Consider the following 72,089-nt stretch of genomic DNA (forward strand, 5'->3'; position numbering starts at 1 on the left):
ATGGCACAGGGATTATGCCACACTCACAAGGGTCCCAAAGGGTACCCGCAGATTTACCTTTAAATGGTGAAACTTCAAAGCACGTCACAGAATGACAAATTTGCTGGTTTCCCTCCAAATGAGAAATCAATACTTCAACAAAGCGTCACAGTCCGCTAGAGTATCGCCACACCTAAGTAAGACAAAACCAATAAACAGAGACCACATGCTCTGTTATATCCAGAAATCACATTGGCTTCAATACCATTGCACATAAAATCAAGGCTCCAAATAACAAAGTAAATTACCTCCACAAATGTAGGGATCAAGACTGCAATTCACAATTCAGTAATGAACAAGTTGAAATGGAAACATCCATACGATCAAGCAATAAAGTACAGAGTCAATCTGGAAAGCAATGGAAACATAACAGTAAACGCCATTTATCTGGCATTACCAAAACCTCAGCTAACAACATGCCGTCAACATGCACTAGAGGGCAAACAGAAGGGGGTGCTTATATTTCACACACGTGAGGAGACCATGCATTATCTAATGTGTAAAGACAACTACTCAGCGTCCATGCTGTCCAACCTCCACAACGTCAAAGAAACGCGGAAAATGGATAGCCACACAACATGTGTAAAATAAGTGTAAAATAAAATGCCCCAACCACCAAATAATGCAAAAGGTGTCCCGACATGGAGACAATATCATGCACAGAGTCACATCCAAAGGCGAAAAGCTGGTAGCGTGCTCACCTATACACCCAGAGGGGTTTATTCACTCCACTTGCAGCATTCAAACATACTCGGCCAGCACTCGATTCAGAGGAGCCATGGCTGCTGCTCAATCTCAAAGCATCTATGGTTGCGCAGCAACACAAAGAAAGGACTCTGTTAAAGCGTCTATGGTTGTGAAGCAACACACAAAAAGGACTCAACTTCTCGAAGTTAATCAGGAGTACAACAACCAAGGGGGCCATATTGGAACAGACCCAGGATCGACTGGTGTAGAGGAGTTTAGTGGACACTCAGCGCATCAAAAAGATGTAAATTGCACTAGCTTCATCAATTGAACTAAAAACCAAATTGTTTACCAAAATTGGGTGCCCACATGGTATATGCATCACACAATGTCCAAATTATATTTGGCTAACCAAATGCCAATCAATGCTTTCATTGAGCCCTAGCACATTGCTTTGTAATTTGAAAATTATTTTTTGCTCTAAATACAATAATTTTCGATCTGTTTCAATTTTGGTATTTCCATGCACCTTTTTCAAAATCAGCCATGTGAAGTCATTGAAACCATGTTTCTTTTCAATAAAATGTTTCACAAGAGGGGCAGTTATCACTTGATTCTTGATACAGCTGCGATGTTCCACCATTCGAACTTTACATTGCCTATTTGTTTTTCCCACATAATGTAGGCCACATGGACAGGTGATCAAATATACAACATTAGCTGTGTTACAATTCGTCATTTCAGTGAAGACCCACTTAACATCAGGGAGAATTTGCAATAATCTAGTTTCTTTTGTTTGTCCACACATGCTGCAATTCCCACATGGAAAATGTCCTTTTACTTCAGGCAAACCCCACAGTCTAGTTTGCCTAACTTGTGGTATCTGCATTTCTGTCACATCATTTCTGATCAAAATATTTCGTAAATTCTGGCTTTTTCTAAAAGCCACTAGGGGAGGCAACACTTCTTTACCACGATATATTTTCTTCCAAGTTTTCATCACAATATTTTTTATTTTGTAGGACAAATTTGAGAAAGTATTAACAAATACAGTGCCAATCTTTTTAATTGGCCTACTACTTTTCTCCAAAAGTGCCTCACGATTGTTATTGTAAGCTCTTTTAGAGGCATTTCTTATAACTCTAGGCGGATAGCCTTTGGCCAACAACTTGTTGGTCAATACATCCGCACTTCGGGCAAAATCATCTTTAAGACTACTATTGCGCTTCAGCCTCAAAAATTGTCCAAATGGCAAATTGTTCTTTAAATGTTTAGCATGGTGGCTATTGAAGTGCAATAAAGAGTTCTTATCAGTAGTCTTGTTATAAGGCTTCACTTTTAAAGAACCATTGTGATGGAAAATGGTGATGTCTAGAAAATGAGTCTCACAATCACATATAGACCCAGTGAATTTCAGAAACCGATTTTGTTGGTTAAGCCATGTCACAAAACAATCTGCCTCTTCTCTTGAGCCATCCCATATGATCAGTATATCATCTATATACCTCAGCCACTTCCTCAAATGATTGCTGAAAGGGTTGGTGGCTGGGTATATTACTGCCTTTTCAAAATACTTGACATAAAGGTTGGCTAAATTCGGGGCCATGGCAGCACCCATGGCTGTACCCTCAATCTGTTGAAAGAAAGAACCCTGGAATTGAAAAAAAATTTTAGTCAGGGCAAACTCTGTGCACCACAGAATGAAAGCATTACTCACAGGATGGCCATCCTCTCTATTCATCAACACTTCTTCAACCACCTCAAGTGTGGCTCTTTGGGGTATCACAGTGTACAAAGATTGAATGTCCAAGCCAATCAGCAAGGACTGGCCCGGAATATACTCAATGTTTTCCAATTTATCAGGAATTATGCCACACTCACAAGGGTCCCAAAGGGTACCCGCAGATTTACCTTTAAATGGTGAAACTTCAAAGCACGTCACAGAATGACAAATTTGCTGGTTTCCCTCCAAATGAAAAATCACGACTTCAACAAAGCGTCAGAGGTTCTTAAGTTGGAGTCTGGCGAAAAGTCTCGCAACTCCAACTTTAGTAGGTCACAAAGAGCATCGGCACTAAAGTTAGCAAAAGACAAGAACCTGATTATTAGACAAGCAGATAAGGGAGGAGCGAGTGTGTTGATGAACCGTAGTGATTATGTAAGAGAATGTGAAAGACTGCTATCTGATGATGTGAGTTACTTGAGACTGGCTAATGACCCCTCTGCCAAACTCAAAAAAATTATCAAAGAAAAGGTGACTGCAGCTTTTGATGCCGAAATGATTAGTAAGCAAGAATTTGAATTCCTGATTAGGGATCAAGGAAGAGTACCTGTTTTTTACATCTTGCCCAAAGTACACAAGAGACTTGTTGATCCCCCTGGTAGACCTATAGTGTCTGGTGTGAATTCGATTTTGGAACCTTTGTCCAAATTTGCAGACTTCTATTTGAGACCGTTTGTTTTGAAAATGAAAAGCTATTTACGAGACACCACTGACGCTATTAATAAATTGGAAAACATTGAGTTTATTCCGCGCCAGTCCTTGCTGATAGGCTTGGACATTCAATCTTTGTACACTGTGATACCCCAAAGAGCCACACTTGAGGTGGTTGAAGAAGTGTTGATGAATATAGAGGATGGCCATCCTGTGAGTAATGCTTTCATTCTGTGGTGCACGGAGTTTGCCCTGACTAAATTTTTTTTTCAATTCCAGGGTTCTTTCTTTCAACAGATTGAGGGTACAGCCATGGGTGCTGCCATGGCCCCAAATTAAGCCAATCTTTATGTCGAGTATTTTGAAAAGGCAGTAACATACCCAGCCACCAACTCTTTCAGCAATCATTTGAGGAAGTGGCTGAGGTATATAGATGATATACTGATCATATGGGATGGCTCAAGAGAAGAGGCAGATTGTTTTGTGACATGGCTTAACCAACAAAATCGGTTTCTGAAATTCACTGGGTCTATATGTGATTGTGAGACTCATTTTCTAGACATCACCATTTTCCATCACAATGGTTCTTTAAAAGTGAAGCCTTATAACAAGACTACTGATAAGAACTCTTTATTGCACTTCAATAGCCACCATGCTAAACATTTAAAGAACAATTTGCCATTTGGACAATTTTTGAGGCTGAAGCGCAATAGTAGTCTTAAAGATGATTTTGCCCGAAGTGCGGATGTATTGACCAACAAGTTGTTGGCCAAAGGCTATCCGCCTAGAGTTATAAGAAATGCCTCTAAAAGAGCTTACAATAACAATCGTGAGGCACTTTTGGAGAAAAGTAGTAGGCCAATTAAAAAGATTGGCACTGTATTTGTTAATACTTTCTCAAATTTGTCCTACAAAATCAAAAATATTGTGATGAAAACTTGGAAGGAAATATATCGTGGTAAAGAAGTGTTGCCTCCCCTAGTGGCTTTTAGAAAAAGCCAGAATTTCCGAAATATTTTGATCAGAAATGATGTGACAGAAATGCAGATACCACAAGTTAGGCAAACTAGACTGTGGGGTTTGCCTGAAGTAAAAGGACATTTTCCATGTGGGAATTGCAGCATGTGTGGACAAACAAAAGAAACTAGATTATTGCAAATTCTACCTGATGTTAAGTGGGTCTTCACTGAAATGACGAATTGTAACACAGCTAATGTTGTATATTTGATCACCTGTCCATGTGGCCTACATTATGTGGGCAAAACAAATAGGCAATGTAAAGTTCGAATGGTGGAACATCGCAGCTGTATCAAGAATCAAGTGATAACTGCCCCTCTTGTGAAACATTTTATTGAAAAGAAACATGGTTTCAATGACTTCACATGGCTGATTTTGAAAAAGGTGCATGGAAATACCAAAATTGAAACAGATTGAAAATTATTGTATTTAGAGCAAAAAATAATTTTCAAATTACAAAGCAATGTGCTAGGGCTCAATGAAAGCATTGATTGGCATTTGGTTAGCCAAATATAATTTTGGACATTGTGTGATGCATATACCATGTGGGCACCCAATTTTGGTAAACAATTTGGTTTTTAGTTCAATTGATGAAGCTAGTCAATCTTTTTGATGCGCTGAGTGTCCACTAAACTCCTCTATACCAGTTGATCCTGGGTCTGTTCCAATATGGCCCCCTTGGTTGTTGTACTCCTGATTAACTTCGAGAAGTTGAGTCCTTTTTTTGTGTTGCTTCACAACCATAGACGCTTTAACAGAGTCCTTTCTTTGTGTTGCTGCGCAACCATAGATGCTTTGAGATTGAGCAGCAGCCATGGCTCCTCTGAATCGAGTTCTGGCCGAGTATGTTTGAATGCTGCAAGTGGAGTGAATAAACCCCTCTGGGTGTATAGGTGAGCACGCTACCAGCTTTTCGCCTTTGGATGTGACTCTGTGCATGATATTGTCTCCATGTCGGGACACCTTTTGCATTATTTGGTGGTTGGGGCATTTTATTTTACACTTATTTTACACATGTTGTGTGGCTATCCATTTTCTGCGTTTCTTTGACGTTGTGGAGGTTGGACAGCATGGACGCTGAGTAGTTGTCTTTACACATTAGATAATGCATGGTCTCCTCACGTGTGTGAAATATAAGCACCCCCTTCTGTTTGCCCTCTAGTGCATGTTGACGGCATGTTGTTAGCTGAGGTTTTGGTAATGCCAGATAAATGGTGTTTACTGTTATGTTTCCATTGCTTTCCAGATTGACTCTGTACTTTATTGCTTGATCGTATGGATGTTTCCATTTCAACTTGTTCATTACTGAATTGTGAATTGCAGTCTTGATCCCTACATTTGTGGAGGTAATTTACTTTGTTATTTGGAGCCTTGATTTTATGTGCAATGGTATTGAAGCCAATGTGATTTCTGGATATACCAGAGCATGTGGTCTCTGTTTATTGGTTTTGTCTTACTTAGGTGTGGCGATACTCTAGCGGACTGTGACGCTTTGTTGAAGTATTGATTTCTCATTTGGAGGGAAACCAGCAAATTTGTCATTCTGTGACGTGCTTTGAAGTTTCACCATTTAAAGGTAAATCTGCGGGTACCCTTTGGGACCCTTGTGAGTGTGGCATAATCCCTGTGCCATGCCACCATTTACATTTTGTAGTACTTCCTTCCCTTTTTGGAACTCATTAGGTTTCTCCTTTCCTTTATTTTTACAGGCTTGGAGTTTGTTTTCCTTTTACCCTCTTGGGTGCCTGAATCTACCCTTTCAACACGGTGTGGAAGAGATTAGTGGATGCTTTTAAATTTATCCCCTGAAGAATGTTAACCTGAACTGGGCAGTTAAGAACAGAAACATGTTGGGATGCTTGTTGTTTTAGTGACACATTGAGATTTTTTTGTGTGTTATGTGATATATTTTGTGTCGTATAAATAAGTTATTTGATGTTTTACATTTGTTTTATATTTGTTTTTTAATGTTTAGTACACTGTGTTAGGTGAGGGTAGTGTTTTTTGTTTAAATTCAGTTTAAATTATTTGAATAATAAACTTGTTATACATTTGTGTAAATCAGTTATAGCAGACGGTCCATTTTTTCAGGACTAGTGATGCTGGAAAACCTTATAGAGGTTTTGTGTGAGGGGGTTGGAGGCAAGTAAACAACACGTATCATCTTGCTCTTTATTGTATTTACATATATCTATATCCCCGGTGGTGGAGTAGGATGTTTTCATGTTAATAGGGATTCTTTATACCTATTTAAACATATTAGAGGGACTCAGTAGGTAAGGGAAATTAGCCAGTCTGGAGAATTCTCCCTAACAAGGCATTACAAGGAAATTCGAAATCTACATATGTATACAAATGTTTTCTATAACAATAATTTAAATTGGATAGAGTCTGAAGTAGTTTTGCGCTGGTTGGCATTTACACCACACCTGCAATCAAATATTGTCTCTCATTCACTTTCCAAGGACTTATGCCTGGGCTCTTTACCGCGTGAGTATATATAAAATGCATGTTCACATTTTCACTTGCATTTTCAGAATTGCTTATATATAAAACTAAAATGAAAACAAAATGAAATAACGATGTACGATTAATAAATTAGACTAATGTCCCACTCTCTCTATCCCAACCATGCACCCCACTCTCTCTCTACCTCCACACCACCTAACTCCAGTCACTTAACCTCATCCACCCTACTCTCTCTACCCCACCCAGCCTGACCCCACCCAGCCAGACCCCAATCAACCTTCCTACCCTCACTCACTTTAATCGACCCACCCTACCCCACTCTCTACCCCAACAACCATACCCTCACTCTCCGTACCCCCCACCCACCCTACCCACACTCTCTTGACCCCTACCCATCATATGACCACTCTCTACCCCAATTATCTACCCCACCTAACCTACCTCCACTCTCTCTCTGCCCCATCCACCTGTCCTTCACCCTCTCACTGTATCGCTAACCCCTCTCTACCTTCACCCATCCCACCCCCTTAAACCTACCCCCTCTCTCTTTACCCTGCACCACACACCCTACCTCCCTCTATCCCTCTAGCAACACCCACTATATACTATTTATTGCCCCACCGACCGACCCACCCTACCCCAACCCTACACCTTTGTTCCTCCACCCACCTCTAACCCTCTCTCGATCCCCTCTCATTATTGCTCTCACACTGTCGCTTTATTTGTTACCCACTCATTCCCGCTTATATTTCCTCGATGGCACCCTCTATTAATGGCACCGTCTCTCAATAGCTTCCTCTCTTGCTCTATTCCCCTTCTCATGCCACACTCTCATCCTTGCACCCGGTGCCTATACATACAAAATAAAAAGAACAGCAGTAAAGCTAAAGCTATTGGCATTGCCAATGCTAGAAACTACATTTGTAAGGACTAAGTACGAGTTAACACTCTTAACAAATGGAAGAATATAAAAGCATATAAAAGCCTTTCCACCGTTTCTCAAATTCAAACGTTCGATCTTGCCATAAAGTCAGTGCTTTCTGGATGTGTCACATGTCTCCTAATTATGGCTTTTCAAGAAGTGCTCTTCTCTTCAAGAAGCCGTACAGGCTTGCAGAACTTTCCATGTCTATGGAAATGTCAGTCTTGCCATTAAGAGAAACTATTGTTAGGAAATACACACTAGGTTTACAATTGCATTTTCCATGCTACAGATGCTAATGAAACCGCTTCTAAATGATTAGAACAATAAAGTAGGTTCTTAAAAATATGCTTTGTACTTAAGCACAAGCTGAAGACATTTTCTCGAACAAATGCACTCTTTCAAATGCACAAAAAAGGCGTGGGGATGCTGATGCAGCTAGAGGATTGTAAACTCCATTAAATGCACTGCACCACAATGAACTAACCATAGCAAATATAGAATAGGTCTCTTCAAACTGGATTCATCGTGCTTGTAAGCTCTAGTAATTGCTCTCATTATCAACCAATGTAATAGTAATCAGTTCATCAAGTTGAAATGGTGGGAGCCGAGTCAGAGCTGCTGGCATTTAAACATCCCAAGTATAGGATTTACCCCATGCCAGGGACACGTGTTTAATATGTGGCCCATTGCATTCTTATATTAAACTTTCATTTGATACATAGTACATGAAAGCTAAGTGTGACAAATTGTATTCTGCTCTGAAGGAGTACAAGGATGAGTAGGGGTAAAAGGGCCCACTCAGCCCTCACACTTCAACAAACCAAAACCGAACCCAATTATAAAGGTAAAACAGGGACAGTCAAGAGTTATACCTCCTTCGTCTTTTGTGGTAACTTGGGCCAAGGGAAGGTGAGGGCAGTGAAGATGAACCAGTGGTGACCCAAACAACGCAGTAACACAGTCCAAAGTAAACAGAATGTCCAAACAAGGTTCTAAAAAAATAAAGATTCTTTAATCAAGCACACCATCTGTAATAGAACAAATAGAAAATACTGTACAAATAGCCACCCCGAAGGAAGAACAGAGTAGATCCAACAGACTGCGGAAAGCAGCACTCTGAGTGTAGTTCCAGGGGTGCTAGGTAGGTTACTAGCCCCAAAAAGGATATGTCTTTAGTGAAAATAGGAGCAATCTGGACATAACCAGTCTCTAGGGCAGGGTCAACGTTACCTGGATTCGGTTCTTAATGGGTTGACTGAGTCAAACTCGGTGTTGAATGTTGATGCAAGCTGATCATGCTCAGTTTCGGCACATTGCATTGCGCAAGTGCAAGCAGCAAGCAGGCGTCGAGTAGGGGTAAATGCGGTTGCTCTGGGTGGTAGACGGGGGTCTCTCACAATGCAGGTCAAGGCGGTCCCAGAATCACTTCACCTTTGGGCCAGGCTGAATCAGGCTTTAGCCACCATGAGAGGATGATCAGAGACATTCCAGTTTTTTGAGTTGGCTGGCGACGGTCATCAAAGTGGTGATCTTGGGAGAATCAGTGTGCAGTTCAATGTGGTGGCTATTTAAGGGCAAGCTGGGTCGAGCCATGTTTGTAACCCCGGGTCAGAGTCGGCGTGTGACCTACCAGTGATTCAGATCATTGGAGCATTCAATTCTGTCCTAGCAGGTGCTGGACTTAGTTTGGACAGGATGCAGCATTGTGCTGGTTTGAAGTGCAAGCAATAATTCAAATTGGTGGAGGAGGGCAAAGACCAGCAATGGCGCCTTCCCACTCATACAAGGTCTTGTGAAGATGGAGGTTCTCATGTGGAGTGGTAGAACAGGGTGCTTCAGCCTGTCTAGCTCTACGGTTGCCGTGAGGCCCACTCAGGGAGACACAAGGACAGGATGATTCCATTCAGGGTCTGCTCTGCCATCTTTAGGAGATTTTGGTACAGAGAGGTAGGTCCTGGCCTACAGCAAAATTCACTCCTGACCTGCCTGGGTGTGGTTAGGAGAAGATCTTCCTTCTACCTTGGATGGCTCATTCATCATCTCAGGCTGAGGGTTTTGGAAAGTACAACTTTCTCAAAGGAAGTTGTGAGGAGTCATGAATGAAATTCGGACTTTAAGACTTTGGACTTCAGGCTTTTGGTTAAAGACTTTTACTGAAAATAAAAGGTTTGTGAAAAGGCCTCTCTGACCCTGCTCTAAGATGAAGTTCCTTACTTAAAACAAAACTAAGGATCTGTCTGTGTCAGGATGTCAAAATCAAGCTGTCCTTGTGCCCAAATGTTCTATTCTGACCCAAAAACTAAACTAAATTATAAAGGTGAAAAAGGAAATGTCTTTAACATTTGAAGCTCTTGGAAAAAGTGTTCATAAAAGAAGAATAAGTAGTTTCAACACAAAATGTTCTTTATATCGTAAGAGCTCTTGTTCCACAATAGGGCTTCCTTCCCCTGGATTTCTCTTTCACAAACATAACAGTTGCTTCTGAGTTACTCGGCCCACAATAGGATTGTCACAACCAAAGTGTCCTAGCTGTGTAGTCCTTCTTGTTAGCACTTAGTTTTTCTTTATATATTTAACACAGTTCTAATATTTCTGTACTTAGAAATTTGCCAGCTGCAGGTATTTGTGGGAATAGACTAGAGCACTCACTGTGCTTCTGGTTTCTCTTGCCTTGCATTACTCTTTCCTTCTTCTTCGTCCCACTACTTGAGGAATTCTGGGACAAGAAGTCCCTTTTTGCAATGGATTTCTAAAGTTTGAACAATCACTTTCAATAGCTTTAAATGGAAAAGTGTTGTTGTATGATTGGAGAATGGACCTGGAGAAAGTGGTCTTGTAGCTTTTACCAGATAGATGTTTGAAGGTGTGGCTCATTTGATGTAGGAAGAGGTTCTCCCTACTCTTCACAGGGTGAGGTGTAGATGAATAATAATAGAATATAAGGGTTTTAGGCATGGGAAGAATATCCTCATGGGCACATTGGGGATATCATGTCTCCTCTAATTAAGCCATATTATCTCCCCGCAGGCTGTCCCCTTCCATGTCTTCCTCCCTCATATAGCGGCCCCCAGGGTCAAGATCAGGTAGCAGCTTCCGTCCCCTGGCCACATGGGAGGAGGCCACTACCAGAGAATCAGTGATGACTCCTCTGGAGTCATCACAGCTTGGATAGGAAATGCATGATTATTTGACAGGTATGATGGAATCTCTTAAATGTCTGCCTCGACAGGTGCAGACGTGGCAGGGGGCTCGAAGAACACAGAAGAAGCACCTGAACAAACTGACCCAGACAATTTGTTGAAACCCCTTTTGTTGCATCCCAAAGACAGGGTGCTGTGCCGAAACTTTGTGCTGAAGTGGCAAAGGCCCCGTTTCGAATGACCTTATATTGTGAAAGCTCTCACTCCATAGGCTGTCAAAGTAGAAGGCAAGAGAGCATGGATCCACCTCAGTGATGTCAAGCTGTATAGCAGTGAGCCCCTCTGTTCATGAATACTGAGAACCAAAGTCAAAGAAGACATGAGAAGACCTCATACAAGATCGATGATAAGAGCCAATCAGCAACCGGAGCAATAAAGACACATCGTTTTGATAATGCATGATCCTTCCAAAGTAAAAGAGAAATAGCAAATGTTTCCTATAGACATACTATTTTTCCTGGTCCAGTCATTGTTTGTGAACACTTATCCCTTTCTAGAAGCTTAGAACATTTGCCTAACTGTGTTGTTATTTAATCTGAAAACGTATATTGTTCTTGAAATAAATGTCCTCTAATTTTTAACCAGGTTTTTCTTGCAAACACTTGCTCTTTTTTAAAAAAACATAACAAACATATTTCCCCTGACAGAAAAAAACCGTCCATTTAATGAGAAGAGATATTTTCTTTTAGCGCCTAGAAGACCGTAGGTATCTATAAAAGGTAGATACCCCAGCAATCATGATAGGAGCAGCATATTTTTCCTTTTTGTGTCTGTAGTGTATTTACTGGTTTGCAGTGCAACACTATAGCACGCACAGCCAGTCAGGACCAGCCTTTCATGTTCTCCATGATGTTAACACCAGTACAATGCGTATAGTATTGCCACATGAAATAGTCCCTGAGAAATATCTTAAAGATACCACTCCAGGGAGGAGGACAAAATGAAGTTTAATTGATGATCAACGCTTTAAATGTTTCTAATAAATTGTGATATCGGCATATGAGCCGAGTAGCGAGAGAGATAAGTCTGATGAAAGCGGTTTTGTGTGGTCACTCCATGCACTGTGTAACAAAGGAAGATTCTCCATGTGAGGATAATTTCATAAAAGAAGTGTCCCTGATGAGTGATATTGAAGCACAACATGAGGTAATAGGTTACATATTATCAGGCCAGAGAAGAGGGGGAATAATAATAGAAGACCACCAATTTCTGAAATGCACTAACAAACGGGGAAGAGAAATTCCTGGATGTTGGTAAAGAGGCCAGTTACAAATAGAAGCGCAGGTATTTACCACAGAATGTTGCATTGGCTGTAAAGCAGAGATGCTTGTAGAGCAACTGCTAGTGGTTGTGCAAAGAGTAAATATGGAGTGCCTTACAAATGGACCAAATACATTAAAATACTAATGTGGGTAGAGGATAAAGCAGGCCCACTACACATACTTCCCTTGACAAATGCATCTATTTGCATAAGAAATATGGGAACAGTAAAAACAGGAACAAATAAAGGGTGCAAACACATATTTGATTTTCCTGGAATGAAGGTAGGCACAGCAGTATTAATGTACCATTATCGGGCTTTTGTTTCCAGAGCCTACATGCAGCTCCCCCCAAATCGGGAAGGGCTTTGCTCTCTAGTGGTAATAAGTGCACCATCCCTATTAGTGCCCCAAAGTGAGGTGCAGATTGGTGATTTCCCCCCGTATGAACACACATATAAGAAATAAGAGGTCCCTCATACTTCAACGCACAAAGAGGGATAACTATTCCTCGGCAATAGCAGCAAAGGCGTATTACGACATACCAGACAAGCATACATTGTTCAGTAGAACAGAAATGATTTATATCCTTCTTTACTGATGCCTTGGAAGCACATGCCAATGCAAAGTGGTTGCAAATAACATGGTGGAAACTACTGCAGATGATAAATACCACTGTGAAAGACTTTAATGCCATAAGGGAAGAGCTGAGAGCAGCCAGGCTCATGGGTCTCTAAAACAGGTATGTCCTTGACCTTATTACGGCCATGGAGGGTGGCATGTGCACAGAAATTGGACCATCTTGCTGCATATATACCTGCCCACGATGAGGAAAATGGGACCCTCACAGGGAAGATAGCCACCTTAAAATAATTATACATGGTGGAAGAGGTGGACGTCATTGTAGATGATGACTGGTTTACCTACCTGTTCTCATGGATACCCACCTTGTTGGCTAACACATTTCAAATATTAGTGACCATACTGGCACTAGTGCTACTACCAGTCAGTGCCTTGAGAGTAACAATGAGCCAATGCAGAAAGACTGCCAAAAAGGCAGTAGGAATGAAAATAGTGATAAACTTGGATACTCAAGGGCACAAGTATACACAAACGGATGACTTCCCTCATACCCCAAAAGTGGAGGGCCCTATTGCATCTCCTGGGTCAAAATGTAACGCTCACCTGAATCTCGCAGAGGCGCCGGTCTTGACTGGGCGACTACCGTATCTTCAAAGGTGATGTGCAGCACCCGGTTGGCTCTTTGGGCTGGACCTCTGTGCCCTGTATGCCTGACGTGCAGAGTAAGATGTCTGCAGATAGAAAATACGGGGTTAATGAACTGGGGTTATTGGGGTGTCCCTATCTCTTTCCTCTTCTCCTCTCCTGTAGACCCCCACAGGTTAACGCTCTCACCTTAGGTAAGTGAATGCCGAGCTCTCCATCTGCCTCGGGGCAGGGTGCTGTAACCAGTTTCTTCACCGGATAGGTAGCGCAGGCCTCTTGACTTCAGAGGACTGCTGTCCGTCGTTTACTACACGAACGGTAAGTTTCGAGTAACTCAAATGTCTTTAAAGTCTTTAATAATGATGTCTCTTGTTTTGCAGGGTTCCGGCGATGGCGGATGACGGGCTGAAGTGCCTTGAAGATGGAGCCCGTGTGATGAATAGAAGCGCCTGGAAGCACGTAAGTAAGCGCTTGTTGCCAGCTTCACAATGCGCTCGAACTGTCTTTTTATTTTGCAGGTACAAGTTCGGAGCGGCTGCAGGGTGCCGGGATACCCACTGGGTTAGATGTGGAAAGGAGTAATGGCACGTGAGTATTAAAGTTCCCCAATGTCTTTAAACGCACCTTGTTTTGTCTTTCAGATGCGGGATGCAGCGCCGACGGCCTCCGGAGCGTGCGAAGAGTTGGTAAGCTTTTGTCTTTCAGATGCCGGAATACAGTGTGAAGACCTCCGGAGCGTACGAAGAGTAGGTAAGCCTTTGCCTTTCAGATGCCGGAATGCTAACCTGTTCTTTCTTGTCTTTATAGGTGTTGCTGAAGACTGGATTCAGGATGGTAAGCCTTTTTCCTTAGGCCCAGGATCAGATGCAGAAGACACGATGAGCGTTCTGCTGCAGAGGATGCAGAATAACGCAAAGCAAGATTCATCCACCGGGTGTGGTTTAAATAGCCTCCTGTAGTGCTTAGGTGTCTCCTTCCACAGCCACGCCTAAGTAAGAAAAGAGTTCCTGGTAAGAAAAGAGTTCCTGCCTTCCAGAAGAGTTCCAGTGTTCTGCATCTAGGGAGTGGCTCCAGCCCCACCCAACAGGAAAAGTAGTTCCAAACAGAAGAGGATCAGAGGCTCAACTGGCAGGCAAGTAAGCAGCATGGTCTGCTGCAGGTAAGTCCACCCAAGCATTATGAGCCCGGCGCTTCCAGCGCTGGGACTGGGCATATTTATGAGCCTGGTGCCACTGGCGCCAGGACTGGGTCCAAAAGGTCCCCATTGGGACTGGTTGGCACTCGGAACCTGGGTTATGGATCTGCTTCCAAGGGAGTTGGGAAAACCCTGACCTTTTGGAAGCAGAGATCATGACAGTACCCCCCCTCAAGGCCCCTCCCAAACCGGGCTTCTCCGGGGGTTTTGGCTTGTCAGGAAATGTTCGGTGAAATCTTTTGATTAGGCGAGGAGCGTGGACATATTCAGCAGGTTCCCAGGATCTCTCTTGGGGGCCGTAGCCTTTCCAGTCAATTAGGTAGAATAGTTTAGATTTGGAGATCTTGGAGTCCAGAATGCTTTTGACTTCAAACTCGAGTTCTCCATCAACTAGGATAGGTTTTGGAGATTTGGTTAGTCGGGTTTGAGGTTGCACGGGTTTTAATAGAGAGACGTGGAAGACCGGATGTATCTTCATGTGCGGGGGCAAGTCCAACTTGACCGCTACTGGGTTTACTATGGTAGTGATGGAATAGGGACCAAGGTATCTTGGGTTGAATGTGCGTGGCCCTTTTAGAGATAGATATTTGGTGGATAACCAGACTTGATCCCCTACTTGATAGTGAGGGGCTTCCTTCCGATGTTGATCTGCTCCTTTCTTGTATTGTTCTTTAGCCCTTTGAAGGTGAGAAACAGCTTCCTTAATGGCTTGGGTGATTGTAGAATGCAGGTAGTCTACTGCTGGTGTTTCAAGATCTTGGAGGGGATCCAACTCCGAGGTTCGAGGGTGACTGCCGTACAAAAGAAAAAATGGGGTTTTCCCAGTTCCCGAATGGACAGAGTTATTGTAGGCATACTCGGCTATCCAAAGGATATCTTTCCAAGTTTTTTCAGTTTGTTGCAGCATGCAGCGTAAATACTGTTCCAGAGTTTGATTGGTCCTCTCGGTTTGTCCGTCGGTCTGAGGGTGGTGACTGGTCGATAGTCTCACATCAATTTGAGCCGACCGACAGCAACTTCGCCAAAAATGAGAAATAAATTGACTACCTCGATCCGAAATTAGAACCGAAGGAAAACCATGCAGTCGGACGATGTTTTCGAGAAATATTCGGGCCAGAGTTGCTGCTGTTGGCAAGCCTTTGAGCGGAATGAAATGCGCCATCTTGGAGAATAAGTCCACGATTACTAGAATCGTATTGTATCCGGAGCATGGAGGTAGATCGGTGATGAAGTCCATAGAAAGCGTATGCCAAGGGCGTGGTGGGATGTCAATAGGGCGTAAGAGGCCTGCTGGTCTTTCCTTTTGACTCTTGTTTTGGGCGCATACTCCACAGGACATTATAAAGTCTCTGATATCTTTTTTCCAAGACGGCCACCAGAAGTAGCGCTTGATCTTTTCTGAGGTCTTGGCTATACCGGGATGACCTTCCATTAAAGAGTCGTGATAACAAGAGATTACTTTTTTCTGTAAATCTGTGCTGGGTAGGTATAATCGTTCTTGGAAATACAATAAGTTGTCCTTTACTGCAAAGTCCTTTCCCTGCAGATGCCAATTCTGTATGTCTGCTGGAGTTACAAGTTGCCTGGCTTTATCCTTGACTTCCTCTATGGATTCTGTGGCGATTACACCCAGAATTCTTTGTTCGGGAATGATTGGTACAGGTTTAGGGTTGATCAAGTGTTCTTCCACTCCCATCCGAGAAAGGGCATCGGCTTTACCGTTTTTTGTACCAGGTCGATAGGTAATTATGAAGTCAAACTCGGCAAAGAATAATGCCCAACGGAGTTGTCTAGAGGATTGGGCTTTTGCGGTTTTCAAATATTGCAGGTTTCGGTGATCCGTAATCACAGTAACGGTGTGTCGGGCCCCCAGCAGATAATGCCGCCAAGCCTTAAAGGCAGACTTGATAGCCAGAAGTTCCTTGTCAGTAATCGTGTAATTGACTTCAGGAGGCGAGAATTTGCGGGACCAAAATGCCACGGGATGCAACTGATTGGTTACCGGGTCCTTTTGTGATAGAACTGCCCCCATGGCAAGGCTTGAAGCATCAGTTTCCACGATGTAGGGGAGTTCGGGGCGAGGGTGTTTTAAGATTGGTGCAGAGATAAATTTAGTCTTCAAATCCTGGAAAGCTTGTTCCGCCTCGGTAGACCATTCAAAACGTTTGTTTTTCTTTAACAAGGCAGTGATGGGCTGGACTATTCGAGAGAACTCGGGGATAAACCTGCGGTAAAAGTTAGCGAAGCCTAACATGCTTTGCACACCTTTTACGGAAGATGGTGATGGCCATTTGAGAACTGCATCGACCTTCTTTGAATCCATACGCACTCCGCCAGGCGATAATATGAATCCCAAGAATTCAACTTCAGTCACGTTGAAAACACATTTTTCCAACTTAGCGAAAAGTTTGTGTTGACGCAATCTTTCGAGGACCATTTTCACGTGTTTCCGATGTTCAGATTCCGATGAAGAATAAACGAGAATGTCGTCGATGTAAACAACAACACACACATCTATGAGCTCTCTGAGGACATCGTTCATAAAATATTGAAAGGCGGCCGGGGCATTGCAAAGTCCGAAGGGCATGACCTGATATTCAAATAGCCCATACTTGGTGCGGAAGGCCGTCTTCCATTCATCGCCCTCTTTTACTCGTACCAAGTGGTAAGCTCCTCTAAGATCCAGCTTTGTATATATGCATGCTTTTCTGACTTGGTCCAGGATTTCAGGGATCAAAGGTAACGGATATCTATTCTTAACGGTGATCTGGTTCAGGGAGCGATAATCGATACAAGTTCTAAGGTCTCCTTCTTTTTTTGGAACGAAGAACAAAGCTGAAGAGGCAGGGGACTTGGAAGGACGAATAAACCCATTTGCCAGGTATTGATCCAGGTATTGTCGAAGGTGAAGGTTCTCAGGCTCGGTGAGGGCATAAAGTCTACTACAAGGAGGAGTAGATCCAGGTATCAGGTCTATCTGGCAGTCATAAGACCTATGAGGAGGTAGAGAGTTAGCCTGCTCCTTCCGGAAAACATCTTGGTATTCTAGGTATTCGGGAGGTAACTGGGGAGTCTCTGAAGAAATTGCTGCCAGTGCAACACCAGGTGGAGGGTGACAAGTAGAGACACATTCTGGAAACTGGACCATTCTTGCTCGCCAATCGATCAGAGGATTGTGTTTCTCTAACCAAGGTATTCCTAGAATAATCTGGAACTGAGGGGCCTTGATCACATCGAACACGATCTTCTCATGGTGTCCATCTTGACTTACTAGCGTCACCTCTTGAGTGGTATGCGTTACTGGCCCGGAGGCTATCTCCGTACCATCCACCGTAGTAATGACGTCCTTTACAGCCTTGGGACAAAGAGTTAGATTCATCCTCAAAACCATTTCATGATCCACATAATTGCCGATGGCACCGCTGTCGACGTAAGCTTCAATTGCATGTAATCGATCCGGATTATCAGGGCTAATGAGGACCATAGGTATCACGAAATGCGAGGTCACGGAACTGGTTTTCACGCTCGGCAAGAGGACCTCTATTCTTGTCGGGCGAGGTCGTTTCCCTGCTCAGAGTTTGTAACTGGGGTAACTGCAGCTCCTACTGCCTTCTTGGCAGGTTTCACCGGACAGTCTCGAAGAAAGTGCCCTGAGTTTCCGCAATATAGGCATAATTGCAACTGTTTTCTCCTTTCCCGCTCCCTTTGTGTTAGAGGACCTTTCAGACCCCCTATTTGCTTGGGTTCCCCGGAGTCTACTCCTTTGGAAGGAGTTGGCGGTTTGGAAAATACTCGGGCATCAAACTTGGAATGATCGGCCTTCCTGTTCTGCAGTCTGTGATCTATTTGAACGACCAAGTCTATATAATCCGAACAGTCTTGTGGGGGATTCACTACTTGGGCTAAAACGTCTTTGAGCTCTCCACGTAGACCTCTATAAAACAGCGTAATCCTTTTGTCCTCAGGCCATTGAGTTTCCACTATTAGTCTATTGAAAGATGCAATATAAGCCAAAAGGTCTTGATTACCCTGTCGCAACGAAAGAAGCTCATTGTCCAAGGCCTGCCCCTGTGCATGTCTTGCGAACAGTTTTTCCATACTAAGCTGAAAGGCTTGAAAATCATGGAGAACCGGATCATCTTGATTAACTAGAGGGATCGACCAGTCTGCCGCATTGCCACTAAGGTACGAAAGTACAAAAGCTACTTTAGCTTGATCAGTTGGAAAGGCTGCTGGCCGGCATAAGAAGTGCAACCGGCACTGATTGATAAATACCGCAAACCTCTTTGGGTCACCAGAAAATCGTTCGGGCGGAGCCAGAGGTACATTCCCAGGTAGGTTGATCTGCACTGGATTCATAGAGGATGTTGAAGGAAGATTTGCCCCTGATGCGGGTAGCGGGGTCTGTCCGGCTTGTGACTGTAGCAATTGTCTAGCAAGATCATCTGTTCTCTCCTTGGAAATAATTAGTTCCCTTCTTAGAGCGTTCGTTTCCTGACGAGCTGCATGCACTTCTGCCCTTAGTTCCCCAAGTAACCGGGCTAGGTGGTCAGTATCCGAGGTTTCCATAGCGCCTGGGCGAGAGTTTTGCGGTAGGCTTTGCGTTCTGTAACGCTCACCTGATTCTCGCAGAGGCGCCGGTCTTGACTGGGCGACTACCGTATCTTCAAAGGTGATGTGCAGCACCCGGTTGGCTCTTTGGGCTGGATCTCTGTGCACTGTATGCCTGACGTGCAGAGTAAGATGTCTGCAGATAGAAAATACGGGGTTAATGAACTGGGGTTATTGGGGTGTCCCTATCTCTTTCCTCTTCTCCTCTCCTGTAGACCCCCACAGGTTAACGCTCTCACCTTAGGTAAGTGAATGCCGAGCTCTCCATCTGCCTCGGGGCAGGGTGCTGTAACCAGTTTCTTCACCGGATAGGTAGCGCAGGCCTCTTGACTTCAGAGGACTGCTGTCCGTCGTTTACTGCACGAACGGTAAGTTTTGAGTAACTCAAATGTCTTTAAAGTCTTTAATAATGATGTCTCTTGTTTTGCAGGGTTCCGGCGATGGCGGATGATGGGCTGAAGTGCCTTGAAGATGGAGCCCGTGTGATGAATAGAAGCGCCTGGAAGCACGTAAGTAAGCGCTTGTTGCCAGCTTCACAATGCGCTCGAACTGTCTTTTTATTTTGCAGGTACAAGTTCGGAGCGGCTGCAGGGTGCCGGGATACCCACTGGGTTAGATGTGGAAAGGAGTAATGGCACGTGAGTATTAAAGTTCCCCAATGTCTTTAAACGCACCTTGTTTTGTCTTTCAGATGCGGGATGCAGCGCCGACGGCCTCCGGAGCATGCGAAGAGTTGGTAAGCTTTTGTCTTTCAGATGCCGGAATACAGTGTGAAGACCTCCGGAGCGTACGAAGAGTAGGTAAGCCTTTGCCTTTCAGATGCCGGAATGCTAACCTGTTCTTTCTTGTCTTTATAGGTGTTGCTGAAGACTGGATTCAGGATGGTAAGCCTTTTTCCTTAGGCCCAGGATCAGATGCAGAAGACACGATGAGCGTTCTGCTGCAGAGGATGCAGAATAACGCAAAGCAAGATTCATCCACCGGGTGTGGTTTAAATAGCCTCCTGTAGTGCTTAGGTGTCTCCTTCCAAAGCCACGCCGAAGTAAGAAAAGAGTTCCTGGTAAGAAAAGAGTTCCTGCCTTCCAGAAGAGTTCCAGTGTTCTGCATCTAGGGAGTGGCTCCAGCCCCACCCAACAGGAAAAGTAGTTCCAAACAGAAGAGGATCAGAGGCTCAACTGGCAGGCAAGTAAGCAGCATGGTCTGCTGCAGGTAAGTCCACCCAAGCATTATGAGCCCGGCGCTTCCAGCGCTGGGACTGGGCATATTTATGAGCCTGGTGCCACTGGCGCCAGGACTGGGTCCAAAAGGTCCCCATTGGGACTGGTTGGCACTCGGAACCTGGGTTATGGATCTGCTTCCAAGGGAGTTGGGAAAACCCTGACCTTTTGGAAGCAGAGATCATGACACAAAATTCTCATATCCTCAGGACCCCCACAATTGCACAGAGCACTGGGTATATTGTGACTCTCTGGGGGAATGCTTCTACAGGACCTGGAGTCCAGAGGAACACGTGAGATGTGGAGGAGGCTTGAGGGGGTGAGTAAAATATGGGTACCCAAAGTGCCCTATCTGGGAAAGAGCAGAATAATGAGAGCGGTCGAGGACCCGACAAGAGGGGGTGTGTTGCGAGGCAGATAAATACGTCATCCATAACTCCTGCCCTTCCCCCATGTCAATATCCCAAACGTGAGAGACGTTACTCACTGAGACAGCCGTTCCACCCCTATCCCCCACAGGTACAGTAGGGTTTGGGAACAATGTGAGCTGCAGATGGTAAAAGCATTCAAAGTTAGGTTGTAACAGAGCATGCATTATGTTATGTTATGTTTTTGTGCCTTTGTATAGTGCCTTAAATACCATTGTTATGATCCCAAAAAGCGCTGTGGGTTGAACACCCTCTGGCGAGAGATGGTAGAGTAGTAAATAATGCTTGGGGGCATGCAGTTTACGAGGTATGTAGCTGCATCCTAATGTTAGGCATTGTGCAGTGGTCGTGTTAGTTCAAAAGAATGTGTGCAGCAAGGCCGTTGACCTCGGAGTTTGCATTCTGGTAGTGGTGGAGATTGTGTATGAGATTATGTGTGCCGATTTTTGCATGGGGTATAGCTGCATTTCCAAAGACTTCTGGGGTGTTCATGGATGTGTGTAGGTATGTGTGCAGCTAGGCTGATATTGATCAAGGGGTAAAGCTGCATTCTATTGTTTGTTGCTGTAGAAGAGAGCATATCAGTATCTGTGAGTGTCTGTGTGGATTGGTGGGAAAGCCCTATTTCAGATGACCTTCCGGTGCCCGCTCAGCTGACCGTACCTATTCTAGAGGTGCGGAGCACTGGTTCTCTGAGAGAGATTCTCTGTCTAGCATGGAGTTTGTTCTGATTACTGGGCTTCAGTTTGTCTTTCCCGGCATGGCAGTGTCATTGGTGTTGAGTTGCCCTATTCCTAATCTTTATTGGGTTAAGCACATTGCAGGTCTAAGGTCGTACCTATGTCTCATTGAGTCTGCCATTGTTTATTGGAAGATACCTTCTCGTTATGCAATTACATCCAGTTCTGTTCTATCGGATTTATGAGTACTAGCTAGATTCTATGACTGGTGTTCATTGGACCCAGAGACCAGCAACAGGCTCTACAGTCATTCCTGTGTCTTGTTGGGTCTGCAGATTGCTTATAGGATGACACCTTCTCAGTGTGCATTTACTTCGGTTCTGTTCTATCAGACATATGAATACATCCTCAGGTTGTGATGTAAGTGGTGTGTCTGTGTTATATGCAGTGGGGGTTAGAGTGCTCCTGATCTGGTGTGCATTTAGAATATTGATGACAGGCAGCAGCACTTTGATTTCACTTGCATGAGCTTGCCTTGCCAGATTCCTCCCCTGATTCATAGCATATTCCTTTTAGGTGTAACAGAGTCCGTCCATTGCTAAAGCTCAGTTATAAGTGCCAGTGGGTCCTTTTTTTGGGTCCCGGAAAAAATGTCCTTTTCCTGACTGATGTCCTGTGTGACACCAATTGTTTTTGATGTAAGTGTAGACAGACTTATTCATATATATAACTCTATACTATACCATAGTATTGTTACTGACTAGTGGTATATTCTCTTGTTTATAGCACGGTTTTCTACCATTGATTCAACTGGAAATCACATCGTTTTTGAACTATCAGATATTTCGCCTATCCTTTATATTCACCTTCAGTGGTAAGTGATGCCTTGATCTTGGACCTTACTTAGTTTTCTAGTTTTACCTTCAGAATTATCTTACATTTGACTAGGCAAACCCCTCCTAGAGCCTTGATTGTGATAAGTGTGGATGATCACTTTAAGCAGGTATGACCATTTTTAGCATTAGCAGACTTAACTCATCAATTTTGTTCAAATTGTCAAAGGGGTGTGTTTATTTCAAATGAAATATATCTATGGTTGCCTATTAATGGATTAAAATGACGCTTTCTATTAATGGAAGTACAAGTACAAGAACATGCTAAGATGTATCATTTCTATTTTTTCGAGAAATTTGAGGAATTGTGATATTGCCCCTGAAGAAGAGTACAAACTCGAAACGCGTTGGGCTTAATATTGTACAATAAAATACTATGATTGTTTTGATCTAAAAATTGGGAGATGGTTATTTCTTTACTCTATCTCACGTATTGAATTGTTGATTGTTAAGAAATGATATCAAACTGTTTATATGAACCCTTGATTACTTCATTAAATGACTGATCTGTTTTACAGATAATAGACAGTGTGCAGGGGACGGGAGTTCCTAAACATTTTTTAGGAACAACTACCTTGTTGCCCAGTCAGATAAAAAATCAGGTTAAGCTCTTGCCCCACCTACGTGAGGCCTGTCTGTAGGACAATGTTTGAATCCAGGCAGGGCCAACTCGGACTTTCATCCTTCCCAGGAAGGCACACAGAGTACCACTAAATTGCATCATGATAAACATGGATTATGGTAGTGCTTTAAAGTGAGAGGGCCCGAGCATGAAGCACTATATTAAAAAAGTAATACTTATCGGATAGTAACATTTGTTTTCCTTCAGAGAGACAAAAAACCCAGAAATAATATTATTTGAAAGCCATTGTATGCATCATTACCCAATACATGTTTTGTGAATATAATGAAAACCTAGCTGTTTTTTTGTTGTTGTAACATTTCGACAAGTCTACACCGGGTTTCAAAAGTGACTTGAGCTGGAGCACTAAGCTGCTTTAGAAAATTAAACTGAACACTACCTGCCCGAATAAAAACCCTGAAGAAAGCCACCAACTTGATAGAAGAAAATACGCTCTATCAGTGTACTCAGTGTTTACTGACACAGATTTCCCTCAGCAGCCTGCTATGTCTCCTGCAGTCTTTCCTTCCGCACTGCCACCAATGTTTTTTTTAGCCTCGATATTGAATTCGAACTGGCTTCAAAGCCATTTGTCATTTGACATACGAACAGAATGAGTCAAGGTAACAATCCGCTGGCTGAGGGATTTGTCAAGCTGCTTACTCACCTCTCTCAGGGCTCCTGCCCTGTTTGTTAAGACTGAGGCTCTTTTTTGCACTTCCGGAGGATGTGATGAAGCAGCCCACTGCTGCGAACCACATCGCCAGAGCACATCCCACAGCGAGTACGGATGTAACGGGCCATAAATCGCAAGGGGGAAATCTCAGCTTCCTGACTCAGCGAATAGTGAAATGCAATCGGATTTTCAAAATGGCCTGCAGAGTATTCTCCATTCAAATTCCTTGTATTTATATTTCATTAGCAGATTATCAGCATGTGTTACTGTTGTGCTGGTGCAGCTGAGTGAAGTAAACATCCTGCAGAGTGTTTTTATTGTTGAAAGGTACAGCCTATACAGTGGGTTTACTAGAGGGATGGGGAGGTGTACTCGGTGCCCCTGGTGCTCCCCCTGTGAGGGGTGTCACGTGGTGCGGTCCACACCCCCCCCCCCCGCCCATCTGTTGACACAGGTATTCCTGTCGTAGTTTATGGTTAAAAAATCTTAATTATCGTATTCTTGTCCCTTCCGTGAGTTATGAGTGCTACGGAGCTCATCTGATTGGAGAGCATAGTGCATATCGGCAAGAGACAAAATTGCAACCCAAAACCAAGCATGCTTGATACTGCTCCCCGGGTAAAGGAGTTCCTGGCATCAATTCCCAGGCAGATCATGGTAGCATGCCTTCATGAGAGACCACCTTGGCTAATCTTCACAATTCTATCTAAATGTGACGCGTGGCTATTCACACATCTATCTTAATATGATGAAAGGCTAACTTCACAGTTCTTTGTAAATGTGACCCTTGGCTAATCTTCACAATTCTATGTAAATGTGATGCATAGACACGAAGACATGAAGCAAACATGCACTCTACCTGAAGAACACACACCATAGGTAATATATGTATTTAAACATATCATCCACAGGCATGAAGAACACTAACATGACCAATGTATAAGGTGAATGGAACATGAACAATACACAAATAAAGCTCATTAACAAAAAAGCAAAAGTGTAGTGGGGCAGCCATCTTATTAAAAATGGAAGCTGCAGGACATCGTTGAATGAACACAGGCCTCGTAGCCTTGGAAAAACTCTAAAGGCTGAATCCACGGAAATACATAAACGTGCAGGGCTCAGACAGTGGCTGGCAACTATTGCCAAGGTCACTGCCAGCTGCACCTCCTTCGAGGTATCCTACCTTTTCTCACTTTCCCCCAGAGACGCATTGTCTCTAGAGCTATGGTTCTCTCCAGACCTGACTACTTTAACAGTCTCTTTCTCAATCTCCCTGCTTCTACACGCAGACCTTTACAACTCATCCAGAACAGAACCACAAGGCTTATCCGTGGCCTCAAGCTCAGGGACCGCATCTCTCTGGCACTGAAGTCCCTCCACTGGCTCCCTGTGGCTACAAGGATTAAGTACAAGACCCTCTGCATAGTTCAGAGGGCTTTCTGGGGCTGGGGCACAAACTACTTACAACTCACTCTTCCCAAATCCACTCCCTTTAGAGCACTCCTCTCATCCTCCTCCAACTCTCTGAGAGTGAGCCGTTTTTCCAAACAGAGACTTGGGGGAAGATCCTTATCCTCTACAGGGGTCATCGTCTGGAACAGTCTCCCTGCCTCTCTGCGTCTCAAGCCGGATCTCCTAAAATTTCAGAAACTCCTCAAGACCTTCCTCTTCTCCTCTGTCTTCTCTCTACCTCTCCCCTGCTAACCTCTGCTTCGACCTGCTACCACCTTCTGCTGCTCACATGGCTGACTGCTCTCCTGGCTCACCTCAGAAACTTAAAGGTCCCAGGCACCCACACCAGTCCCTGCACTTGCCTTTGGGCCCCTGCACTACTTGCAGCACTACACACTTCCCTAAGAGATAACTCTCTGAATTTACCCTGGCCCCGGGACCAGACGCACTTCTTTTCGCCCATTCCTGTATGGCACTTACACAATCTGTATGCGCAATAACCTGCTCATATCCTCTCCTATCCTCACTTCTTGTCACACACTCGAATTATTGTCAGTTTGTCATGCCTGTACCCCTCTCTACTCTCCCGCTCACCCAACTACCTGTTATGCACTTGAATTAGCAGAAATGTCATCAGGCCTAGTCTGCTTATTATTACTGTATATCATTCTGAAATTTCCAAGACTCTATGAATGATTGTATCCCATGTACCCCTCCTGTCTTGGAGAGCTTGGAAGCATTGGTTTTGTGTATACGTACTTTATAAATAAACAATACAATACAATACAATACAATACAATAAAGTGAAATTAGGAAGGATAGGAATGAAGGCATGAGATAGCAATTCCCAAGACGCAAGCAGTATACACCCAGATAAATTAAATGTTTCAGAAGGGCACAAACAACCTTGTCATGGTCATATACAGTAAAACAGTAAGTTAAAAGACTCCATGAAGAATCACTCAAGAGTGTCCCTACTGGCAATAGATAACATGACATACACATTAATATTAGCTAAAACCTTAGTAGAAAGGGGGTCAATCTATTCCAAACATGGTCACATCGCACATGACCCACAATTGGAGAACACTGGCCATTCAATAGAATCAAACACAGATAGGACACCTGCCATACTCCTTAAACGCACACATAGACATGATGTGCCACACAAGGCCAAGTACAAAGGGACTGCCCGATCTCATGGCCTGAGAATGAGGGATGGTAACTTTTAATTGGAGGAAGAATGTTCCATGGACCTCTCTTCCTCTACTCTATGTCTGGGTCATATCCTGACAACCTGTCAAGTGTCCAAGGTTGGTTAGCAATGTGCCAACCTATCACAATCCTTGGAGTCATACTGCCAATCAAGTAGTATGCCAATCAACCCTTTGTCATGCAGCGGATGTAGTTCAACCTTCATCAATATTGTGGAGGTGCCAGGTGGGTCCATCTGATATTTGTAACCCAATGAAAATGTTTAACACTTATGGAATCTATAAGTAGCCAAACCCACTAATCTATCTCCGTTCCACATAGGTTTTGTTGACTGATAGTATGCCAGGCTTCATTGATGACAAATTTGTAGTACTTAAGCAGTTGTTTTTAGAGAAGCCTGTCACAGAGAAAAGGGTGAGGAGTGAGGCTGTTTTTGGCTGTGTGCTGTGCCGTGCTGTTCAGCTACAGCTGAACATTCATTCACTGCTTTCTACTGCCTTTCACCTTCTATTGCGTGCTGTGCTGTGAAGGACAGAAGGACAGAGAACAGAACGTAACAAGCATATTCAACACATTCAACACAGCCCCTTTAATGCTCCACTAGAGGCAGGACTTGCCCACCAAAAATTGCCAGTGAAAAACAGGAACTGCCTGCCCTTGCGGCGAGAAGCTCATCGCGGAGAAAAGGGCATGGACTGAGGCTGTTTTTGGCTGTTTGTGCTGGCTGTGCTGCGCCGCTCTGTTAAGTGAGGTATATCATAATATATCACCACAACAGGGCCTGCAAGAATCTGAGAGGGCCTCTGAGAGGAGCAATGAAGAAGCAAAAGATTGGATTCAGAACGATACGCATCCGGATGTCGGAAGCCGACTTGTAACTAGCAACTCATCAGCTCTTCAGATAGAACAAAGCTAGGAGCGGAACAATGAGGAACGAGAAAAGAAGGTAAGGAGAGTTGGGCTTGTGGGCTCAGGGATCTTTGAACTGTAGCGTGATTTGATCCCGTGGTGTAGTGCCACCTATCTTCACACCCTACCTTCGATCCTTATAGTTCCCCAACTAAATCTAAGGGAAACTTTAGTGTGACAAGGCGAGATCACTCGATTTTAGGTACTTTGGGAAGTCCCCCACTGTGGGAGTGAAAGACAGAAAGCCATCTCATCCGTCCAAATTACTACCTGAATAGCACCAACTTAAGCCCCACCAAAGACCTGTTGATAAGGGCTCCAACCAGAAGTTGGATTATCCTGTTAGGCAAAAGCCTCAAGGAAGGTATTTAAAAACGATCTGATTAAAGAAGGGTAGTGGCCAGAGGGCAACCTGGGAGTAACCACCTAAGCTATCCCTATATCAGAAGTGAAAAGGAAAAGAAAGGTGAAACACATATTCAAAACAAAAATTGAAAAATTATCCAAAAAAATTATAAAAAGAAAAATTGAAGAAAAAAAATTGAAACTCCTTAGTACATTAACAAAGGATGATCCTAGGTGCCCAGAATGGGACCGGTCCTACTCAGAACAGCAGGAGACTTTAGATGATAAAGAGCCACAAAACCTACAGCCCCGACAGGATGACTGTGTTGCTGGGTCCATTGAAGGGGCTGAAGAAGGCCAGATAATTCAAATTCAGGCTCAAATCCATGCAAACATAAGCCCCTCAAAGACTCCATCCCCGGCCATGGGAGGAGCCACAGAGAATCACCCAATAATGCAATCTTGGAAGCAAGGACTGGAGTATACAGTCACTACTAAACAAATACAAAAGAAAAGTGATGACCACTTTCATAAAACAAAATCTAAAAGTGTGGACGACCAGGATCTCTTGCAAATGGCGTGTATTCTGACAGAGCAGGATGAAGCCAATATGGAGAACCAGATGACTAATAAGGAGACATCAACCCTCCTGAGAGTACAACAATGACCAACGCCAAAAGACATCTCAGTACGTCAGGTGGGGGGAAGAGAGAATAATGGGACTGACAAAGGAGAAACATGGGAAAAAGACAGAGAATTGGGCTCTTCGCCATACCCAATTCAAGCACAGATCAGCTCTGTCCAACAAGGAATGCCATGCTCAAATGAAGCCACAATTCCAGCATAAAACTTTGTTCTTAACTCCTTGGTTTCCGTCTTCAAACTACTTAAAACCGAAGTCCAGGCACAAGCAGGGATACTCTGAGAACTCACCAAGGAAACAGCAAGTTTGGATTCATCTTTGGTGGTTTGCAACAATATCATTAATGCAAGCCTTGTACCCTGGATGAAGGATATAAACTTGGAGTTAACCAAACAAGGATTAGATACATCAGCCATTCAACTAGCATTGGCTTCACGGAGGAAAGAGGAGGAAGAAAACAAAATACTCCTACAAGAATTGCTAAAGCAAAATGAAAATCGGTTGGCAACCTCAAAGGGGAAAAGAGGTAGAAGATATTTCGGAGGAGATAAAGGATCCCTTCGATGATACCCCCTGTCCGAATTGACCCTTGAGGAATTCAGACGATTAGCCAGTGCAGTGGATGGAGCATTAGAAGAGGAGTCTGAGCTGGAGGAACAACATCATCAGCCAAAATATATGGATCAAGCTTAACAAACTATGCTAGGTATGGATCAGCAACGATCAAAGGGAAGAAGAAAAGAAAGGAAGAGAGAAACAAGGAGGACGAGAAGAAACATGGATTCACTCCATCCAGTGAGGGAAGAAAAGAAAACAGAGAAACAAAAAAGTGGAAAATATAAAAAATCAAACAAATATCTTCCTAAAATCTCTACTAAAATTACCAGTAGTGAACACTGGAGAGGAAGAAGAGCTCAGGAAATAATCACTCACTGGGGAGGAGGACCCCAAAGAAATGAGTAAAAAGGAGGAGAGGCAAGCAAAGTCATTTTAAAAACCAAAAACAAGCGTTGTCAAGAGGATCCCTTGGACGGTATTGAAATTAAAAGCATAAGTGTTGGCCTTCAAACAGACTGTAAAGAGTGGGAAAGGGCGACCAATTACATGCACCTTGGTATAAAAGAATGAAATGAGGTAAACACACTCCCAATTGATGAGAACAAGAAGAATACTCATTGTCCCACCCCCCCATTGGCCCCACTGCAATATAACCGTCCGGTCGCTTCAATTTTCCTATTGAATGAATGCACTGCCATGACCACTAAATCAATTGAAAGTTCTAAGGAGCCCGAGATACAGAATACGTGTATGAAAATTGCACCAATCTTTCTGAAATCCCTGACCACATTACAGGGAAAAAAATCATCGATTGAGGAAATCAAATTGGCAAGTGTACCTCGCTCAATTTAAAATCTAATGGAGAGGAAAAATCAATGGAAATGGATGAGAATGAAACATGATTGCCGGCAGATCCTCAAGAATTAAAACACCTTGCATGGGAAAGTAAGACCAAAGAAGAGGCTAAGTCCCTATTTGCGATGCCAAAACTATGGCTCAGCATCTCAGGCAAAAACAGGAAGCATAAATCATTATGCAGAAGTGTAATCCTCTCATACTTCAAGGATATGCGAAATCTCTATCTTTTGAGCTCCTTGAATATTGAATCTGTATGCTTCCCAAGTACCCCATTTGCAGCTGAAGTGGGTTTAACATCTAGATAGGATTTGGAAGAAATAGTCGGAGCGTCAATAGAACTGGAGAGATGGGGCCTTACAGTGTCATGCACAAAGCATCCAGTAACAGCCCTCTAAAGCCAGTAGATATTCTAGGGAAAGCAGTAAATCAGAGTTTAATCAAGTGGAAGAGAAAAACAGTGTTGGTAATACTCAGGACAAAGCCCTTGCAATGCTTCCGGAGTTCCTGACACAGGTCCTGCAGAAATCGGGGGTGGGGAGCCAGTCTCTTTAGGCAGAGAGGGCTGTCTATGGTGAGCTGGAACTCACAGGGTTCCAATGCATTCTCTGCCGGGGAAATGAAAAATCATCTATTTCGGAATATAGACATCCTTCTTTTTCAAGAGACATGGCTGGTAAATCCAATCACAATTGAAGGATATACTTTTCACTGCCTACCTGCTCTTCAAAAAGCCATGATACTCTGTCGTTACTGCTGGAAAAAATCAAAACCAGTAATGGGAGTGCCCGAGTAATATTAGCAGGGGACTTTAATGCCCAATGCGTAGCGTTGGAAAGAAACCCTGGTAAACATGGGTCTCGAATGATCTCAGGCAGTGGAAACATTTGGGTGAAATTCCTATCAGGATGGGGACTGAAAATTGTGAATGGAAGTTTGCCAGGAGACATTCCAACAGCACCAACCTGACATCGAGGGATCAATGCCTCGATAACAGATTACATATTAATGACAGCGGATCTCTTTACATTAGACATCACACTGAAGATAGAGCAAGGGGGTGGAAGTGATCACTCCAGATTGGAATTACTCTTCTCAGACATTGCATCATATCTACGAGCCAAGCAGGCCCAATCCTACTCACTAAGGAATGGTAGGTTGCACCTGTGTAAATACAAAAAAGAAGAGGATGTTCTAAATAGAAGACTTCTAGAGAGCCCAGATGATATTCAGCAGGGCTCTTGTAAGCCTGAGGAATTCATGACATATATTTGGCAGATCTGCCCACCAAGTGTGGGGGGAGCAGTGGAAGCAAACAAGTGCATTGCACTCATATGATGAGGTGACCAGAGAGGAGAAAAAGCTACTCAATCAGAGACTGAGGCAATTGAAAAGAGCAGGCCTTAGTAGAGAGGATTATGGGAGGGAGTCCAAGAGAGCCTCACAAAGGTATAAGCAGTGGTTGGTGGTCAGGAGGATGCGGCGACTCCAGCAAGACGGTGAGCGTATGCTGAAATTAGCAGGAAGTAATGACGCTGGTGAATTCTGGTCAGTAATGCGTCGCCTAGAAGGCAACCCAGACACTGCATTATGTAACTTGGTGCCAGAAAAAAGCTGGATAGAGTATTTGTCAGTGAGCGTCAAGAAATCCCAAATCCTCCAATTCCAAAGAAGCAGGGCCAAATGGCCTAATTTACCAAGTGCTGAAAAAGCAGCCTCTACTTTGGGCCAAAATATTATCTTGGCTATTTGGAGAGATCCTAGAAAGTCAACAATTCCCTGCATCATGGAAATCAGTGGTTATCATCCCGCTATTTAAGGGGGGGAGTGAACGGATGCAACCCACAAACTATCGGCCCATTGCCCTCCTAGACATTGAGAGTAAACTCTTCATTAAGATCATATAGGAGGAGTTAGAGGTCTGGGTAAAGAAAAAAAAATACTCTCAAAACATCATACAGGTTTCAGAGGCAGACACTCGACAGCATTAAATGGACTAATATTAAACATCCTAAACGAAAATACAAAGGCCAAAGGTGAACAACAGTTATATGGTGCCTGGGTAGATTTCTCAAAGGCGTTCGACCATGTGAACAGAACACACCTATGGGCAAAATTGAAGAAATTGAGGATTCCGGAGGGACTTTTATCCATGCTGGTAGAACTGCATAAAGACACTACTATTAGAGTCCGGCTAGATGACGAAGGACATCTGTCAGACTCAATAAAGATAGAAAGAGGAGTACGTCAGGGCTGTCTGCGTGCCCCCTTATTCTTTAATTTTTACCTTGCTGACATGGGAGAGGTATTGGAAGAATAGGTACTTGCCAGTCCCATAATCAGTTGGTGTAAGATCTATTGGCTTGCTTACGCTGATGACGTAGTCCTGCTAGACAAGAGCCCGATAGGGCTGCAGCGACTTCTTGATAGATTGGACATCTATGCAAAGGAAAACGATCTGGCCATCAATCCAAAGAAATCGAGGATTGTAGTCTTAAAGCATCCACTCAAGAAGATAAATTATCCAAACTGGAAGCTTTCGGGACAGAGGATCTTAAGAGTAGAAGATCTAACCTATCTGGGCTCCAAGGTTTATGCAGCACCATCACAGGGGAAGGTAGAACAGGATGTGCAATTAAAAATCTCACAGCTAGTTTCTCAAATGAAAAAGATCTCACAAAAATTCTGCACATTTTCACTCATGCCATTGATTAAATTATACATAGCCAAAGTGGTCCCAGTGATCCTCTATAGGTTTGAAACAAAAACATGTCTATGGAACATATATTGGCAAAGGCTGGAGGGGCTAGTCTGGAAGAGAGTACTGTGTCTCCCATCGAGCCTTCCAATGTCCTCTCTCAGATTCAAACTGGGCCTAAGGTCACTTAAAGATCAGGCTGAATGGAAATTAATCTCCCTCTTCCGACTAATAATTACTGCCCAGAAGGAAACCCTGTACTTTGATATCAAAGCCCATCTGGAAGCAAACAAATCGAAAATACTTTCAAATTTGGTAGAAAGAACACTGAAAGGCCTGGAAAAAGCAGGAACTGACCTGGAGATGCTGATACTCAATTCTTTAAAGGCAAAAAAACTTTTAGAAGAAACAGACTGGATAACGACAATCGATAAGATGCGATTCCAAACCCTTGAAGATCTCTTCCTAAAAGTAGAAAAAAAACAAGGAGTTTTGGCCCTTTATCTTTGGAAATTCCAGATTGGAGGATCAGAATGAACTTCCTCAGAATAAGGCTTAATATAGCATGTACAGGAGAGATTCTCTCGGTAACGGGAAAAGGGGAGGATGCAATCGCTCTATGCAATAGCTGTGAAACACCTTCCAACCAGTCGTTGAAACACCTACTGTTGGACTGTGAAGGGACTTTGCCCATGAGACTCTCATTCTTTGAAAGATTCGGAGTCGGTAGGGAGGATCACTTTGCAGATTTGTTTTGGAACAGACTAATTTCCGGTCATTCAAGCTCCTTAACAATAGCGGTGGTAAAAGTCCTCGAGAAATTTGACATTGTGAGGACCAAGAAGATCTTAAAGGCTTCTTAGGAAAATCTGTATTTTTAGGAACATTATTGATAGTGAAATTGCAGTATGAAGGACTCACACATTTGTGTTTACATCAGTCAATGTATTCTTCAGGCTTGTTTATTTTTTTTATTTTATTCTTTATGGATTCTTTGAACAAAGTGTAAACCATAAAGAGTTTATTATTTTATTCTGCTGCTTAGGCATGGCGTTTGATAGCTATGTCAAGTACCTAAAAAAGGAAGACTGTATTTTGGAAAAATGTCTTTCTTTTCTTATTTTTATCGTTTTGTTGTTTTAAATTGAAATGGTAATAGAAGTTTTGTAAAAGGTTTTCACTTAACCAAATACAAATAAAAATAAATAAAAAAAAGAACAATTAGTATGTTGAGAGCAGCGAGACTTGAATGCTTGTATGCTGTCCCGGCTGTGTTTCAATATGAATAAAGTTGGGTTTTGCTGTGCACTTTGTGTAATCCATCATTAAGTCTGGTTTTGATTGATTTCAATTCATCTGGGCCTATCTGGGATTTTGGGGCCACTCTAACACTTTTCAACTGTGCTCAAACATGATCACTACAAACAATCCAACCACCATTTCTATAACCACCACATAGTAACATCTAACAGTGATTTTCAGGGTGTTATTAACCTCTTTTTGCAGTTACCTCATAGTGATCAAGGAATTCATCAGAACAAAGGGGAAGCATTCTTACAGAATGAAACTGAGGGAACACACTAATTAAATATGGGGCCTTACTTCCTTGCCAAGTATGGGTTGTGATAAGCTTCTGTGTATTGTTTTTTCTTTTATTGTATATGGTTTAAAATAAAACTTTACAACATCATAAAAATGACTCTAAATTAATACAATCTGTAAAAAAACAAAGAGAAATACAAAACAAGCAATGATAATAAAGATGGAAATCATACCTAAATAATAAAAGGATATTTGATCTCATTGTTACTTATCAGAAGAATCAATTTAAAAAGTCACTTTTAAATCATAAAGAAACTGATTTTAAAGAACATGCAACCGCTAACACATCAGATAGAGGTGTTGAGTTTAAGCATCTTTGCCACAAAGAATCAATATTCATCCAGTTTGCTGAAAGGAACAACTTTCCCACATAACTCATTAGCTGGACTTTCAAAGCTTGCCAGATTAAAATGAAATGTTTTGTTGTTTCTATGTTCTTGTGATCTTTACAAAATCCGCAAAAGTGTTCGGCCATTTCAATTTTCCCTCGCCTTTCTAGGATCTCACGAGTAGGAAGGAGATTCCATCGAAAGCCTGGAAATGTCGCTCTACGAGAAATGCAGGGAAACAGAATGAGATATGGAGGAACAGACCCTCTCTTTTTATATTCGTGTCTAAGGTGGCTCATGGAGGAGCTATGGACAGTCTCCACTCAGTCATGGTCATACAAATGGTGTTTAACCTTAGCAGAATTAACTATAAGGAAATCATTGTCCACATTCAAGTCTTCCAGCAATTGGTTACAATATCTGCAAAAATCAGACAAAAAATTTACTCTGTATCCACTCAGGTTCACAAACATGGCTTTACCTAAAGATTCATAGAGCAGGGATTCCATAGGGGACACCAATTCTAATACAGTCACAGGCAGTTCTATTTTACTCAGGCTTTTAAGGAAGTTAATCCCAGCTCAAATCTAATAGCTGACATAGGGACACAATCAGGGATTCCCAATATTCTCCTCCAAAGTTTGGCCTCCATTCGATCCTTCCATTCAGGTACCACAACAAGGTAGAGTTCAAGCCCATAGATCATTTCCGGGATACATTTCCCTTCATAGAATTGTAATGTTGGTTTAATCGAAAAGCAGCCAAATCTTTGATTCACAGTTATAATTGATTTGAAAGCAATGAAGCCATTTGATTCAGAATTGGATGGGGTATAAATGTAGATGGCCTGGCTGAGAAAAAAAGCCCAAATAGATCATACTTTCTTTGCGGCATTAATTAAGAGGCCATTTTCTGCTGCAGTGTTATGACCCGTAGTCAGGGTACTTATAAAGGATACTCTGGTAGCCGGCTGTGATCTTAAGGTTACTTTAATCAGGTTTCATCACAACGAGATAATAAGTACAGTACTAGGGAAGCCCACTGGCTCCCACCACCCAGATTACATGATTATCAACTGCCCTGGGTGGAACCTCATATACTCAGCATTCCAGTCAGTCACACTCCAGCCATTCCATTCATGACCTCACACCTGCAGACTCACAGCATGCATTCAGGAAGAAGGATAAAGCAGGGAATAACCATACAATAGGAATACCATTCCGAACACCTCCATTCCTTCCACCTAACCAGACACACAACATGAAGGATAAAGCAGGGAAAAACCATAGATAGGAATACCATTCCAAACATTTCCCTTCCTTCCACCTTACCAGACACACAACCAGGCACACAATACAATACACCTCCCTTTCTTCCACACAGCAGACACATACCTCAAAACACGCGCTCAACCCAATTCAACCCAACCAACCCAAGAAGATCTGACAGGAACAACTGGGACACACAACCCACACGCACTCAGCATGCAACCACAGACCCAAACACACCACACACACACATGGGCAACAAACACGCGCAGTAGAATTTGAATCAAAGGAAAACCCTCATGAACCCCTGTTTGCTGGCTACACAACTCAGCCGAAATCTCCTTGGATCTCAACAGAATACTACACTACTACACACCAAAACGGACTACTGGCAACCTGATGGAAATATGATGTTGCCAAAATTCCCACAATAAAATACACACATTTATTGGCATTCACTGTGAGAACAAGTTGAAAGAATAATTAAACAGAAAACCCTACATCAAGATGGCACCCTTCCACCACCTCTACTCCTTACAGATCCCCTAGCTCTAGATTTCAAAATGTAATACAACTCTTGGGAATGAGAACACTCCCGTCCAGCAACCGAATGGTCACCCCACTGGACACTGTAAGACACTAAACAACTGACACCTGGGTGTGAAGGTGTTCCAACCACACCAGTACTACGAACAGCAAGCGGACAGTGCACTGACCCACACCTGTTAAACCTACCAAACAACACCAATGGGTTACTCTTGTCACACATGCTCAAAACATCATCTCAAATATAACATCAATGGGTCACTATTCTCACCCATACTGGAACTTCAAAACATATGACTCACTGCCGCACAACATCAAAGGGTAGTCAAACTCACCCATACTGGCAACTCCAAAAACATGCAACTCACTGCTTGAAAACATCAAGGGGTCACTCTACCTACCCTTACTCAACAACACTTTCACGGTAATTCATAGAATTTCACACAAAAGTGGCGCATGCGGCTGGCGCACAGTGAGCGCGTGCGAATGTCTGCGCCAGCCACGTGCGCTAAAATCGATTTCCGCGCACAGCGTATTCATGGATTTTAGCCTCCAAAACCAGCCGTGGCGCAGAGTGGCGCAGCGACCCTGCAGCAGCGCCAGTTACGCCCCCAAGAACGCCCTTGCGCAAGGAAAAGCCATCAAAATTCCCAATTCAGCACAAAGGGCTGCGCTAACCCTGGACCAGTTTACAGGGCTGCCAAACAGCAAACGCCAAGCAGGGAATGTGAATTACTGGGGTGCGCGTGAAGTTTCACACGCAAAAAGGCCTGTGCGAGTGGGGTAGGTGTATTACTGGGGTTGGCGGGAATTTTCACATGCAATTTCAGTAGGGTACATCTATTACGGGGTTTGTGGGAACTTTCACACGTGAAAGGGCCTGTGCGAGTGGGGTACTTGTATTATGGGGGTGCGCGGCAAGTTTCACACGCGATTGGGCTGGGTACGTGTATCTCAGGGTTGCGCGGGAAGTTTCACACGCGAATGGCCTGGGTACGTGTATTTCAGGGGTGCGCGCGAAGTTTCACACGCGATTGGCCTGTGTACGTGTATTTCAGGGGTGCGTGGGAAGTTTCACACGCGATTGGGCCTGGGTACGTGTATTTCAGGGGTGCGCGGGAAGTTTCACACGCGATTGGACTTGGTACGTGTATTTCAGGGGTGCGCGGGAAGGTTCACATGCGATTGGGCTTGGTACGTGTATTTCAGGGGTGCGTGGGAAGTTTCACACGCGATTGGGCTGGGTACGTGTAATTCAGGGGTGCGCGGGAAGTTTCACACGCGATTGGCCTGGGTATGTGTATTTCAGGGGTTTGCGGGAAGTTTCACACGCGATTGGCCTGAGTATGTGTATTTCAGGGGTGCGCGGGAAGTTTCACACACGCTTGGGCTTGGTACGTGTATTTCAGGGGTGCGCAGGAAGTTTCACACGCGATTGGCCTGGGTACGTGTATTTCAGGGGTGCGTGGGAAGTTTCACACACGATTGGCCTGGGTACGTGTATTTCAGGGGTTCGCGGGAAGTTTCACACGCGATTGGGCTTGGTACATGTATTTCAGGGGTGCGCGGGAAGTTTCACACGCGATTGGGCTGGTTACGTGTATTTCAGGGGTGCGCGGGAAGTTTCACACGTGATTGGCCTGGGTACGTGTATTTCAGGGGTGCGCGGGAAGTTTCACATGCAATTGGCCTGGGTACGTGTATTTCAGGGGTGCGCGGGAAGTTTCACACGCGATTGGCCTGGGTACGTGTATTTCAGGGGTGCACAGGAATTTTCAGACGCGATTGGCCTGGGTACGTGTATTTCAGGGGTGCGCAGGAAGTTTCAAACGCGATTGGACTGGGTACGTGTATTTCAGGGGTGCGCGGGAAGTTTCACACGTGATTGGAGTAGGGTACGTGTATTACCGGGCTGCGCATGAAGTTTCACACGCGATTTTGCTGTCAGAGCGGGGAATGCGTATTTCGGGGGTGCGCGGGGAGTCCTACATGTGAATTGGCAGTGTGGGTCCTCCCAGGTTTCCCCTCTACCCCCTCCACGGCCCCTGCAGGCAGCCCACACCACAGGGGACTACCCCGCACCCCTGGTCATGTCCCGCAGGCAGCACATCCACCATGGGCATGCCCCCCAGCCAAGCCACATGTCACGTTGCAATATGATCACCAACACAAGTCTCCCAGCACCCACACCCCCCAGCAGTGCAGGGCACCTGCCAGCAGGCCCCCACACATGTCCCATTCATGTCCCCTTGCACCCCCACCCCCCAGCAGTGCAGGGCACCTGCCAGCAGGCCCCCACTCATATCCCACTCATGTCCCCTTGCACCACCACCCCCTAGCATGCAGGGCACCTGCCAGCAGGCCCCCACTCATATCCCACTCATGTCCCCTTGCACACCCACCCCCCAGCAGTGCAGGGCACCTGCAGCAGGTCCCCACTCATGTCCCCTTGCACCCCCACACCCCAGCAGTGCAGGGCACCTGCAGCAGGCCCCCACTCATGTCCCACTCATGTCCCCTTGCACACCCACCCCCCAGCAGTGCAGGGCACCTGCCAGCAGGCCCCCACACATGTCCCCCAGCACCCCCACCCCCCGGCAGTGCAGGGCACCTGCCAGCAGGCCCCCACACATGTCCCACTCATGTCCACTTGCACCTCCACCCCCCAGCAGTGCAGGGCACCTGCCAGCAGGCCCCCACTCATGTCCAACTCATGTCCCCTTGCACCCCCACCTCCCAGCAGTGCAGGGCACCTGCCAGCAGGCCCCCACACATGTCCCCCAGCACCCCCATCCCCCAGCAGTGCAGGGCACCTGCCAGCAGGCCCCCACTCATGTCTCACTCATGTCCCCCAGCACCCCCACCCCCCAGCAGTCAGGGGCACCTGCCAGCAGGCCCCCACACATGTCCCCCAGCACCCCCACCCCCCAGCAGTCAGGGGCACCTGCCAGCAGGCCCCCACACATGTCCCACACATGTCCCCCTGCACCCCCACCCCCCCATCATTGACAGGCATCTGCCAGCAGGCCTTGGCACATGTCCCCCAGCCAACACGTCATCACAATCCAGATCCCTGGCTCTTATGGCCTCACAAACACCACACCACAGCACCCCAGTCCAAACAACCAACCAAGCTTTACATCCACTCCAAATAGAAATCCCCATTACATGATAGATCACAAATAAGCAGTATGCGCTTGAGTACAAGTCTGTCCGACCCACACAATGGCAACACATGACTGAGAAAATCCACATTTTGACATGCATGAAACCAATGAGAGAAGACCACACATTGAAGTAAGAAACAAAAATGTAATCAAGTCAAAATGAAGGGAATGAAATAAAAACACACAAGAATGCCAATAATAATGAAAATGCAGCATGTCCCAAAAAATGATGAATTAAAAAAAAAGAAAATCCAAATTAATCCAAATTAAAATGTTGTCAAAGTCACCGTCCAACAAAGCAAATCCAAAGGGAAAGAAAAGCGTAATATCCATTGCTCCATGGTGAAGAAAAATAACGATGAAGGAGAAAGATCCACTGTAAAACTATGTACAAATAGCAAATCCAGGGTCCATGAGCCCAACAACATAAATGAAACCTACAATGAAACCTACCAAATTACTAACTATATACAAAAATGTGGGGCATAGTCCATGCGCCCCAAATGAAATTAAAAAAAAAAATGAAACTTAACACTAATGAACTATATACAATGGCGGCGGGCAAGTCCAATGGCTCACTTGTTGATGTCATGGGCCAGGGCATCATCAAACTCCTGTTCAATGTCTTGGAGGCGGGCCTGTTCTCTGGCCGGAGGTCTCGCAGGGATAACGCCATGTCCACCTCCAACTCCCTGCGAATTCCCTCGAGGCACTCAGCCCGCCTTAGCACCCTGCGCATGGAGTTCTCCGCCCCCACCATCGTGACCCGTGCCTCCTCCGCCCTCTGCCGCTCCGCACCTATCTGCTGGCCCAACCGCTGCCACACGGAAGACACTCCCATTCCAGGGTCCTCCTGCCCTCCGGCCGATGCCTGCCCCTCTGATGTAGATTGCTCCGAGCCATGACGCCTCCCACGTTGAGCCTGCCGCTGCCTCTGACGCAACTGCCTCTGCCAGCACAACGGCATCCAGGCTGATGGAATCCACCGACGCCGTCGTGCACGTGCCCTGCTCGATGATGCCGGCACATCCTCCATCTGCTGGGGTCCAGTTGCTGTAGTGTCCACCCCTGCTGGACCTCCGACTCCCGACTGTGGCAGGGATGGGATCCCCACAGAGCTGGCTGCGTTGGTCAGGGTAGGTCCACAGGGGGCCCTGGTGGCATCTGAGCCGGAAGACGGCATGGAGAACGACTGGCGCATAGTCTCCACAGAGGAGTGTTGGGTGTCCTGACCCAAGTTTGGACTATTATGCTGCAACATTTGGTGCTGTGGGCTTAGAAAATCCAAGATGGCCGAAAAAGCCCACATTGCGCCAGAATCCAGGAAAACCGTGCAGTTTTGGCGCACACCAAAATGTTCCCCTGACCTGCCACCCACCAGTGCAAGCGTGATGGGCCAGGAGTGCCATGAGTGAAATGTGTGCCAAAGAAAAAACATCAGTGCCGGTTAGCTCAGAAAGCGCTTTGAAATCACCTTTGTTTCTCTGAAATGCAAGCTAAAAATTCCTATTTTAAACATTGCAAGATATTCAAAAATCTCAATGAACACCAGCAGACATTTGGCAGAAGGTAGACTTGTGTGCATACAATATCTTGAAAGCGAAAGAGCCCAAAATAATGTTCGTAATGAAACTGGCTGAGCTGTGGATGTCAGCAGCTGAAGTGAAATTGGACTGAAAGACACTAAAATCGAAATGTTTAAAATAAATGAGTGACCTACTGTTGAGTGTCACATAGTTTGCAACTGTTAAATGTCATAGTTTTGAACTTAGAATCAGCATTTTAGCTGCATGTGTAAAAATTGTAAGTTTGATTTGGATGAAGAAAAACTGGGACAAAAGTGACATTTAGCTGAAGCCTGGCTTCAAGAGATTGAATTCTGCCCGGCAACTACCCCCGACAGGAGTTGAAACTTGCTCAGCCACTCCTCCCAGGCCTGGCTGCATTCTGCTGCCCCTACCAAAGGGAGATGACACCTCTCTGATTGGATTAGGGCAGGAGCAGCTGGGGACTGCAGGAAACTGAACAATGAGCCTTCCTTGGCTCAGGCAAATTTTATATTAGGGGGGGTCGTAAATGGTTTCCTCTTGAGAGAAACGGGGAGGGGCAGTGCCTCTGTGAGCAACTTGAGTTGGAGGAAGTGGACAAACCAGAAATTCCACATGTGCTTTGGGAACCCACACCCATCTGGGCCAGAGCATAAGTTTAAAAAGATGGATAATTCATAGTACAGACTTGTCAAAATGATATAATTAATATAATTATTCTTGTGATTTTTCTGTGCACATTTTAAGAGGTGTTAGAACTCTGTACCATGTTCTGAGGCAAAACCCCATGAATTATGGAGATTGCAGACACGGGGTTCACGCTAGAAAAATGAAAAATTACTGGAATATGTGTAGAAAGGAGGTGTACATCTGTGTCATTTTTGGTAAAAATCCAATATTGGTAAACCAACCAAAACGTGCAAAATGTTGTCATTCCTTAATCCAAGCTCTTAGAAACATCAGAGTTGGAACAGAAACTACCTTATGTGATATATGATGTGCATATGTAATGTCAACCACTTGTGTATCTGGGAAATGTGTTTAGTTATGAAAATGATTTTCTAAGGTAAAAGTAGAGGGGACTGTTCTTTCTGTATGCCATAAAGATGACACCTGATGACTCACTGCTCCCTTCTCAAATCAGGTCAAAGAGAAATCCTTGACCTATCAAATCATGAGTGGGGTGGGCACAGAAAGTTAGCATCCACACCCAGTTTCAATAGACATAAAAAGAGCCACTGGAAGCCAGACAGGGAAATTCATTTTCCAACCTTCAACTGAATTCCTGCGCAGCACTCAGACGGAGAACTCCAGAATCCAGAACTCCAGAGATCCAGAACTTCACTCCAGAACTTAAAGCAGAGAGGCCTGGACCACCAGCTAAATCCTTTTTCAGCAGGCCTTCAGAATCCAGCAATCCAACCAAACTATTCTACAGCCGGGCGAGCTTTTGAATTCTTTGCCAAGAACTTTTGCCAGAACCGGTAGCAGACCCAGAAAGCAGTGCTGTATCCAGAGAGACCAGACTAGATCCCTGTGAGCAGAACCAGAGACCCAGACCAGACTGCTGTGAACAGAACCGGAAAAAGTGCAGCGATTTGCGATTTGGCTCAAAATTCTTCACTTGTCAAAATAGCAGCTTCTTGCTTCCCTTTGCTGAAATTCGTTTGCAACCTGACAATCATTCATAGAGCATTGCTAAAGTGATCCTGAACTAATTTAAAGTAGCTATCACCCACCCTGAATCTCTTATTGGGAATTAAAATCATTTTTAGCATGTTTTCCCTTCTTTGCATACCACATTTAAAGTACTTTGCCTGTGTTTAAAATCATCCCTGTGACCTAAGCTTGCTAGGGGGGAACTGAATTCATATTGTACTGTGATTGTATTCCTGAAGACTGTGTGTGTGTTACTTCCATCTCCTTATATTGCGTAGGGGGGGAGTGAATTGTCATAGAAAAAGTAATCATATTATCTTTTGCTGAAATCATATCAAGTTTATTTCTGTACTGCCTTTTATTCATCTTTGCATCTCTGTGAAACCATAAAGCATTCCCAGCTACCTTGTTCTTTCCATTCTAACTCTTAAGTAATTAAATCAGTGTGCTAGTGTAACATCACCCAGTGTTGATCACTGTCATACTCATAAGTATGATATCAAATATTAATTTATTATAAAGTGTGATATATATCTATTGTTTAATTTTTCAAATAAACCTTTTTAATTTGAAAAACAAACCTACTCCTTGGCTCAGTGGGGTCAGGGGGAATCTAAGAGATGGGCGTTATACAAGGGTTCATCATCCAGATTATAACTTGTCATAAAAACATATAAATAAGGGCTTCCGTTGAGCAATCCCAGACAAGGTACTGACTTAGTGGGAATGCTTGATTGGAGTCATTAACAGGAGGAGAGGGCCGCCAGAGTGGCCGACACATGTACAAAACCCCCGACCATGGAAACTCCCAACTGGGCCACGTTGGCATGCTGCTCTTCGTGATGACGTGCGTGCTCCCCCTGGGAAGCACGCACGCCATCACGAATGACACGCGTGCGCAACGCGACACCAATCAGGACCTTCTCCATACGGCCAGGGGTCTCCTCGTCTGCAGGTAGAGGAGTGTCAGATGACATGAACATCCCCCCTACCTGCGGACGTTCCTGGGATGGGGCATCCCTGCTGGTGCATGGTGGTGCAGTCACAGGGTCAGAGACAGCGACATGCACAGTCCACTCCGCGGTGACCTGTGCTGCCTCCTGCCCCTGGCCCTGGACTGCACCACTTGCACCAGTGGTACCACCCCCACCAGGCCCCATGTGCGGCTCAGTAGCGGCCTCCTCCTCCTCTGTGGAAACCACCAACCTGGATGGCTCCACACCATCTTCCGCCGTTGCAAGCCCCTGTGGGGGCTCACCCACCCCTTCCGCTGCAGCCGTAGTGGCAGACGCAGCACCAGACGATGGTAAATTCTGGGTGGGTGACTGGGCCTTGCGTCGCCGGCCGGTGGGGGCATCGCCACCGCTTTGCTCCACAGTGCCGTCTCCACCCTCTTCATCAGTTGACGCAGTAGACAGGGAGAGATAGGACACAGGCATCAGGGCACTGTACAATGGACTCATACACACATCTCTCTACGGCCTGTCGATGACACAGGTGAAAGTGCAATAGAACTGTGTTATATTTATACAGTCCCACAAACCTTTAGTGAGCCAGTTATGTGACTGAGTCCGATGAATACAAAATTGTAAATCACTTTAATAGTTACATAAAACCTTAACATAAAAACAATCATTGGATAATTCATTCATCAATCACACCTTTCATTCCAATTCATATATTATATGGACTAGGGGTTAAACAGATTACAATTTTTTAAGCATATTGGCTGTTTACAATATGCATGACAACGGAAAACACATTGGAATTTCCTCTAGGTCGACATATGTTTCGGCCCTTCTTTCAAGTACCATCGTAGTCTGCGATGGTCAATATGGTAGGTATTGGGCCATCTTCAGGACAGTCGTGCTTATATTGAACTTTAATTTCATTCCCCTTTTCCTCATACAAAACGACGAATCTATGGTCGACTTGTATTATTGCAGACCTTGGAGCTGTAGATGCCGGATATCTTTCGTATTTTCCAGTATCTGGAACCGAATGTAAAAAGGGAGTGGTTGACTCTTCAGAAGGCTTTATTTTCTTTCCTTTCGATCTCTCGTGATCCGCTGTTGTTAGTTTGATCTGGTGTCATCCGCGACATCCGGTAACATGCCTGTGCTTTCGTCGGCGGTGTCGAGCTGTAACACGGCGGCGTCCTCTTGGTCGTACGCGCGTACGACCAAGAGGACGCCGCCGTGTTACAGCTCGACACCGCCGACGAAAGCACAGGCATGTTACCGGATGTCGCGGATGACACCAGATCAAACTAACAACAGCGGATCACGAGAGATCGAAAGGAAAGAAAATAAAGCCTTCTGAAGAGTCAACCACTCCCTTTTTACATTCGGTTCCAGATACTGGAAAATACGAAAGATATCCGGCATCTACAGCTCCAAGGTCTGCAATAATACAAGTCGACCATAGATTCGTCGTTTTGTATGAGGAAAAGGGGAATGAAATTAAAGTTCAATATAAGCACGACTGTCCTGAAGATGGCCCAATACCTACCATATTGACCATCGCAGACTACGATGGTACTTGAACGAAGGGCCGAAACATATGTCGACCTAGAGGAAATTCCAATGGCCCTCATTACGACCCTGGCGGAAAGGGGAAAACGATGGCGGAAATGCAATACCGCCATCGAATAGCGCTCGGTGCGACTATGACCCGTCACCGCAAAGTACGAAGCCATTAGCGACACCGTAGTGAACGCCAACGCTAACTGCACTAAGCACGCGCGCGCGCGCCATGCCAAACCGCAAACACCACCATGGTGCAACGGTACGCCAATTCCGACCCCAGCGGACATGTACCTAACGCCATCAGGCATGGCGGAATGGACCATTCCGCCATGGCGAGAAGTACGGCATCGCGAATCAACCGTAAACGGCCCCACTGAGTGCCTGTACACCGCTCCCTGCCCACAAAGTACAACTCCCTGTAGGTGCAATGAAGTCACAATGCAACCAGTGAAATGTACAAAGCACCCATGCATGCCAACGAACAAAAGCAACACAAGAGGGGCCAATGGGAGCTGCAGGTCACAGATGGCACGAATACAGAAGCCATCCCAATGGACATGACCACAGTCCCCCACCAAGAAACGCACGCAAACACAGGCACCTGTGACCAGCAACATTCCGAAAATCACATCATTCCACCAGTCCACCTGGCTGACCGCCATCTGTCACACAAAACCCAATCCCCCGCCCCTGAGCATGACAACATCCAAACTGTCATATAGGCAGCCCCCATCCCTGACCTCACGGGCTCAGTAGGCAAACGCGCCCAGCACAGTACCACGCAACTAAACCCCGAAGCAGGAACCCAATGCAGATCTCCTCACAATACATCGCCCCACATATAGGCACATGCCACATCACTTGCAAAGAAAAACGCTACACGGGCCAAATCAGAATAGAAATTTAATGCACAACAAAATCACCAAGCCCATACAGCCATCAGGCCATGAACTCCAAAACACATTTCACCATTGTGGGCTGCATCCGCAAGAAATGACCAGCCACTACTTGTGTGACGCCCTGTCCCATCATGGTACACAGAGCCACAATCACGTACGAAAAGGCAAAAAGGAAGCGCACACAACCGCAGGGCCGTCCCAATGGGGAGGCACTAGTCCAGCTGAAAGGCCGAAATGTTGCTCCGAGCCACCAGTACTGCGTAAGGGCATGTGGGCCACTGGCGATCGTCCCATAAGATCGTAATGCTGCTCCACCGATTAACACGAAGCAGCAGGTGTCGGGAGTAAAATCCATCTGCAGGAGTGGCATACAGATGGCAGTGGCAAAAGGGGAGCAGATACCTGTCAACCAAAAGAAAAGAACAAGAACAGAATGGCCATCAGAACTACATTCGAACAACTCACTTCAATGAGCACACGAAATCCACAGCCATATGCATGCTAGCCCACTCCAAAGGATCATCACCACCCCAAAGCCACTTGCGACTCATAACCATCTATACCTAGGTGTAAACACCATCACGAACGAGTGTACCTGTGCATGCGTCTGCCAAAACAGAATCCATCAGATGGGAATGTTAACGTGCATGGACACAAGTGTCTGAGGGCGCGTCGAGACAGGGAGGGCTCAACAAGGCCAGATAGACGATGGTCCCAATATGGCAGCCCTGCATCACATAGCGTAGGGGAGGCGGATAGATCCCAAGAAGACCTGTACATGGCAAACTCTGCATCAAATCACCTGCCCATGCATCCATTCATCATTCCCTCATCCCGGGATCAAAACGCCTGAATAATTACTCACATGACATTAGAAACGTCCATTGAGTCTGTGCGTAATGCAGCCTGCTAAATCCACAGTGCCCCAGCCCGTAAATCCAGTGTTGTGAAGTAACATGTATTTGGGAATGGCCGGCCTCATCGCCCACGTAGCTATTGCGCATCCCAAACTATTCATATCAATCATTTCTCCCTCGCCATGGGCCCTGTCTCAAGGACATAGAACAATAGAACGTTATATTTGCAGTCAGACCTGTGGGCATCTCCTCGCCGCTAGCTGGAAACCGAAAGCGCCGCCCTTCGAATTCCTCATTTGCAACATCACGTCGAAAAGGCATCTGTGGCCGTTTGAAATCACTAATTATTCCATCGAGTGCGGCTGTGTGTGAAAATGGCAACTGCCTTCACCCACAAATGGGACGCCCCGCCCGTCGTTGCAACTCGGTACAGTGATGCATGAGGGCCCACCGTTACTCGAGTACTACGTTCCACTGACCCTTCACAAGTCCGTTCGCGACTGCACAGACAGTATGGGAAACAATGGGACCACAGCAGAATGAACATATCAACCAATCTTACACGCCCATCGGGTACAAATACATGATTGCAATAGCAAGATACCATTCCCCGAATTGCAGCGTAGTGCGCGGGACGTGCTCGGCCAAAGGGGAGAGCAGTTTGCACAGGTGGAATCAATCACCACAGGTGGAGGCCATACAGCCTGGAAACACATAAATTGCACACCCAGTCTCCTCCCACAACCACAGCGAAATGCTACCGGCAGGACTCGCGATGTTGGCCCTGGGGGACCTGATAGCACTGCAAGTGCTCCGACTCCAAGAAGAAGACGAACAACAACTACAACCAGCCGCACGGAGGAGACGCAGGAGGAGGAGGAGGCCAAGGCAGGGCCAGCAAGGCCCAGCAGCACAGCCACTACCACCACGCAGGCAGCCCGCAATCCCACGCCTCCGAGCACATCCGTTCAACCTCACTGATGAGCAGATCCACACCCTCTACCGTCTGGACCGGGACACCATAGCCGCCATTGTGGACATGACACAGGCTGACCTAGTCAGCATGATAGATAGCCCAACCGCAATCCCACCCCTACTGAAGGTGGTGTCTGTACTCCACTTCCTGGCCACAGGCACCTACCAGCACACAGTCGGACAGTTGCATGGCATTTCTCAGCCACTGTTCTCACGGACACTATTCCAAGTGCTCGATGCCCTCCTGCAGCACGCAGACGACTACATCTCCCTACCACGCTCGGAGCAGGAAATAACCAACACATAAGTGGGATTCCATGCACTTGCCGGCATACCGGGTTGCATTGGTGCCATCGACTGCACCCATGTTGAATTGGTCGTGCCACATGCCATGGAGGTCCAGTACCGCAACCGAAAACAATTTCATTCCCTGAATGTACAAATGGTGTGTGACTCCAACAGGATCTTTACGCATTGTTGTGCCCGATTCCCTGGATCAACCCATGATTCCATGGTCTTGAGGAACTCTACCATACCACGCTACATGGAGCGACACGCAGGGAACAGATCCTGGCTACTCGGTGAGTCTCATTGCATGCATGATGATGTGGGGTATGTGATTTGGCAATGTACTGGCAGGAAGGGGGGGGGGTGTGCGTACGTATCAATGGCATCCCACATCCTACGTTTCTCGTCCACATACAGGTGATGCTGGATATCCACTGAAGAGATGGCTCCTCACACCAGTCCGGAACCCACGGGACCAGCATGAGGAGGACTACAACCATGCCCACTCACGTACCCGTGTAGTCATTGAGCAGGCATTCGGCCTACTGAAGGGCCGTTTCCGCTGCCTCAGCAGGTCTGGCGGGGCACTCCTGTACCGCCATGAGAAGGTTGCAAAGATGGTGATGGCATGTGTCATGCTCCACAACATGTGCGTACGTAGATATGTGCCCATGCCCCCTGACGCAGAACTGCAAGCACCGGATGATGGTCATGATGAGGGTGGGGATGTGGCAGCACCTCAAGGAGTCTGCGAGGCACAGGAGGCCCGTGACATTCGTCAGCATCTCATTGATGTATGCTTCTAGCACTCATGCCTGGTGGCTGATACATGGACACGGGACACGTGGCACTGTGTGTGTCTGGAACATGCACGAAATGGACTGTACGCCTATGATGGCCTAGTACACAAAGATCAATGTCCACACATCTCATTGGTTGATCGTGCACTGTTTATGGCATATGTGATATCATGTTGTACACCCTATCGACCCGCCACCCAAGTGAGCCCAACACACCCCCTCCACCCTCCTACCTCCCCCCCGAACACCAGTGTTCAAAGATGCTCATTGTCAGTGGGCTGTCGCTATTGCATGCCCCCTCTGCGGGTATCAGGGGCACCCCTGCCTGTGGAGCGCCGGGTCCTCCCAGATCTACGTTGGGGGCTGCCCTGGACGGAACTTGCAACGGATGATGTGTCTGCCTGCTCACGTCCATGCATGTCCCTAAGGGTTTGCGAGAGCTCAGTGAGCACACGGCGCACTGCGGCAAGTTCGGCACATACGTCTTTGGATGTCGCATGCAGTTCCCCCCTCAGGCTCTCGGTGCTTCTCTCAATTTGTGACCTTAGCGTCTCTGTGCCTCTCTCCATTTCTGCCCTAAGTGTCTCAGTTGATGTTTCTATGTCTGCCTTGGTGCCCCCACATTCATCGGCATGGTCCTTGAGGAGTTTGGCCAGTTGCTGCTGTTGTTCGATCAACTGGTCGAGGGACTGTTGCCTCTGCTGGGCCATGGCCATTTGCGGGGGTGTCGCAGAGGGGCTGTTGACCTCATGTTGCCTTCCCACAGGGCTTGGGGGGGATGGCCAGTCGTCGTCTTGTGGGTGCCCCTGCGTGGTATCCTCATGTTGTACGGGATGGGACAGACAGGGGGATTGGGACAGGTCATGGATGGATCTGACTTCGGCATCCCCGTTTTCTGTGTCCGAGCATGCTGCCATCAATGGGGTGTCACCTATGGTGCTGCTGCCACCAGAGGCAGTGCCTTCTGTGGCATCCATTGGGGGGACCTGTGGTGGTGGTGTTGTGGGCATGCTGGCTGCTGGGGTGCCTGTTGATGTTCCCTCCTCTGTGCTGCCACCTGATTTGTGCTGCTGCCGTGTCTTGATGCGTGCAGCTGAGGTGGAGGGTCTCTGGCCGTTGGTCTTGGCCCTCTTTGCAGGTGTGCTGGTAGGGGTGTCCTGTTGCTCGTCGTTTGGATCGGACCCTGTGGTGGAGTAAAGGAGAGCGAGGGTCATTGATGGGTCTGTGGGAATTGGAATGGCATAGTATCACATGCTTTGGGGTGGTACCTGAGGGTGATTTGGGTCGGGGCCTTGGAGGTGCTTTCATTTGTGTGTGGAGTGAGGGTGCAGTTGTTTGGCAGCCTGCAGTTAGGGTGTGCCTGCTGCACGTGTAGTGCGTGTTTTAGGGGTTTTTAATTATTTATGTATTTATTGTGGTTTTTAACGTGCGCTATCAGGCCGATGTGTGTGGACGTTCTCCTGGACATGTGTTTCTGTTGCACTATGTGGACGCATGGTACTTCACATGGATGGACTGTGTGGATTGTTTTATCTGGCCCACCTACCTGAATCTTCGGATGTCTGCACTCCTTTTCCATCCCTCCGACTCCCTCAATGCTCTCCATTCCGATGGTGGAGGCACAGATTTCTTCCCAGGGGGTCAACTTGATGGGTGATTCAGGACCTCCCCCGGTGGCTGTGGCAATGTTGCGGTTGGCAGAGAGTATGCTGCGGACGCGTATCCGCAGGTCGTCCCATCGCTTGCGGCATTGCTGTGGGGTGCGGGGTGCGGTCCCCACCGCACTTACCCGCTGTGCAACCAGAGCCCATATGGCCTTCTTGTTTGCAAGTGCCGTCCTGGTCATTTGCGTGGAGAAGACCACGGCAGCATTCTCCTGGAGGGTCTCTGTTTGCACGGTGAGTTCCTCACGGGAGAAGTGGACCTGCCGCTTGTGGTCGCACGCTTTCTTCGCTGCTTTTCCCATTTTTCTTGGTTTCGCTAGGGTGGTTGACGGGGTGGGGTGTGTCTCAGGGTAGTGTTTTTAGTGGTTGTGTGGTTTTAGTGTATTTATAGGTGTACGCCGGGATGTTTCACGTTCCGGGCACGTGTTTTAACTTCCGTTTCCGTATATTTCCGGCCACCGTACTTTCCGGTAGGCGCACACTGCGGTGACCGCTAAGAGGGGTGGCGGTATTGCACCTGGGGCGCCGTACGGCGGCGGTGTGGGCCGTTTTGGGGTCTTTTCCGCCATCGCGGACTTTGCACTTCCGCCATGCCGTGGTGCTCGTGCCCGATGGGTCGGAATGGGCCGCACTTTGCTCCTTCGTGCAATGGCGGAAACGCTATTTACGCTGTGGCGCTCCGGTCAGTCGATTTCCGCAAGGGTTGTAATGAGGGCCAATGTGTTTTCCGTTGTCATGCATATTGTAAACAGCCAATATGCTTAAAAAATTGTAATCTGTTTAACCCCTAGTCCATATAATATATGAATTGGAATGAAAGGTGTGATTGATGAATGAATTATCCAATGATTGTTTTTATGTTAAGGTTTTATGTAACTATTAAAGTGATTTACAATTTTGTATTCATCGGACTCAGTCACATAACTGGCTCACTAAAGGTTTGTGGGACTGTATAAATATAACACAGTTCTATTGCACTTTCACCTGTGTCATCGACAGGCCGTAGAGAGAGGGGTAGTCAGTTTGGTTTGTTCCTTTTTCTTTTCAATAAACCTCCCTGTTTACATATCTGACCCCCCGAGAACAAAAAATCTGGGAGGACCCATTTTTATTACTTACTCATACACACATGACAGTTGCACACAAGTGTCATTGTCAAATTTCAGACATGGCATCACAATCCCCAACACACATGTCATTTCAAATCACACACATGAGCTATTCCACAGCCATATCGCAACAGCCAGCACCATCCATACACATACAACAGCATGAGCAGGCAAAGGTGAGCCAGACATCACATGAGACACAGGGAGTGCACTAGACATGCACACACGCCACCACACTTACATGCATGTGTAGACCTCCACCAAGTGTCGCAGTGATGAGATCGGCATCCATGTCACATCTGGCAATCAGTCTTCTACATATCAGTCTCACATGCATCCATGTTGCATGACAGTTGCACACTTGTCAGATACACATACATGCACATGTACACAGTGCAGATACATGCAGCTGGAACCAATATCCATGTATGACACCACAACCTTGACAACTGACATACACAGTCATTCAAACATGTGTGCTCACACATCTGCATTTGACCTGCATGCTTACCCACAAATACACTATCCATGTGTCTCACACATGAAAGGACTCGCATGTGCCAGCCTCACGGCCCTGTACATACACATCCATACACGGCCCTACAAAACCACACGTGCAACCTGCACACTACTGGCACACCACCACACGCACAGCTTCCAATCAGTATGCATGTACACTTACCGCTCGACTCCAGACGGGTGTGCCTCTCAAGGACCTGGACATGAAGCGCTGGGCATACACGTTCCAGGACCCTCATTTGGTTTTCCGACAGGTGGCCCCGGCGCCTCTTAGCATCCGCTGCCTTTAAGAGGCGCCGGGCCTTGTTGAGGGTCCTGGACCTGAAGTCCTCCCAGCGCTTCTTGAAATGATGGAATTCGTGGACTGCCACCCCCTCCGCGTTGATGGCAGTCACGATGTCCGTCCAGATCCTGGTCCGTCCTTCCTTGTCAGCGCGCGACCTTCCAAAGCGGGCATCATACTGCCCCAGGACTTGCTCCACCAGGACACCAACTTCGGTGCCAGTGAAGCTGGTGGCCCTCTGCCTCTCTGGCTGGGGGTTGCCAGTGCAGCCAGATGGTGTAGTGCTGCACATGGCAACCCCAGAGGCAGGAGTGGGTGGGCAACTGGGTCCTGGGGCTGGGCTGTGGAGTGATGGAATCCCAGTTGGGAGTCTTCGGTTCCAGCAGGGGTGGTCACAGCAACAGCACACCTGGCTGACATGCAGGCAGCAAATGGCAGGGCACGTGGGCAGCAGGCAATCAGGCAGCAGCAGATGGCAGGTGGGAGCGTGCTCGGGGTTCTGGGGGGCAGTAATTCGGCCTTCTGGGCAGGAGCGTGGTCTTCCGTGTGTGAACGCGTGGCCAGCTTGATACGGAGTGATTTGGCATGTGAAAATCTTGCACGTCAGCGTGTAATTCGAGGAAAGGCCCTTAGCGTGTAAGCGCGTCAGCGCATGTACGCGATTTCATTGGACCAAAGACCCTTAGCGTGTAAGCGCGTCTGTGACGTGGCGCGCGCGGGTGTTTCCCTCATAGCACGTGATGACAGAGCACACGTGGAAAAGCTGCACGTCCGAGTGTCAGCACGTGTAATTGGAGGAAAGGGCGCGTACATGCGTAAGTGACGTGTACGTGTGGGCCGGTTTAAAAGGTACGTGTAGGATGCCATTTCCTTGTACATGCTTTTTGTGGAGAGCGAGTGGGTGGATTCTGTACTTCTTGTCGGTTCACACGCGCTTACTTCACAGCGTTTCAAGTTCTTACTCCCTGATAACTCTGACAGCTTTCATTTTTCTACTTTTTTTGGGCCTGTTTCCTCAAACAGTGTTCACTTCTCCTTTTGTCCTGTCTCCTCAGACAGCGTACAATTCTTCTTTTGGCGGGGGTGTTGCCAACGCACACACGCGCGTATTTTTCACGTTCTTTTTCCAGGCAGACGGTGAGTTCTGCACGTACTTAGCAATTGTGCTTGCCCCGTGTGTCAGAGGTCATTGTAGGCTGCGTGTATCACACGTACGCTTATTTTTGTGTTTCTGTGTGCCACAGCATAGTGCGGGTTCATTTTTCCACGCACGTGGTCTACGAGGGGTTGTGTGCACATTTATTTTTGTTTTTGGGCTGCCTGTGCGTTGCGTGACCCGTCATCTTCCCCCAGGGGTCGCATACAGCCTTGTTAGAGCACTAGGGTATGAATTACATCAAGTACCCTACCCCTTTTACCCCCAATGCCCAGGAGAATAGTTTACTGCTCCTCCCATACGCCAACAACATTAGTGCCATGGTTGGGAGGCGACCAAGCGCTAAGGGAGGCAAAGGTGGCCGACCTTCAAAAGGTGGACGTGGTGGGCACGGTAGGGGACGTGGCCAGGATTTGCAGGGTGCCCCTATACCCCCATGTGTGGAGGGCCAATCAGGGACACCCATGCCCCCCCCATGGTTGAGGGAAACGTGGCTGAGACCATCCCAGCTCAGCCCTTGTTGGACCAGCTCATTGTGGGACCTGACCTGGCACAGGATGACTCCCTGGCTGACTTCCAGGTCAGCAAGTCGAAGCCACGTGTGGCGGTGCAAGTTGTCACCAAGGCATGTGGATCTGGGGCAGCTATGTCATCTGCTGCCCCAAGTATGCAGGGTGGTGAGGCTTCAGGGGCAGCTGCAGCTCCCTCCACCCCAGCTCTGACTCTCCCAGCCAGGACAGTGTTGGTCCTGGTCCATCATAGTGATGTTCCCCCTGCCAACATCACACTTCAGACAATGCCTGCACCACGTCCTATGGTCAATGTGCATTCGCACACTCCAACAACCCAGTCCACCGGTGATTCTCCCCCTACTGACCAGAGCGGCGTTAGCCACTCTGGCTCCGCTCCACCTTCTAAAAAGAGGAAGAAGAGTGCTCTGGCACGACAGGCTGAGACCCCAGGCCTGGATACACACTCAGCTACCTCAAGGAAGCCTTGCTTCAATGAACCGGAACTTGATGCACTTATGAGCTATGTGTTGCAACATAGCCACGAAATGGTGGTGACTGCAGGGTCCAAGACCACACCTGGTCAATGTAAGGCACACTGGCAGACCATCGCCAACCACATAAGTGTCTTTGGATTTGTGAGGCACTCAGCTGATGATTGCTACAAGCGGTGGAACGACCTGAAACACAGAGCAAAGGACAAGCTGGCCTCAAGTCATGCCGCTACTCTGGTCCCTGGCTGTGGGTCTCCACAAGAGGACAACAAACTCACTGAACATGAGTCTGTTGCTGGGACCTTCGTCACAGAGGAACAGATCCGAGGTGTGGGAGAACTACCCGATTATGACACATTGTCCATTGAGTGCCCATGCGTGTGTGTGTAATGCATGTGTATGTTGTTTGGGTGACGGGTTCTGATTGAGTGCCAGGTGAGGGTGTGTGTGACTGAGTAGTATGGGTCACCCCTGTGCTTCATCCAAAACATTCTGCGGCCTTGAATTTGGGTGTGACACTATCCCTTCTGCACACAGTAGTAATTTAGCGCAACATTACGGCAGTTGCCCTTGAGGTGGCATCATGCAACAACATTGTTTGTATTTTTCATTGTTCTTTCAAGCTGATTGTTTCAATTCTCCCACTTTTGCAACACATTCCTCAGCCCTATTGTGACATATGTGACATGCTTCTGTCATTGAAGAACCCCACATTGGCCCACATGTGTCACCTTGGTAGTTGAATGATTTGACCATTCAGGCTGAATGAGTATTGTCCTAATCACGTGATGTTTTTGGGCCTGTTTGAATGTGGAACATGCTAGTTGTTTCCTGTCATGTTGAAGTGCACAACCATTGATGTGTACATGGCCCGGCAATCACTGTATTTTTGTACACTGGATGTGTTGCAGTGTGTGGCACATGGCGTATCTTTTCACACTATGTGGCATTTTTCATCTCTTCATGTCCATCTCACATGGATGGGTGACAGTACTCATTCACTGACATATGGATGTACTTGTGGAATGTACCATGGCTATGGTACATGCCATCTGTGTGATGGCATGTGTCATTTATGTGTATAGGACATGCCACTCACAGGCCAATGTGTGATGGCAGTGCTACCCAGCATGCAGCAAATGTGTTCTTCCATCTTGGTGTCATCAGTGTCAGACTTTTGCCTCCCCTTCCAACTCTGTGACAGTGCATGCATGGGAATGTTAAAGTCATGTGGGACATGTGTAAATCATGTACTGGTTCTGTAGCTTGTCAGGCCTATTTGTGTGCTATGGTGATAATGCCTGTTTCCATGTTTTGTCTTTCATTTTTTTACAGAGGATGACGCACTTGATGCTGTTGAGGTTGAGGAGATGGTGCAGACCCAGGAGGAACCTGAGGCACAACCGGCCACCAGTGGGGGACGTGGTGTGCTGGTGGGTGAGAACCCACTCTTGCTGCAGACGATTCTGTCCAGGGGTGTCTCTGGGTGCACCTCCCCAGGCCTCTATTCAGGTGTTGATTCAGATGATGAGACCTATGTGGCGTTGCAGGTAAGTGTTTCTGGAAGGGGTTCTGTTCTGTCCAACCCACCTTCACCAGGGGTAGAACCCTCTATGGGGATGTCAGTGTTGGTTAGTCAGCCTTTGGCGGTTACGGGTGCAGGGTCACACTCCACAACATCTGATCCTGTTCCTGGGCCAGCAGATCAGAGGGGGAATGCAGTCCTGCAGCCTCAGGCAGTGCCGGCACAGCAAGGCGCAGATCGCCTTGCCCCAAACAGGTGTGGTGCCCGCCGACGCGGTGGCCGTACGCCACCAGACAATACCGCATGGGAACAATCCATTTACGGTATGGCAACCCAACAAGCAGCATCAGTTGACATGATGGCTCAAGCAATGGAGAGGGTGGCCACTTCCATTGTCCCCCCTGAAAGACAGATGGAGCTACTACTGCAGGCAAAAGACTCCATTTGCCAATCACACAGGGAGGACATGTTGGCGTCCAACAGGGACAGATGGGCGGCACTGGAGACTCTACGCCAATCGATATCAATAGAGTCCCAGGGCCACTGGGAAGCCCTGAGGGTAGAACTCCATCACCTCAGGGAGACTCTTGTTGACCTTGAGACTTGCACTGACTTAAGGACAGAACAGAAGCTGGAGCGGCTCACATGTTCGCTCTCAGCTGAGATGCAGGCAACTCGGGAGGAGATCCGGGCATGACGGCAGGTGCTGCATGGGGATCTCCGCACTATAATCCTCCAGAACAAGACCTTCCACACCGCATGCTTGCTGCCATGGAGGACCATACCAGGGCTTTGCGTGGGGTGCCTCCCATAGCACCACCACCTCCTGTGGCAGCAGCAGAGGGTGATGAGAGCGACAACAGCAGTTCTCCCACATTGGCATAGCCGTGCAGGCCATGAACCCATGGAGGTGTTTTTTTTTCCCAACATCCACACAGGTGGATGTTGGTGTGCACCCTGTCCTCGGACCTCCTGGGTGGCCGCCCCCACCCCCTGGCCCCAACATGGCCATTTTTGATTTTTGAATTTTGTTTTTTTGATTTTTTATTTTTTATTTTTTATTATTTTTTAACAGCGTGTTGCCTTGTGTGGCTCCCTTGGGCGTCCACTGTATTCCGGCTGGGCACATGCAGGCTTGTCCTGATTTTGGGTTTGATGCTTGAGTTCGTGAGACACACACCCCTCCTGCTTCCCGTTTCCATGGGCTTGCAAAGGGTGTGACCAAGTGACAGTGATGTACACAGTGATGTTGGGCTCCCATGAGCTGTGTGGGCAGTCTGTAGTCAATACTGTGTAGACATTCCTTGTTTATATTGTTGTTGTATTGTACACTGCATGTTGGAATTATGTATGCTTCTGCTTCCATGTCTCCCTCTGAATTTGCAGGTTCATTCCTCATGTCTTCACAAGGCTGTCTACTTTGGAGATGGAGTTCATATTGTATGCAGTAGAAAGACAAGTTTTAAAGCCTGCAAGACTACAGTTGGAAGGGGGCGATGTGGTGGCATATTCAGGTTGTAAGACTACGACTACTTTAACTTAGTACTGTCATGTTTTAGTTATGTTTGAGCTTGTGTAGCTGCATTGTATTGTTGGTAAGTATTTGGTCATATGTGTTGTTAGTTCAACATTACTGGGAGCATATTGTGTGTGGCCAGTTTCCATTAAGGACACTGTACTTTGTGACACTTGTGTCAGGTTTCGGGATTGCTTTGTTTGTTCTCACATAGCATGGCCTGACATGGTGTGTTGGGTGGTGGCGCTGGGGAGGGGTTGGGTGACATGGCACTGTTCTCATGTTGTATTTTGCAAGGGGGTAATGCATTTAGCAGCATATGTGTCTTTTGATGACACAGCATTGGTGGTGTTTCTGTAGGTAGGGATGCACACATTGTGACACTTCCAGGTGACCAATCTCAGGCTGGTATGGTTGTGACAGTTCACTGTCCCTTGTGTCATCATCGATTGTCAGCTGGTATGTGGCAGGGCTGTGTGCACTCCACAGGGGTGTGATTCTAAGTGAAGTAATTAGCCACCAGTTGCGTTCGGGCTGCCTCACCCCGTGCCCTTACCCCTCCCATGTGCAGCGGGCGTGCATGTGGTTGGGGATGTGGGGGCATCACCATGTCCACCGGCAGGCCCCGTTGTGTTGCAACATTGTGCAGGACACATGCTGCCACTATGATCCTGCACACCACTGGGGGAGCGTATAACAGCAGACCGCCAGAACTGTCAAGGGAGCGAAAGCGTGACTTGAGCACTCCGAATGTGCGCTCCACTATGCCCCGGGTTGCAATATGGGCTGTGTTGTATCTTACCTCGGGTGGCGTGGTGGGGTTCCGAATTGGCGTCATCATGTAGATGCTCAGAGGGTAGGCACTGTCCCCTGGGGAGGTGGTGATGGGTATCATTAGAAGGGTTGTGACATTACTCAGTATCTGGCATGCATGCATGTGCTGTGGCATTTATACTCACCAAGCATCCATGTATCGCCATGCCGCCCAGCTTCAAGGTCCCGGTTTAGGGTTGACATTCTGTAAATTAAACTGTCGTGGGTGGACCCTGGATAGTTGACATATACTGAGGTGATGATTCCCTTGGCATCACATACTACCTGGACGTTGATGGAATGCCAGTGCTTGCGGTTTCAAGAGATGTGCTCTGATGCCCTGGGGGGACGTAGAGCCACATTAGGTGCAATCAATGGCACCTAGGACTTTGGGGAATTGTGCCACCCCATTGAAATCCTGCCTTTCTGCAGGTGTTCTGGGCAGGTATATGTGCCTGCGGACTGATGGGCGTGCAGTCATGATGGGCAAGACCTGGTGTAGGCAGCGTGACTGCGTGACCTGTGACACCCCCCCTACTATGGCACTTGTCCGCTGAAATGATCCGGTGGCCAAAAAGTGCAGTACATTGAGGACCTTCTCCAGTGGGCTGAGTGCTTCGGAGCAGAGGGTGGGTGATGTGAGGTCATCCTCCCACTCACTGACCAGGTTGAGTATTATGTGAGGTGGAAACCTGTACCTCCCATAAACCTGGTCATCAGGCATGCCAAAAAGGCTGGCTCTAGCTGTGAAAATTCTGGGCCTGACTATCCTCCTCCTCCTCCTGCGGTATCCCACGACCACTGCTGCTAGGAACGGTATGTTCATCCTGGCATCTGAGCTTGCTTGTTGTTTGCGTGCACTTTTATGCTGCGTGGGTCCACGTACGCCTGCTTCCTGCTGGCGTACGTGCTTCCGGATTAGCGTGTCTTTTTTGGCACGTGCGTGTGGGCGTTCTGCGCATTTGCCTCCTGTACTTCCCCGCCCACCCCAGTAATAGACGTACCCCGCTCGTCCAGAACCAATCGCGTGTAAAACTTCCCGCGAGCCCCTGAAGTACACGTACCCCGCTCGACCAGGCCCAATCGTGTGTAAAACTTCCGCGAGCCCCTGAAGTACACGTACCCCGCTCGCCCAGGCACAATCGCGTGTAAAACTTCCCACAAGCCCCTGAAGTACACGTACCCCGCTCACCCAGGCACAATCGCGTGTAAAACTTCCCGCGGGCCCCTGAAGTACACATACCCTGCTCGCCCAGGCACAATCGCATGTGAAACTTCCCGCGCACCCCCGAAATACAGGCTATTTTTGACACAGCTGGTGTCTGTGTTTGTCGCGTACCCCTTTGCACGTCATTTGTCCTAGAGGGCCACAGTATGGGACATCCATCAGAGCTGCATATACGGGCTTTTTGTTAGCGCACATTTTTTAATGCGCAGGGACGCTACCGCCTGCCTTCGTGTGGCGGACATGTGTTGATGTACATAGTTGACTTTTGGTTTGTGTTATGAGATCGCCATTTCACTGCTGGGGGGTGGGTGTGCAAGGGGACATGAGTTGGGGCCTGTTGGCAGGTGCCCTGCACTGCTGGGGGGTGGGGGTGCAAGGGGACATGAGTGGGGGCCTGCTGGCAGGTGCCCTGCACTGCTGGGGGGTGGGTGTGCAAGGCGACATGAGTGGGACATGAGTGGGGGCCTGCTGGCAGGTGCCCTGTACTGCTGGGGGATGGGGGTGCAAGGGGACATGAGTGGGTGCCTGCTGGCAGGTGCCCTGCACTGCTGGGGGGTGGGGATGCAAGGGGACATGAGTGGGGGCCTGCTGGCAGGTGCCCTGCACTGCTGGGGGGTGGGGGTGCAAGGGGACATGAGTGGAACATGAGTGGGGGGCAGTTGGCAGTTGTCCCTCAGTGCTGGGGGGTGGGAGTGCAGAAGGACATGAGTGGGGGCCTGCTGGCAGGTGCCCTGCACTGCTGGGTGGTGGGGGTGCAAGGGGACATGAGTGGGACATGAGTGGGGGCCTGCTGGCAGGTGCCCCTCAGTGCTGGGGGGTGGGTGTGCAAGCGGACATGAGTGGGGGCCTGCTGGCAGGTGCCCTAAACTGCTGGGGGGTGGGGTGCAAGGGGACATGAGTGGGACATGAGTGGGGGCCTGCTGGCAGGTGTCCTGCACTGCTGGAGGGTGGGGGTGCAAGGGGACATGAGTGGGGGCCTGTTGGCAGGCGCCCTGCACTGCTGGGGGGTGGGGGTGCAAGGAGACATGAGTAGGGGCCTGCTGGCAGGCGCCCTGCGCTGCTGGGGGGTGGGGGTGCAAGGGAACATGAGTGGGGGCCTGCTGGCAGGTGCCATGCACTGCTGGGGGGTGGGGGTGCAAGGGGATATGAGTGGGACATGAGTGGGGGCCTGCTGGCAGGTGCCCCTCAGTGCTGGGGGGTGGGTGTGCGAGGGGACATGAGTGGGGGCGTGCTGGCAGGTGCCCCTCAGTGCTGGGGGGTGGGTGTGCAAGGGGACATGAGTGGAGGTCTGCTGGCAGGTGCCCCTCATTGCTGGGGGGTGGGTGTGCAAGGGGACATGAGTGGGGGTCAGCTGGCAGGTGCCCTGCACTGCTGGGGGGTGGGGGTGCAAGGGGACATGAGTGGGACATGAGTGGGGGCCTGCTGGCAGGTGCCCTGCACTGCTGGGGGATGGGGGTGCAAGGGGACATGAGTGGGACATGAGTGGGGGCCTGCTGGCAGGTCTCTGCACTGCTGGGGTATGGGGGTGCAAGGGGGCATGAGTGGGGGCCTGCTGGTAGGTGCCCTGCACTGCTGGAGGGTGGGGGTGCAAGGGGACATGAGTGGGGGCCTGCTGGCAGGTGCCCCATCAGTGCTGGTGGGTGAGGGTGCAAGGGGACATGAGTGGGGGCCTGCTGGCAGGTGCCCTGCACTGCTGGGGGGTGGGGGTGCAAGGGGACATGAGTGGGACATGAGTGGGACATGAGTGGGGGCCTGCTGGCAGGTGCCCCTCAGTACTGGGGGGTGGGGGTGCAAGGGGACATGAGTGGGGGCCTGCTGGCAGGTGCCCTGCACTGCTGGGGGGTGGGTGTGCAAGGGCACATGCGTTGGGGCCTGCTGGCAGGTTCCCTGCACTGCTGGGGGGTGGGTGTGCAAGGGGACATGAATGGGACATGAGTGGTGGCCTGCTGGCAAGTGCCCTGTACTGCTGGGGGTGGGGGTGCAAGGGGACATGAGTGGGACATGAGTGGGGGCCTGCTGGCAGGTGCCCTGCACTGCTGTGGGGTGGGGGTGCAAGGGGACATGAGTGGGGGCCTGCTGGTAGGTGCCCTGCACTGCTGGGGGGTGAGGGTGCAAGGGGACATGAGTGGGACATGAGTGGGGGCCTGCTGGCAGGTGCCCTGCACTGCTGGGGGGTGGGTGTGCAAGGGGACATGAGTGGGGGCCTGCTGGCAGGTGCCCTGCACTGCTGGGGGGTGGGGGTGCAAGGGGACATGAGTGGGGGCCTGCTGGCAGGTGCCATGCACTGCTGGGGGGTGGGTGTGCAAGGGGACATGAGTGGGACATGAGTGGGGGCCTGCTGGCAGGTGCCCTGCACTGCTGGGGAGTGGGGGTGCAAGGGGACATGAGTAGGGGCCTGCTGGCAGGTGCACTGCACTGCTGGGGGGTGGGTGTGCAAGGAGACATGCGTTGGGGCCTGCTGGCAGGTGCCCTGCACTGCTGGGGGGTGGGTGTGCAAGGGGACATGAATGGGACATGAGTGGTGGCCTGCTGGCAAGTGCCCTGTACTGCTGGGGGTGGGGGTGCAAGGGGACATGAGTGGGACATGAGTGGGGGCCTGCTGGCAGGTGCCCTGCACTGCTGTGGGGTGGGGGTGGAAGGGGACATGAGTGGGGGCCTGCTGGCAGGTGCCCTGCACTGCTGGGGGGTGAGGGTGCAAGGGGACATGAGTGGGACATGAGTGGGGGCCTGCTGGCAGGTGCCCTGCACTGCTGGGGGGTGGGGGTGCAAGGGGACATGAGTGGGGGCCTGCTGGCAGGTGCCCTGCACTGCTGGGGAGGGTGGGTGTGCAAGGGGACATGAGTGGGGGCCTGCTGGCAGGTGCCCTGCACTGCTGGGGGGTGGGTGTGCAAGGGGACATGAGTGGGACATGAGTGGGGGCCTGCTGGCAGGTGCCCTGCACTGCTGGGGGGTGGGGGTGCAAGGGGACATGAGTGGGACATGAGTGGGGACCTGCTGGCAAAGTGCCCTGCACTGCTGGGGAGGGTGGGTGTGCAAGGGGACATGAGTGGGGGCCTGCTGGCAGGTGCCCTGCACTGCTGGGGGGTGGGTGTGCAAGGGGACATGAGTGGGACATGAGTGGGGGCGTGCTGGCAGGTGCCCTGCACTGCTGGGGGGTGGGGGTGCAAGGGGACATGAGTGGGGGCCTGCTGGCAGGTGCCCTGCACTGCTGGGGGGTGGGTGTGCAAGGGGACATGAGTGGGACATGAGTGGGGGCCTGCTGGCAGGTGCCCTGCACTGCTGGGGGGTGGGGGTGCAAGGGGACATGAGTGGGACATGAGTGGGGGCCTGCTGGCAGGTGCCCTGCACTTCTGGGGGGTGGGGGTGCAAGGGGACATGGGTGGGGGCCTGCTGGCAGGTGCCCTGCACTGCTGGGGGGTGGGGGTGCAAGGGGACATGAGTGGGACATGAGTGGGGGCCTGCTGGCAGGTGCCCCTCAGTGCTGGGGTGTGGATGTGCAAGGGGACATGAGTGGGGGCCTGCTGGCAGGAGCCCCTCAGTGCTGGGGGGTGGGTGTGCAAGGAGACATGAGTGGGGGCCTGCTGGCAGGTGCCCCTCAGTGCTGGGGGTATGGATGCAAGGGGACATGAGTGGGACATGAGTGGGGGCCTGCTGGCAGGTGCCCTGCACTGCTGGGGGGTGGGGTGCAAGGGGACATGAGTGGGACATGAGTGGGGGCCTGCTGACAGGTGCCCTGCACTCTTGGGAGGTGGGGATGCAAGGGGGCATGAGTGGGACATTAGTGGGGGCCTGCTGGTAGGTGCCCCTCAGTGCTGGGGGGTGGGTGTGCAAGGGGACATGAGTGGGGGCCTGCTGGCAGGTGCCCCTCTGTGCTGGGGGGTGGAGGTTCAAGGGGACATGAGTGGGGGCCTGCTGGCAGGTGCCCCTCAGTGCTAGGGGGTGGGTGTGCAAGGGGACATGAGTGGGAGTCTGCTGGCAGGTGCCCCTCAGTGCTGGGGGGTGGGGGTGCAAGGGGACATGTGTGGGGGCCTGCTGGCAGGTGCCCTGCACTGCTGGAGGGTGGGGCTGCAAGGGGACATGAGTGGGACATGAGTGGGGGCCTGTTGGCAGGTGCCCCTCAGTGCTGGGGGGTGGGTGTGCAAGGGGACATGAGTGGGGGCCTGCTGGAAGGTGCCCTGCACTGTTGGGGGGTGGGGGTGGAAGGGGACATGAGTGGGACATGAGTGGGGGCTTGCTGGCAGGTTCCCCTCAGTGCTGGGGGGTTGGTGTGCAAGGGGACATGCGTGGGGGCCTGCTGGCAGGTGCCACTCAGTGCTGGGCATTGGGGGTGCAAGGGGACATGAGTGGGGGCCTGCTGGCAGGTGCCCTGCACTGCCGGGGTTGGGGGTGCAAGGGGACTTGAGTGGGGGCCTGCTGGCAGGTGCCCTGCACTTCTGGGGGTGAAGGTGCAAGGGGACATGAGTGGGACATGAGTGGGGGCCTGTTGGCAGGTGCCCCTCAGTGCTGGGGGGTGGGTGTGCAAGGGGACATGAGTGGGGGCCTGCTGGCAGGTGCCCTGCACTGCTGGGGGGTGGGGGTGCAAGGGGACATGAGTGGGACATGAGTGGGGGCCTGCTGGCAGGTGCCCCTCAGTGCTGGGGGGTGGGTGTGCAAGGGGACATGAGTGGGGGCCTGCTGGCAGGTGCCACTCAGTGCTGGGGGGTGGGGGTGCAAGGAGACATGAGTGGGGGCCTGCTGGCAGGTACCCTGCACTGCTGGGGGGTGGGGGTACAAGGGGACATGAGTGGGGGCCTGCTGGCAGGTGCCCTGCACTGCTGCGGGGTGGAGGTGAAAGGGGACATGATTGGGACATGAGTGGGGACCTGCTGGCAGGTGCCCCTCAGTGCTGGGGGGTGGGTGTGCAAGGGGACATGAGTGGGGGCCTGCTGGCAGGTGTCACTCAGTGCTGGGGGGTGGGGGTGCAAGGGGACATGAGTGGGGGCCTGCTGGCAGGTGCCCTGCACTGCTGGGGGGTGGAGGTGCAAGGGGACATGAGTGGGGGCCTGCTGGCAGGTGCCCTGCACTGCTGGGGGGTGGGGGTTCAAGGGGACATGAGTGGGACATGAGTGGGGGCCTGTTGGCAGGTGCCCCTCAGTGCTGGGGGGTGGGTGTGCAAGTGGACATGAGTGGGGGCATGCTGACAGGTGCCCTGCACTGCTGGGGTGTGGGGGTGCAAGGGGACATGAGTGGGACATGAGTGGGGGCCTCCTGGCAGGTGCCCCTCAGTGCTGGGGGGTGGGGGTGCAAGTGGACATGAGTGGGGGCATGCTGGCAGGTGCCCTGCACTGCTGGGGTGTGGGGGTGCAAGGGGACATGAGTGGGACATGAGTGGGGGCCTGCTGGCAGGTGCCCCTCAGTGCTGGGGGGTGGGGGTGCAAGTGGACATGAGTGGTAGCCTGTTGGCTGGTACCCCTCAGTGCTGGGGGGTGGGTGTGCAAGGGGACATGAGTGGGGGCCTTCTGGCAGGTGCCCTGCACTGCTGGGGGTGGGGGTGCAAGGGGACATGAGTGGGGGCCTGCTGGCAGGCGCCCTGCACTGCTGGGGGGTGGAGGTGCAAGGGGACATGAGTGGGACATGAGTGGGGGCCTGTTGGCAGGTGCCCCTCAGTGCTGGGGGGTGGGTGTGCAAGGGGACATGAGTGGGGGCCTGCTGGCAGGTGCCCTGCACTGCTGGGGGGTGTGGGTGCAAGGGGACATGAGTGGGGGCCTGCTGGCAGGTGCCCTGCACTGCTGGGGGTTGGGGGTGCAAGGGGACATGAGTGGGACATGAGTGGGGGCCTGCTGGCAGGTGCCCCTCAGTGCTGGGGCGTGGGGGTGTAAGGGGACATGCGTGGGATATGAGTGGGGGCCTGCTGGCAGGTGCCGTGCACTGCTGGGAGGTGGGGGCAGAGGGGGCATGCATTGGTGATCAGTAGTGCAAACTGACATGTGGCATGGCTGGGGGGCATGCCCATGTGGGATGGGCTGCCTGCGGGACATGACCAGGGGTGCAGGGTAGTCCCCTGTGGTGTGGGCTGCCTGCAGGGGCCGTGGAGAGTGGAGAGGGAACACCTGGGAGGACCCACACTGCCAATTCACGTGTAGGACTCCCCTGCAGCCCAGCTATACACGTACCCCACTCGCACAGGGCCTGTCACGTGTGAAACTTCCCGCGCACCCCCGAAATACACGTACCCTGCTCGCCCAAGGCCAATTGCGTGTGAAACTTCCCGCGCACCCCAGATTTACACGTACCCAGGCCAATCGCGTGTGAAACTTCACACGAACCCCAGGAATACACGCACCCCACTCGCACAGGGCCTATCGGATGTGAAACTTCCCACGCACCCCCGAAATACACGCACATGCTATTTTTGACACAGCGGGTGTTCGTGTTTGTCGCGTACCTCTTTGCACGTCATTTGTCCTAGAGGGCCACAGTATGGGACAATCATCAGAGCTGTATATACGTGCTTTTTGTTAGCCAACATTTTGGCGCACATTTTTTTCATGCGCAGGGACGCTACCGCCTGCCTTCGTGTGGCGTACGTGTTTAGGCCTGTGCGCGTCTTCACCCGTGCGCTGGTTTGCTCTATTCGATTCCATGAATACCTGTTGTAGGCGAGCGTGTGGGCTTCCGCGCACTTGCCTCTTGTACTTCCCCCGTGACGCCCACATTTTCACGCGTTGTTCCCCATTCCGCGTGTCACACCCCGTGTTACGCCTACTTTTGTTACGTGCGCTGTGCTATGTGCACTATCGCTGTGGCCGTAGCGCACGCCGTTAGATGACCTGTGTGCCGGCGTGCGCCACGCAGATTTTCAGCGCACATCCCAGATTTTACTAGCGCACGGACTTCCATGAATCGATATGCGCGGGTTTTGCTGCGATTTTCGCACGTGCACTGCGATTTGCACGGTTTCGCACTCTTGCGCGGGAATTTTCAGCGCACATTAATTCCCTGAATCAGCCTGTGTATCACCCATACAACACGGGTCACCATGCTCAACCATACTACAATGACAAGAGCATGCAACTCACCTCTACACAACCAATCATACACTCAGAATTCCAGTCAGTCACACTCCACACATTCCATTCATGACCTCACACCTGCAGACAGCATGCATTCAGGAAGAAGGAAAAAGCAGGGAATAACCATACAATAGGAATACCATTCCTAACGGTCAGTTAGTAGCCTGCATTTGCCCACGCGTGTATGGTGAAACAACAAAACATTGTCTGCGTATGCTAGCCATGTAATTTTGTCATCACCCAACTTAAGAGACGCCATGGATGCCTTACGTAGGTAAATCGGTACGTCTGATACATACAAATTGAAGAGAAAGGGGCGATTTTGCAGCCTTGCGTTAAGCCGGGCGGAGTTGAAATAAGGTCTGACATCATACCATCTCTAGCAATGCAGACCCTCACCCCCGAACTCTCCTGAAGGGCCATGATCAGTTCCAAAAAACCCTTCGGCATACCCCAGGAATTCAATTTCCACTACAGGTGCCTATGATCCACCCAATCGAAAGCCCCGGAAAGATCAATGGAGGCCACATAGATAGTAAGAGATTTGTCAGAACAAGAGCTTTCTTATCACCAACCCATTAATATTGGTCGAGTGACCTCTTCGAAAGCCTGTCTGTAAAATAGCAAACATGTTCGCAGCAAAGGCCCAAGCTGCTAAATGAGGCATCAAAAGAGATGCAAAGATCTTGCTATCAGATTCCAACAGAAATACTGGTCTATAATTTCTTGGATCCGTTTGTGCACCCCTCTTGAATATGGGACCCACTGTGGCTGTATGGCAAGATGGCAGAAGAACTTGTGATTCAATTATATTGTTTACTAGCATTACCAGAGTGTTCATCCAGTTAAAGGGATCAGCCCTTAATGTACTATGGGGTTACATGATTTAATTAATTTGGCGATGTCCACCCTGATCTTAAATCCTACTGATAATTTGGTCAGTGATAAAACTGTTCCTGTTTTGCATTCCCAAAGGAGTAGAGTTTAGAAAAATTAACAACCCAATCCTTCTCCAAAACTGTATTAGTTTGAGAGAGAAGTAGTGGAACATCAAGACCATTAATCAATGACCAAATGACCAAAACGCACTGACATCTTTGCTGATCAGTACTTAGAGCATACATTTCACTTCCCTTTTAGCAAGATTTACTTTCTTTTGTTTGCAAAAATTCTTGTACCTTTGTTTTAATAATCGAACTCTTTCATAGTGCAGAGGACCAGCTCACCCTTCTCCCCTCAGTACTTTAATTTCACGCCTCATCATTCATTTCTTGTGAGCAAGAGTTTCATCATGTACATGCAAGTGTCGCCTAGGACAATGATTTCCCCTGACACACCCTCCTCTTACTAGACTTGTCATTAATTCCTCTATAGTGTAGTCAAAAGTTAGGACGTTAAAGACCCTCAACTTCCATTCAAAAGTTGAGGACGACATGACATGCTTAAGTGAGTCATTTAGAGAGTCTATGTTTCCTGGGGACCTTCTAATTCCATTGCGACCTGCTAGTACAGAAGATCTATCGGTGGTCCTTCCAAATACTGCAGCAGTTTATAGTCAAGAGGTGATTTTAAATGTGGTGCTCACAATGTTGTGATCACTCCAAGGATTTCTTTGCATGCCGAAATCTGAGCAAAGATCATAGAGGTAATGACTGTAGTCCAATGTAGACTCACTAGAACCCCAACACGATGTGGAGTTTCCCCCCTTCTTTTTCTAATGTGTCCATTTAAGAGTTTCAGTCCCCATATGTGTGCTGCATTGATCCATTTCAGTCCTGCCTGGGACTTTTTGTCTGGTTTAGCCAGTATCAAAAACTGGTCCCACATTCTGCTTAACTTTTCAGAAAAAGGAGAAAGACATTCCACATTCAAATCACCACCCTCCCCCCCAACACAGCCTGTTGGATCCCCTTCTTCAACTGACATGGCATTATCAGATCATTTAGACTAGAAATAAACTGTTCCAGAGCTCCCATTCTCATGTGCCAGTATATATTAACCAAAAGTATTGTAATTTTTTTCTCTGATTCTACAACTGCTAATATGCCACATGTAGAATTCGACATCTCACAAGCTGTTAAGCCCAATCCGATATGGATAGCTATCATCAGTCAGCGCTCTTGACCCTTTCTTGCCCCAGCTCTGATCAATCCACTCTGTATCCTTGTTGACATAAATCTGCCTTACCGGGGTTTGTATCCGAGATGGATAGGATTTAATTTCACGTTAACTTCCCTGGACCACATCAAAGCCCAGTCTCTGTAAGTTTTCCCTCTGTGATAATATCAAGTTCATAACCACTCCTGAACCAAAGAATAAGCGGACATACTTTGTCTCCCCTGTTGCAGGAAAAAAACACTCTATCAATGTCTGCTGTAGACAATGATCTTAAAAGTCCAAATTGAGCAAAAATCGTAAGAATGTTTTAGCGATTTAAACATACAGGCACTGAATCTCCCAGAAGACTGGATAGATCAAGGACATTTTGGCCCAGTTGCATCACCCTGGTGAAACCCGGGCCACATATAGGTTTAACATGTGGGTCTTTCAAAAGTCAGAGAACTTGGGAAGATTAGAGAAAAAATCCCCAGGGGGATCACCACTTGGTGATGGGTGAGCACTATACGGTTTCTTCGTGCTTCGTTCCCACATCTTAGATTTCATTTTAAAGGACTCTTCCATCCTCTTGGGGATCTGCCAGCCAGGTCCATATTGGGGAGAATTTCCAGACTGGGTAGCTCTCCTCTGGTGGTCGGGTATATAAAGTTTACCAAGTAGGTTCCCCAAGTTGGCGTTGCTTCACTCCAAGCACAGACCACCAGGGTTAGATCCCGGCAGGTAGAGAAGAGGGGAAGAATGGCCAACTTCTGCTTTTCCAGTAGATTCCTATTTTCCTGCTGCAATGTTGGAGTGTCGGCCAAAGCAGCTGGATTTATATTGATGTTTGAGGGACGCTCACCTACCCTCTGCAACCCCACAGTCAGTGCTCCATAGTTACACTGAAGAGGTATATTTCTCGTAGGCAGAGCTTGACTCTGTAGAGGACGGGACTGTGAGGCCACATCCCTCGGTAAAGCAATCCCTTGCGATTGGAGTTCCAATGTTGTTAATGGAAAAGTGACATCACTTTGTAAGACTGCCTCCATTTGACCTTGGGGTCTAAGGGCTGTTGATGTGAAGCCATCTTTCATGTGTTGACCCTTTGCATTTCCTTTTGCAGGCAGAAAGAAGGGGTGTACCTCTTTTGTATCTATGTCCGAGGTGATTTGGGTCTGGGAAGCTCCTTTCATCTGAGTCAGTTGGTGTATAGAAACTTTTTTGGAGGTCACCTTTTTAGTCAGTGGCACAAGATCAAACACCCAATCCTCCCCGTCCTTCAACAGTGGTTTCAGGGCCTGAAGTAGGTTCCTTCTCAGGACACCTATTTGTTTTTTTTAACTGCTGGTAGGGAGAGGTTTCACACACATTTTCCTTACTATCTCAGCCACTGATGACTCCTGCGGGGATCTCGGTTGTTTCACGCTTTTGGTACCCAATGGACCAGGTTCATCTATCTCACCGGCTTCCTTGTTAGCAGAATTGAGGGTCAGTTAGGATCACCTAAAACAGACTCCTCTATCAGAATCACTCCATCTTCATTTGGCTTATTTGTAGAAATACTCAAGGGCTTCTCAGTATTGCGTAGGACCAAAGGACACCATATGCCCCAAACATGCCTCGAGGTCTTCGACCTTTATGCTGATGGAGTCCAGCATTGTTGTATGGTTTTTTACTTCTTCCCAGATATTAATATAGAGGCGTACAAAAGAACTCAACACCATATTGAGTGCAGACAAGCTAGGGGAAGATGGTTTAATGATGTTGTCTGCCTCCCTGAGTGTATGGTGGACGGGGGATCTGTGTGCTCCGTAAATTCTGTAGGGATAGGAGAAGCAGCACCCACTGCTTCCTGAGCCATAAAATCTGTCAAATCTGTTGGGCTATGTGGACGCAATGCTTCACAGATCTGTTGGTTCTCACCACTTTGAGCTAAAAGTGGTGTTCGTTCTAATGACCTTGTCTGCGTGTTCAATAGTGCTCATGTCTGTTAGGACATTCATCTGTGTTCTGTCAAGAATATCTGCACATCGCATTTTATTTATGGCTCAAATTTCAGTGCTGAAGCCCAATCACTTAGGGAAAAAATCTGTAATTTTTTTAACTGCTATCGGTGACTGTGTGTGCAGCGCTGATGATCTTTGGATCCTTTTAACATCATTTTTCCACTTTGGTCTTGAGCAAGCAGGGCTGCCCTTCTTGAACACTAAAGGTATGGCCCTCACTAGAGCCTTTCAATGTAGTACCTTCATCGGAGAACCATGACTCCCTTTCCCAAGAAGAGGGACTGCGTTGACCTGGGAGTCCCTTCTGGTGTCCTTAGGCTCAGGAGACCCACTGGTGCCCAAACAAATCTTCAAAGATGGGCCAGCTTTTTGTGGAGTGGGTTGTAGGATGTTGTCTATAGTAGATTGGCTTCTAAGCCCTGTACGAAAAGCCTTGATTTTTTGTGCAATATTGGTTTCTCTTTCCATCACTGGTTCAAAGGGACCCAGCCCCGCAGTTACCCGTGGGAAAAGACCAAAATGGAGTGTAGATGAAAGGTACTTCACTTTGCCTGCCGATTAGGGCTAGAGGCAGAGACAGAAGATCTTCAGTTCAGAGTGAACTCAGATCCAGCATTAATGTTGAACATGGATGGCTTCACATCTTACAATACATTAAGTAGAGAAGGACAGATGAGGGACAGATTAGCAAGTCCAGCAAAGGGGAAAGTGTGGAGTTACCTGCAGTTTTATATGTTGTCCCACCTCCAAGCCTCCAAAGACTGCCATAGACTCTGCTCCGACTCTACGACGCTCCGCGTAGTGTCAGAGTATTTGTAGAAATAAGCTCTTCCTCGCACCAGTCAGCAGGTGAAGAACATTGTGAACAGACTCAGCAAGAATGCCACAATCCTCTCTGCCAAAGACTCTGCTCCTACTCCTCCTGCTGTTTATTGTAACAGACCAATGGTGTATGGGGTGCAATGGTGTCAACATTACGATTCAAGGTCCAAAAACCATTCATTTAAATGTGTACATTGTCGCCGGTTGGTATGAACATGCCCTAATCAGCCTAGACTTTTCTCCCGCTCACTCACTCTTTGGGCCTCATTCCGACTCAGGCGTTAAGGGGTTTACGGCGCCGTAAACGGTGCCGACCCTTAACGCCTGTTTACAAGGTTCCCTTTGCGGGATGGCTGTTTAACACCTGCTTTTTGCAGGCGTTAAAAGCCATGCCGCAAAGAGACCATGGCGATAATTATGGCACCGTAATTTACGGTGCCGTAATTATCGCCTTTCCCCATTCCCACTAAGGTTGCAATTCCGCCATGGTGGATGGCGGAATTACCGCCCCATTCCAAGGTGAGTGGGGCGGTAATTCCCCATTCACCAATGGCCCCTTCCCCATTCCCATTTT

The sequence above is a fragment of the Ambystoma mexicanum genome, chromosome 1q, assembly GCF_040938575.1.
Source record: "Ambystoma mexicanum isolate Mex_15411 chromosome 1q, UKY_AmexF1_1, whole genome shotgun sequence".
Classification (NCBI taxonomy): domain Eukaryota; kingdom Metazoa; phylum Chordata; class Amphibia; order Caudata; family Ambystomatidae; genus Ambystoma; species Ambystoma mexicanum.